At 32.9% G+C, this 52,310-nt stretch overlaps 2 long non-coding RNA genes across 2 annotated transcripts; one reads left to right on the top strand and one right to left on the bottom strand.

Moving 5' to 3' along the window:
- Nucleotides 1-345: 345 nt before the first annotated feature.
- On the top strand, nucleotides 346-50,648 carry LOC136276548 (uncharacterized). Its single transcript, XR_010715052.1, has 2 exons — nucleotides 346-471; nucleotides 50,568-50,648. It is a non-coding gene; the product is annotated as an uncharacterized lncRNA (long non-coding RNA).
- On the bottom strand, nucleotides 21,414-24,272 carry LOC136276456 (uncharacterized). Its single transcript, XR_010714897.1, has 2 exons — nucleotides 24,167-24,272; nucleotides 21,414-22,477 (listed from the first exon to the last, which is right to left on the bottom strand). It is a non-coding gene; the product is annotated as an uncharacterized lncRNA (long non-coding RNA).
- Nucleotides 50,649-52,310: the final 1,662 nt, after the last annotated feature.

Genomic DNA, 52,310 nt, shown 5'->3' on the forward strand with positions numbered 1-52,310 from the left:
TCCATTATTATTGAAGTGTCATCTGCGTTTTGATATATTTTGTATTACACTCCTTCAATAATTACATTTGATACTTTGATCATTTAAATTTCTTATCAATATTCATAAAATTTTAGCACGGAGTACATGTATAACTAGGTGTGGCGATATTGGATCGCCTTGTCTACAACCTCTTTCTGGGTAAAAAAAAAACAAGCACAAATAGTTGTCTTTACAGGCACACGGAAAAAAACAAATATATTACGAAATAAATATCTGGAATACCACGAAAATTGAGCCACCACGAATTTCATGATTCAACAGAATCATGCTTGGATTGTTATTTGTTTCTGTATTTAATTTCAGGATATCAACCCTGTGCTAGAAATGAGAGTCCTTGCTTTAACACTACATGCTTTGATATACCTGTTCCCCCACACTTCATTTGTGGTCAGTGTCCATATGGCAAAGTGGGCTTCAAATGTGATATTAGTAAGTATTTGATATTTATTTTGGAGGTAATAAAAATAAATATGTTAAGAGCATGTCTACGAGAAACCCATGCATATATGGAAAAAAGCTGTGGCAGTAACTCTCAAGAATGAACAGAATTTTATCATAGATTTAAAGGATACCCATCTAGAGTCAGGTATATGATGGTTTTTTTTGCACTGGATGCTTCTATTTATAGTAACGGCTTGTATTGCATTCTGGTTAATTAGCCTCTAAAATCCAGAAAAGTTAAGAGAAGAGTTGTCAAATTCAGTAATTAATTACAAAATATATAAAAATAAGACTATATTCTCAAAGAGAAAGTTGAAACTTTGCATATTTTTTTCATATTTCTATTTACACCATGAAGTCCCAAGAATGCAAATGTTGGCAGGATGCCAAGAAATGAGAATTATACATTTTTGTCAATTTTTCAGAAAGAATTTCTCAGAAAGTGGCGCATTATTTTTTGAAATTTTGAGTTAATAAGAAACTGTCTGATGTATTGTTACAAATATATAAAATCCATCTTTGGACTCTCAAGGACTAAAAAGTAATAAATTAACAAAAACATCCCATTTTCTAATAAAATAAAAATTTGTTGGTTTTTAGCTCACCTGAGCTGGAAAGCTCAAGTGAGCTATTCTTATCGCATTTTGCCCGTCGTCCGTCTGTCCGTCCGTCCGTCTGTCCGTCTGTCCGTCTGTAAACTTTTTTACATTTTGAACTTCTTCTCTAAAACCGCTTATCCAGTTTCAACCAAATTCGGCAAAAAGCATCCTTATGGTAAGGCAAATATAAATTGCAGAAGTGACAGACTTATCTTTATTCAAAGCTGAGAAAACCTCGAAACTGAAAAAGGGGGGTGCATTTTTAAAAATCTTCTTCTCAAGAACTACTGAGTCAAACTCAACGTAGTTTAGCATAAATTATCCTTATGGGAAGGAAAATATAAATTGCAAAAAGTAAGGGCTAATTCTGTTTCAAATTTGAGTAATTTACGAAAATGATAATAAGACAGAGAGAATGAGGGTCAATCAGTTTAACTTCGGGTTTGGTATTCCATATCTCAAACCCCTCTTTGAAACAAAGAAGCGGCCATTTTGAACGTATAAGAAATTGGTCAATCTGACAAAGATGAATTTGGTTGTTGTGGAACAGTTCGCGTGCGAAAGGAATATTTAAAACGTGCAAAATACATTAATGCCGATTTTGTAAAGTAAATTGAGATTAAATATTCAAATGTGTTGACATTTTCATCTTTGACGGTGGTTTTAGCTTGTTTTGATTTTCGTTTCGTTTTTATGAATTACGGTTTATAACTTAGGGAACTATCGCCTGTATTTTGTTATTTTTACGTATCAAACAAATATAGACATCGGAAAGTAAGACAGCTGACTGTTACTTGCGGAAAATAAGATACCTTAACAGGTACGGTACTTTAACAACTAAAATACAATTTCTAATGGTAATACGGTATGGTCTTTGCGTAATAGCTGATTACTACAATGTGTTTTAGGCTAGTTGTAAGTATTTTCTCGTTTATTCAGTCTAAACTGAGATTAATATTGCTGATGGAAATACTAAGTGTGTGTACATGTAGCAGAAACATAAATAATTGTTAGCTCACCTGAGGTGAAATATACAGAGAAACATCTTCTCAATCAAAGTACTGAAGAACTGACGGGAGTTGATTTTGTCGATGTTTATTTATTTTAAAATCACTGATACGTTATTTTGTATGACAAGTACATGTATTTTCTAATTTGAATTACACACATTTTTATAATATGAATTTTAGGACTTTTTCGACAAGAATGTCGAGAAACCCCCATATGAATAATGTTAAATAATATTTAAAGATAAAATTAAATCAATCAAACTACATGTATGTATCAGTGATAGAAATATTTCTCGAAAATTGTATGGATCCAAGCAATATTGAACTCTGTTCTCGTTCAACCAAACGCTCAGCTGACACCGTAAATCTCCGACAAGGATTTACGGAGAAAGCCGAGCGTCGAGTTGATCGAAACTATATTGAACTCTGGCGTAGGAATACATACCTGTACGACTACAAAAAAATATTTAAATTGTTCGTACTATTTAAAATCTGACTATTTTCAAGGTATTTATTAATAAGTTTCCTTGAAAAATAATGCGTTAGCATACATTATATAGAATTCATCAATTATTTTCAAGAACTAAGTCTTATCAGCAGCAATGGTTTGTGCTGAGGTCCAAACACTGTTTCACTTTCGGTTTGTCTGAGTAACTGCATAGGAGAGTTGATTAAAATCAACTCCCAAAAATCAATCGGCAAGAAAAGCTGTAACTTGTGTGGAAGCATCCTCAAGTAGTGTAGATTCAAGCTTGTCCAAACCATGATCCCCGGGGGTACGGTGGGGCTCCAACGGGGGATCAAATTTTTAGATACAAATGTATAGAGAAAAATCATTAAAATCTTCTTACAAAAACCAGTTAGCCAGAAAAGCTGGAACTGTGGAAGCATCTTCAGGTAGTGTAGATTCATTTTTTTTCAAATCACGATCCCCGGGGGTAAGGTGGGGCCACAATGGGGTGTCGAAATTTTTACATAGGAATACATAGAGACAAATCTTCTCAACAAAAACCAGTAGGCTAGAAAAGCTGGTACTTGTTTGGAAGCATTTTCAGGTAGTGTAGATTCAAATTTGTTCAAACCATGATCCCCGGGGTAGGGTGCGGCCACAGTTGGTGGGTCGAATTTTTCATAGGAATACATAGCGAAAAATCTTTTAAAAAATTTCTTCTCAAAAACCAATTGGCCAGAAAAGCTGTAACTTGTGTACAAGCATTCTCAGGTAGTGTTGATTCATTCTAGTTTTTTCAAACCATATATTCAGGGGATAGGGTGGGGCCACCATGGGGGGGGGTCAAATTATGGTGGTGCGTGTAATTCGGTATTATCTTTACGTAGTTGATTAATGCAACATGTTCTATTAAGATGTTCAGCAATTTCAATCCAAACGGAGATTATTCTCGCTGCTAGAAATATATAACTAAAGTATATATATATGATGAAAAATAAATTGAGTTTTCTCTTTGTTTTAGTGCAGTTTTCTTTTGTTTTAATTGTTTACAAATTCCTATAATTTTATTAACCTGAGAGTCAAGCTTCGAGTTATAAGCAAGATACAGAGCTTTGCGCACAATGCTACTATATGTTTGTACACAAAGCTGAGGTCATCCTTTAGTTTGTTTATATTTTAAATGCAGCTATGCTGAATAGGAAATACCAAGTTTAAAATTCTTAAGTTGAATGTAATGTAACTCATGTGAACAAAAACATGACTCAAACCAAGCTATGAATCTTGCTTATGATTCTACGATTGACACTGAGATTTTGGTTGATCAATAGAAATGTCTTGCTAAAAGGATGATATGCTGTAATTACTTTCTGTTGCCCCTTCTTCAACGATGAATTGCATAAAATCTACACAAATTTTTGATACTTTTTCGAACACAAGTAAATGAAAACAATGCCTTTTAAACAGTTTCCATAGGCCTGACACATTATTATTATGAGGATAAAAGCATTATCGGTGTTCTTTAAAAATTATTGCAATGGAAAATCATCTTTGTTTGTACACATTTGTTTTTTTTTAATAAAGATGAAAATAATGGAAGGGCCTTGGAACAATAGAGCGACATGCATGCCAATACATTAATTTGAATTATAGCTCTTTAACATATGTGACAACATTTTCAGTTAAGTTTATTTTCTTCAATCAGGTGAGTAAGGATATGAAAGGTCATACGAAATGAATTCATGCCTGGTAAATGACAATCGTCTATAACGGAGAAGGCCAATTAAATTTTTCAATGTTTTTAATTTGAGGAATTGAGGGCATTCATTCTGGTGCATTGAGGTACACTTTTCTTCTTTCACATATAGAATTTTTTAAAATACAATAACTAGAAAGTAGTGGAGGGAGAAAATGTACCTTTATGCTCTCATGTATTTTAATCGTTTAATAAAGTGATGGGGGGGGGGGGGCTAAAATAAAGGGAACTGGAAGTTAACCGTGAACACCAATGAAAATTTAGTTATTTATATTGCATATGATCTTATTTTCGGTAAAAATGGTATTCATGAAGGTCAATATGTCAGAGATTAAGTATATGCAAAAATAAGTGAAAATTTGGATATTCATTTTTGGTTAATCTACCGAGGGGCCACATGGTACAATATCCTTTGAACGCCCATTTAAAGCCAGTGTTGCTCATGTGAGTGATGTGGCCATTTGGGCCTCTTGTTTGAATTTTTTTTTACAAGCAATTTTAATCCACTGAAGTCAATATTTGTAGTTAAACATGAAAAAAACCTTATTTTGCTTTTAATTAAAAAAAATTTAGTTGTTATCATTGTGTCTCAAAGAATTCTTATTCATTACATTTGCATTTCATTACTACTGTTAGAATTGTCTCCCCTGTTGCGCTCTTCTGTGGAGAAGGTAAACTAGTCAGAATGTTGACAAAGCTATAGAAGTTCAAGTCAGGCAAAGAATTGAGAAATGGTGTGAGTGTTGTTAATATATATTATGATATTGAATGATTTTAATTGCACAAAAATTGCCCCATCTTGTTAGTGTTATTCACTATATCACATATTGAAGTTTAATGGAGACTTGTATCTAGTCTATAAACTGCTTTTTTCTGTCCCGATATATTTAAGCAGCATATTTGTACGATTTTTAATCAAAATATGTATCCAATTTGTGATAGAAGTGCAAATAAAATAGTTAAAGGGGAAATTTTCCAGGATAATCTCATTACAGATTATCATATTATACTCGAAAAAATCCACAAAAACGAGAACTGATTTCTTAAAAAGATTTAATTTATAATGGGGTGTGTTGAAAATAGATAGTATGATATATCGTTAAAATGACAGAAGTCATACGGAACCGGTTTGGCCTGAGCGTAGCCTAGTCACGGTAAGATTATTTTTTCAATGTTGAAATCATTCGGAATTCACTAGGAATGCTTCGTGCAATTTTTCATCGTTATCATCGGAGTCTGTTGCAATAGATATCACATTTCTGTACGTGTATATTTCACTGGCCATCTATAAACATCCCTGCAGATGTTAAGGTTAGACTACTATAAGCATTGATCTTGACTGTTTGAATTTCTTAAGCAAACAAATAATTGTAAAAGTGGGTAATTACACACTTTTTCAATGTGATTCGCATTTAAATTTTAAAATCATAATTAAATCACTTTGATCAAATATAACTATACCTGTACGCAGTATCATTGCAGGTTTTGATCCGCCCGATGGAAGAATTTATAATGTAAGCTATGGTTCATTTCTTCGATCCTTCTTTTTACATATTTTTTTTTATGAATCCGACTTTTTTCTTATTTAAGTTATAGTATTCATGGAATCTTGAAATGACGGGGAAGGGGGGCCAGGTTTTTTTTTAGTTCTTGAAAATGTAACACAGTAAGTACATCTGAAATAAATAAAGAGCTCTTCTCCCTACCTCTCTATTAGCAGTTTATCTCCTCTTGGAAAAAATTAAAGTTTGTACCTTTTCTAAAAATTAAAATATAGTTGTAAAGGAAAAAAGGAGGTGTTATATTACCCTTTCCCCCGGGGATCTCAACCTGCGAAAACCGCATATAAATATAAACATAAACTATAAAAAAGTTATCCCAAATATAAATATAGACATCATAACTTGTTTTTTGTGGGATTGTTATTTGGGATGTTATTTAATCATAACCCATCATAAGAAAACCTGGTCCCAGAATTATGAAGCAGTCTAATAAAAGAGTAAATATAAACTAGATCTCGTTACGAGTAACGAGTAGGTCTTCCGTCCAATTTTGTTTTATATGATGCAATGAAATAGCGATACTCTCTGCCAAATCTAAGATCCTGGTGAAACTACGTTTTTTGTCTCGAGACCGGAAACGGACGAAAAGAAGTGAATAATGAAAATAAAAGCTAGTTTTTTTTAATATACATTTGCCTATTGTACATCACTGTTTATAATCCTAGATGAAACACCAAAGACAATCGGTTAAACTTGTTAAAAACATGAATTGTATGAACTCTATTCGTGAATACCGGAAGTGACGGTTGAAAAAAGAAACCCGTTAAACACATCTTCAATAAATTGTCTATCATTCATAAATGTTCGTGTCTCAATTACTTACAGTGACTAAAATCTCGTATCAAATTTGTAACTAAAAAGGATAGGTACCTAAGATATTTTTTTTTTTTAATTTTTTTATTTTGACATTTTCAATTCACAATTGCATATAAACATGTCATTGGTATAATAGCAAGTGAAATTACAGTTTAAAAAAAAAGAGATCTCGTGGAATCATTGTTTTTTTGTCTCTTGACAGGAAACGGACAAACGGAAATGCTCAGTGAAAATAAAAACTTAGTATTTCTTGAACATTAGACACTTGTACTTTATTGTTTATTAATTGTACTAAAATTGTCAAAGAAAAACAGTTAAACTTTCAAACACCTGGATTTGTTTTAACCCTTCTGGTGAGGACCGGAAGTGACGGTTGACAAAATGAAAGCAATTAAACGCATTTTCTATCGAATGTCTATTATCTATATAAGTTTTGTGTATTGATCACTTAACTCTCTGGGATTTCGTGGGAAAAATATTTATTTAAAAAACGCTTTCTGAGATATTTGAGATATCTCACCGAAAGTAGAATTTTTTTGTTTTTATTTAACATCGGATACATGACATATGTAAGGATTATTACTTATATTTCAATTCTATATGAAACAAATTAAATGCAAAATAAAAAATAAATTGAAGTGCTTCCGGTGACGACCGGAAGTTATGACCAACAAAACAAAATAATTTAAAGACATCTACAACTATAGTTCTATAATCCTACAAAGTCTAAGTGCTCAAGTCCTTATCATTTTTGAGATCTCAATGTCACAAGCTTTTTGTCGCAGGACAAGAAAGGGACGACAGGAAATGAACTTTGAAAAAATTAAAAATTGGATACTTGAGTTATAATTTATTTCTATCACTCCTAAAAATTTCAAGAAAATCTATCGAGCCATCTCTGAGAAATCGTGTGTACAAAAAAGGGAAACAAAATTCGTACCCAACTTTCGAGCCATAGTGAGCTCTTTAGAACGGCGCCAATGGTGTAAAAAAAAACCAATAGGCACAACTTCAGACTATGGTTTACCTATCCTGAAAATTTCATATTCATATATCTGATAGTTTTCGAGATGAAGCGGGCACAAAATGGGTCGGAAAGTGACAAAATCAGCAATAAATCGGTACCGGAAGTGACGACGGCAAAAATATTAAGAACAAAATAAATTCAGATCACTTCCTATCATCTGTGAGAAAATTGTATTAATCGGTTGGATAGTTTCCGAGAAATCGCGTGCACAAAATTTGTGGAAAAAAAAATAACTAGAAGAGAGTTCACGAGAGTCTTGGCCCCTACAAAAAGGGGCCAGCCCCCTTTTCTTGGTTTTGTTGGAAAGAACTTTTGCTTCGCTACCACTTTTGTTATATATGTTTTAACAAAATATCAACTGATAAAAAGATTCAGATCAAAACGCTTTAAAGTTTGAATCAAAATTCGTACCCAATTTTCGTGCCTAGGCGAGCTCAAAGAAATTGCGCCACTGGTGTAAAGCAACATAATAGTGCATGACTTTAAGCTACAGACTACCTATCCTGAAAGTTTCATAGTAATATCTCTGATAGTTTCTGAGATCAACTCTGCACAAAATAGGTCGTAAAAATGTACAAAATGTCCAATAAATCAGTACCGGAAGTGACGACAACAACAATTTCAAAAACCTATTAAATTCAGATTACATCTCATCACCTGTGAAAATATGGTTGAAATCAGTCCAATAGTTTTTGAGAAATTGCGTGCACAAAATTTGTTGAAAATGAAACAATAAAAATTGGTACCCAATTTTAAAACGTAGGCTAGCTCCAAAAAATGACGCCACTGGCGTAAAACAAAAACAATAGACACAACTTTAAACTGTAGTCTAGGTGTCCTGAAATTTCATGATTATATCTCTGATAGTCTCTGAGTTTATGCGTGCACAAGTTTGGTCATATAAAAATTACAAAATCGGCCGTAAATCCGGACCGGAAGTGACGACAACAAAAATTTCAAAAACATATAAAATTCAAACAGTGTTCCATTATCTGTGAAAAAATGATCGAAATCGGTCAAATAGTTTTCGAAAAATCGCGTGCACAAAATTTGGAAAAAAAATAAGAAAAATAAACAGTACGAAAACAATAAGGTCTTCCGTTGGAACGGAAGACCTTAACTAGATACGACCTCGTTACGAGTAACGAGTAGGGCTTCCGTTTAATTTTTAAACGATAAGATTAAAATATCAATGAAATTTCAGAGTTCCACCTCAAACACTCCCTTTCAGATAATGTACACGATTGTCAATATCCTTTAAAATGTTTAACAAAGTGTTTTGCTTTTTAACATTTTGCATATTAAAGATTTAAGAGTTTAGTCCCCTAAAATCAATAATTACGTCATCAATGGGTGTGGCAATGAGTTTTACAAACTGATATTGTTATGATCAACAATTTTGTTTCTGTAATGCATTACAAAATCTTGATTGTTTTTAATGTATGTGAAAAGACTTAACGAGTGGCTTAGCCCCTAATTTAAGGGACCAGTCCCTTTTTCTTGAGTTCATTCAAAAGGTCTCAAAAGTACTAACAATTTTTGTTCTTACAAGTATCTAAAATTGTTGTTCATTTTTTTATACAGATGATTGAATATTTTAGGGGCCTGTCTTTAGATCCTTAATGGGGACAGACATTGGTATTTTGATTGATGGAATCGATGAGAATCAGCAATGCAAGCATTTTCTCTTCTACTATGCTTAACAAAATATGACTCCTTCTCTAGATATATTCCGTCACAGTTTAAGTACTTTGGCCCCTAAAAATCCCTAATTACGTAACAAATGTGCTTGGCAATGATTTTTCCTGACAGATATTGTACCGATCAACAACTTTGCTTCTATAATGCATTACGAAATCTTTATCATTTTAAAGTTATCTGTAATAGATTTTACGAGTGTCTTGACCCCTAATTTAAGGGGCCAGCCCCTTTTTCTTGAATTTAATCGAAAGGACCCACAAATTCTAACATTTTTTGTTCTTACACCTATTTAAATTTGTTTATCATTTTTGAGATACAAATGTTTGAATATTTAAGGGGCCAGCCCTCTATATCCTAAATGGGGACAGACATTGGTGTTTTGATTGATGGAATCGATTAGAATCATCAATGCAAGCATTTTCTCTTCTACTATGCTTAACAAAATATGTCTCCTTTTCTAGATATATTGCTTCAAAGTTTAAGTACTTTGGCCCCTAAAAGTCCCTAATTACGTAATAAATGGTCGTGGCAATGATTTTTCTTGATAGATATTGTACCGATCAACAACTTTGATTCTATAATGCATTACAAAATCTTTTTCATTTTTAAGTTATCTGTAATAGAGTTTACGAGTGTTTTGGCCCCTAATTTAAGGGGCCAGCTCTTTTTTCTTGAATTCAATCGAAAGGTCTTACAAATTCTAACATTTTTTGTCCTTACATTTATTTAAAATTGTTTATCATTTTTGAGATACAAATGTTTGAATATTTAAGGGGCCAGTCCTCTAGATCCCTAATGGGACATACATTGGTATTTTGATCAATGGAATCGATAAGAGTCATCAATGCAAGCATTTTGTCTTCTACAATGCTCAACAAAATATGTCTCCTTCTCTAGATATATTGCGTCAAAGTTTAAGTACTTTGGCCCCTAAAAATCCCTAATTACGTAACAAATGGGCGTGGCAATAATTTTGCCTGACAGATATTGTGACGATCAACAACTTTGCTTCTATAATGCATTACGAAATCTTTATCATTTTAAAGTCATCTGTAATAGATTTTACGAGTGTCTTGACCCCTAATTTAAGGGGCCAGCCCCTTTTTCTTGAATTCAATCGAAAGGACTCACAAATTCTAACATTTGTTGTTCTTACATTTATTTAAAATTGTTTATCATTTTTGAGATACAAATGTTTGAATATTTTAGGGGTCAGCCCTCTATATCCTAAATGAGGACACACTTGGTGTTTTGATTGATGGAATCGATTAGAATCATCAATGCAAGCATTTTCTTTTCTACTATGCTTAACAAAATAGTTCTCCTTTTTTAGATATATTGCTTCAAAGTTTAAGTACTTTGGCCCCTAAAAGTCCCTAATTACGTAATAAATGGTCGTGGCAATGATTTTTCTTGATAGATATTGTACCGATCAACAACTTTGATTCTATAATGCATTACAAAATCTTTTTCATTTATAAGTTATCTGTAATAGAGTTTACGAGTGTTTTGGCCCCTAATTTAAGGGGCAAGCCCTTTTTTTCTTGAATTCAATCGAAAGGTCTCACAAATTCTAACATTTTTTGTCCTTACATTTATTTAAAATTGTTTATCATTTTTGAGATACAAATGTTTGAATATTTAAGGGGCCAGTCCTCTAGATCCCTAATGGGACATACATTGGTATTTTGATCAATGGAATCGATAAGAGTCATCAATGCAAGCATTTTGTCTTCTACAATGCTCAACAAAATATGTCTCCTTCTCTAGATATATTGCGTCAAAGTTTAAGTACTTTGGCCCCTAAAAATCCCTAATTACGTAACAAATGGGCGTGGCAATAATTTTGCCTGACAGATATTGTGACGATCAACAACTTTGCTTCTATAATGCATTACGAAATCTTTATCATTTTAAAGTCATCTGTAATAGATTTTACGAGTGTCTTGACCCCTAATTTAAGGGGCCAGCCCCTTTTTCTTGAATTCAATCGAAAGGACTCACAAATTCTAACATTTGTTGTTCTTACATTTATTTAAAATTGTTTATCATTTTTGAGATACAAATGTTTGAATATTTTAGGGGTCAGCCCTCTATATCCTAAATGAGGACACACTTGGTGTTTTGATTGATGGAATCGATTAGAATCATCAATGCAAGCATTTTCTTTTCTACTATGCTTAACAAAATAGTTCTCCTTTTTTAGATATATTGCTTCAAAGTTTAAGTACTTTGGCCCCTAAAAGTCCCTAATTACGTAATAAATGGTCGTGGCAATGATTTTTCTTGATAGATATTGTACCGATCAACAACTTTGATTCTATAATGCATTACAAAATCTTTTTCATTTATAAGTTATCTGTAATAGAGTTTACGAGTGTTTTGGCCCCTAATTTAAGGGGCAAGCCCTTTTTTTTCTTGAATTCGATCGAAAGGTCTTACAAATTCTAACATTTTTTGTTCTTACATTTATTTAAAATTGTTTATCATTTTTGAGATACAAATGTTTGAATATTTAAGGGGCCAGTCCTCTAGATCCCTAATGGGACATACATTGGTATTTTGATCAATGGAATCGATAAGAGTCATCAATGCAAGCATTATGTCTTCTACAATGCTTAAAAAAATATGTCTCCTTCTCTAGATATATTGCGTCAAAGCTTAAGTACTTTGGCCCCTAAAAATCCCTAATTACGTAACAAATGGGCGTGGCAATAATTTTTCCTGACAGATATTGTGACGATCAACAACTTTGCTTCTATAATGCATTACGAAATCTTTATCATTTTAAAGTCATCTGTAATAGATTTTACGAGTGTCTTGACCCCTAATTTAAGGGGCCAGCCCCTTTTTCTTGAATTCAATCGAAAGGACTCACAAATTCTAACATTTGTTGTTCTTACATTTATTTAAAATTGTTTATCATTTTTGAGATACAAATGTTTGAATATTTTAGGGGTCAGCCCTCTATATCCTAAATGAGGACACACTTGGTGTTTTGATTGATGGAATCGATTAGAATCATCAATGCAAGCATTTTCTTTTCTACTATGCTTAACAAAATAGTTCTCCTTTTTTAGATATATTGCTTCAAAGTTTAAGTACTTTGGCCCCTAAAAGTCCCTAATTACGTAATAAATGGTCGTGGCAATGATTTTTCTTGATAGATATTGTACCGATCAACAACTTTGATTCTATAATGCATTACAAAATCTTTTTCATTTATAAGTTATCTGTAATAGAGTTTACGAGTGTTTTGGCCCCTAATTTAAGGGGCAAGCCCTTTTTTCTTGAATTCAATCGAAAGGTCTCACAAATTCTAACATTTTTTGTCCTTACATTTATTTAAAATTGTTTATCATTTTTGAGATACAAATGTTTGAATATTTAAGGGGCCAGTCCTCTAGATCCCTAATGGGACATACATTGGTATTTTGATCAATGGAATCGATAAGAGTCATCAATGCAAGCATTTTGTCTTCTACAATGCTCAACAAAATATGTCTCCTTCTCTAGATATATTGCGTCAAAGTTTAAGTACTTTGGCCCCTAAAAATCCCTAATTACGTAACAAATGGGCGTGGCAATAATTTTGCCTGACAGATATTGTGACGATCAACAACTTTGCTTCTATAATGCATTACGAAATCTTTATCATTTTAAAGTCATCTGTAATAGATTTTACGAGTGTCTTGACCCCTAATTTAAGGGGCCAGCCCCTTTTTCTTGAATTCAATCGAAAGGACTCACAAATTCTAACATTTGTTGTTCTTACATTTATTTAAAATTGTTTATCATTTTTGAGATACAAATGTTTGAATATTTTAGGGGTCAGCCCTCTATATCCTAAATGAGGACACACTTGGTGTTTTGATTGATGGAATCGATTAGAATCATCAATGCAAGCATTTTCTTTTCTACTATGCTTAACAAAATAGTTCTCCTTTTTTAGATATATTGCTTCAAAGTTTAAGTACTTTGGCCCCTAAAAGTCCCTAATTACGTAATAAATGGTCGTGGCAATGATTTTTCTTGATAGATATTGTACCGATCAACAACTTTGATTCTATAATGCATTACAAAATCTTTTTCATTTATAAGTTATCTGTAATAGAGTTTACGAGTGTTTTGGCCCCTAATTTAAGGGGCAAGCCCTTTTTTTCTTGAATTCAATCGAAAGGTCTCACAAATTCTAACATTTTTTGTTCTTACATTTATTTAAAATTGTTTATCATTTTTGAGATACAAATGTTTGAATATTTAAGGGGCCAGTCCTCTAGATCCCTAATGGGACATACATTGGTATTTTGATCAATGGAATCGATAATAGTCATCAATGCAAGCATTATGTCTTCTACAATGCTTAAAAAAATATGTCTCCTTCTCTAGATATATTGCGTCAAAGCTTAAGTACTTTGGCCCCTAAAAATCCCTAATTACGTAACAAATGGGCGTGGCAATAATTTTTCCTGACAGATATTGTGACGATCAACAACTTTGCTTCTATAATGCATTACAAAATCTTTTTCATTTTTAAGTTATCTGTATTAGAGTTTACATGTGTTTTGGTCCCTAAATAAAGGGGCCAGCCCCTTTTTCTTGATTTCGTTGGTAAGAACTTTTGATTATCTGCTACTTTTGTTATATATGTTGTATCAAAATATTAACTGATAAAAAGATACAGATCAAAATGTATGAAAAATTTGATGCAAAATTCGTACTTAATTTTTGAGCCTAGGCGAGCTCAAAGAAATGGCGCCACTGGCGCCAAAAACTTCTTTGTGCACAACTACAATCTATGGTCTACCTATCCTGAAAATTTCATAATTATATCTCTGACAGTCTCTGAGTTCATGTCTGCACAAAGTTGGTCGTAAAAACTTACAAAATCGGCCGTAAATTGGAACCGGAAATGACGAATTCAAAATTTCAAAAACCTTCTAGAATTATGACCACTGGCAATCATCTGTAAAAAAAATGGTCGAAATCGGCTGAATAGTTTTCGAGATATCGCGTGCACAAAATTTGTGGGGAAAAATAATAATAACTAGTGCAAAGCTCGTTGCAAAGCAATGAGTGGGTCTTCCGTTCATGTCGGAAGTAAAGCTGGAAGTTTCTGTAAGAAGCAGAGCTCTTAAACCAATAACAAGAGTAACTCAAATAAAAATATGAAAAAAATCGAATATTCCTGGTACGACATAACAAAATACGAATGATTTTAAGTACGACTTGACAAAAACCTTTCCGATTTTAAGAACGACTGAACAAAAAAAATCCGAATGTGTGCAGGTACGACTTAGCAATTATTTTTGGTACGAGTTAATTTTACTTTGAACATTACGCTATTTTTTAAACCAAGGCCGCGGAATCAAAATTTCCGGAAAAATCAATTTTTAAACCCCGATATCTCTGTAATGCATCGTCCGATTTGAAAACGGCTTTCAGTGTTAGATTCAGCTTAATAAGCTCTACAAAACACATATTCTTTTTCGATTTGATCAGAAAATTCATTTTTTCGAAAAATTTGTTTCACTTCCAGTTTCGACCGGAAGTGACAAAATACATTTTTTTGGTCAAATGCCATAAGTAAATCCGCAGATTTACAATCACAGAAAATTTCAAGTCTTTATAAACAACTGTTTACTAGAAAAGTCCTGGACAAAATCACTTTTTGAAAATTTTTAAAATGACGTAACTAAAAAACGGAAGTGATTTAATGACTGAAACTGTACAAGCTTCAAGGGACAAGAATTTAACATAATCTCTGAAAATTTCTTGCAAATCGGTTGAATAGTTTTTGATATATAAAGCAAAAAAGAAGTCAGAAGGAAAAACAAGAAGATTAATAATAATAAAAAAAAAACAATAGAATAACAAGAGGGTCTTCCGTTGAAAACGGAAGACCCTAACTAGATACGATATCGTTACGAGTAACGAGTAGGTCTTCCGTTCAATTTTTAAACGATACGATTAAAATATCAATGAAATTTCAGGATTCTCCCTCAAACACTCCCATTTCGATAATGTATACGATTGTCAATATCCTTTAAAATGCTTAACAAAGTGTTTTGCATTTTCAAATATTGCATATTAAAGATTTAAGAGTTTAGTCCCCTAAAATCCCTAATAATGTCATCAATTGGTTTGGAAATGAGTTTTACAAACTGATATTGTTACGATCAATAACTTTGTTTCTGTAATGCATTACAAAATCTTGATCGTTTTAAAGGTATGTGAAAAAGACTTTACGAGTGTCTTGGCCCCTAATGTAAGGGGCCAGCCCCTTTTTCTTGAGTTCTTTCAAAAGGCCTCACAAATACTAACAATATTTGTTCTTACACCTATTTAAAATTGTTGATTATTTTTGAGATACAAATGATTGAATATTTTAGGGGTCAGCCCTCTAGATCCTTAATGGGGACAGAAATTTGTGTTTTGATTGATGGAATCGATTAGAATCATCAATACAAGCATTTTCTCTTCTACAATGCTTAACAAAATATGTATCCTTCTTTAGATATATTGCGTCAAAGTTTTAGAACTTTGGCTCCTAAAAATCCATAATTACGTAATAAATGGGCGTGGCGATGATTTTTCCTGATAGATATTGTTACGGTCAACAACTTTGCTTCTATAATGCATTACAAAATTTTTATTGTTTTTAAGTTATCTGTAATAGAGTTTTCGAGTGTCTTGGCCCCTAATTTAAGGGACCAGCCCCTATTTCTTGAATTTAATCGAACGGTCTCATAAATACTAACATTTTTTTGTTCTTAAACCTATTTAAAATTGTTTATCATTTTTGAGATACAAATGATTGAATATTTTAGGGGCCAGCCCTCTAGATCCTTAATGGGGACAGACATTTGTGTTTTGATTAATGGAATCAATTAGAATCATCAATGCAAGCATTTTGTCTTCTACATTGCTTAACAAAATATGTCTACTTCTCTAGATATATTGCGTCAAAGTTTAAGAAGTTGGGCCCCTAAAAATCCCTTATTACGTAACAAATGGGCGTGGCAATGATTTTTTTTTATAGATATTGTTACAATTAACAACTTTGCCTTTATAATGCATTACAAAATCTTTATCGTTTTTAAGTTATTTGTAATATAGTTTACGAGTGTCTTGGCCCCTAAATAAAGGAGCCAGTCCCGTTTTCTTGATTTCGTTGGAAAGAACTTTTGATTATATACCAATTTTGTTATATATCTTTTAACAAAATATTAACTCATAAAAAGATACAGATCAAAACGTGTGAAAATTTTGATACGAAATTTGTACCCAATTTTCGAGTCTAGGCAAGCTCAAAGAAATTGTGCCCAGGCGCCAAAAAACTACATTCTGCACACCTTCAAACTATGGTCTACCTATCCTGACAATTTCATATATATATATATCTCTGATAGTCTCTGAGTTTATGTCTGCACAAAGTTTGTCGAAAAAAAAACTTACAAAATCGGCTGTAAATCGGAACCGGAAGTGACAATTTCAAAAATTCAAAAGACTTCTAGAATTATGACAACTGGAAATCATCTGTGAAAAAATGGATGAAATACGTCGAATAGTTTTCGAGATATCGCGTGCACAAAATTTGTGAAAAAAAAAAAAATAATAACTAGAGCAAAGCTCGTTGCAAAGCAACGAATGGGTCTTTCGTTAATGTCGGAAGTAAAGCTGGAAATTCCTGTAAGAAGCAGAGCTCTTAAACCAATAACAAGAGTAACTAAACTAAAAAGATGAAAAAATCGAATTTCAAGAACGACATACCAAAAAAAATCCGAATGTGTTTAAGTACAACTTAACAATTATTTTTGGTACGAGTTAACTTAACTATAAACATTACGCTATTTTTTAAACCAAGGAGGTGGAATCAAAATTTCCGGAAAATTTTTTAAACCCAGATATCTCTGTAATGCATCGTCCGATTAAAAAACGGCTTTCAGTGTTATATTCAGCTTATTAAGCTCTACAAAACACATATTCATTTTTGATTTGATCAGAAAATTTATTTTTCCGAAAAATTTGTTTCACTTCCGGTTTCGACCGGAAGTGACAGATTTTCATTTCGAGCCTTATTACAGAGGTAAATCGGCAAAATCATAACCATTGAAAATTTCAAGCCTCTATCTTAAAGCGTTTTTGAGAAAAGTCCGGGACAAAATGACTTTTTAGAATTTTTAAAAATGACGTCACGTCAAAACGGAGGTGACGTTCTCTTTAAAACTTTAACATCTTTGAGGGACGCCAACTTGCAAAAATTTCTGAAAATTTCATTAAAATCGGTTAAAAACCTTTTGAGTTATGAAGCAAAAAAGGAGTCAGAAGAAAAGAAAAAGAATAATAATAATAACTAGAGCAAAGCTCGTTGCAAAGCAACGAGTGGGTCTTCCGTTAATGTCGGAAGTAAAGCTGGAAGTTCCTGTTAGAAGCAGAGCTCTTAAACCAATAACAAGAGTAACTAAAATAAAAAGATGAAAAATCGAATTATTCCTGGTACGACTTAACAAAATCCGAATGATTTTAAGTACGACTTAACAAAAACCTTTCTGATTTCAAGAACGACTTAACAAAAAAATCCGAATGTGTCCAAGTACGACTTAACAATTATTTTTGGTACGAGTTAATATTACTTTGAAAATTACGCTATTTTTTAAACCAAGGACGCAGAATCAAAATTTCCGGAAAAATCAATTTTTAAACCCCGATATCTCTGCAATGCATCGTCCGATTTTAAAACGGCTTTCAGTGTTAGATTCAGCTTAATAAGCTCTACAAAACACATATACATTTTTGATTAAATCAGAAAATTCATTTTTTCGAAAATTTTGTTTTACTTCCAGTTTCGACCGGAAGTGATAGATTTTCATTTCCAGCCTTATTACAGAGGTAAATCGATCAAATCATAACCATTTAAAATTTCAAGCCTCTATCTTAAAGCGTTTTTGAGAAAAGTCCGGGACAAAATGACTTTTTGAAATTTTTAAAAATGACGTCACGTCAAAACGGGAGTGACGTTCTCTTTAAAACTTTAATATTTTTGAGGGACGCCAACTTACAAAAATCTCTGAAAATTTCATCAAAATCGGTTAAACACTTTTTGAGTTATGAAGCAAAAAAGGAGTCAGAAGAAAAGAAAAAGAATAATAACTAGAGCAAAGCTCGTTGCAAAGCAACGAGTGGGTCTTCCGTTAATGTCGGAAGTAATGCTGGAAGTTCCTGTTAGAAGCAGAGCTCTTAAACCAACAACAAGAGTAACGCAAATAAAAAGATGAAAAAATCGAATTATTCCTGGTACGACTTAACAAAATACGAATGATTTTAAGTACGACTTAACAAAAACATTTCCGATTTCAAGAACGACTTAACAAAAAAAATCCGAATGTGTTCAAGTACGACTTAACAATTATTTTTGGTACGAGTTAATTTTACTTTGAACATTACGCTTTTTTTGAAACCAAGGAAGCGGAATCAAAATTTCCGGAAAAATCAATTTTTAAACCCCGATATCTCTGTTATGCATCGTCCGATTTTAAAACGGATTTCAGTGTTAGATTCAGCTTAATAAGCTCTACAATACGCATATTCGTTTTTGATTTGATCAGAAAATTCATTTTTTCGAAAAATTTGTTTCACTTCCGGTTTCGACCAGAAGTGACAGATTTTCATTTCGAGCCTTATTACAGAGGTAAATCGACCAAATCATAACCATTGAAAATTTCAAGCCTCTATCTTAAAGCGTTTTTGAGAAACGCCGCGGACAAAATGACTTTTTGAAAATTTTAAAAATGACGTAACGTAAAAACGGAAGTGACGTTGTCATGAAAACTTAAACATCTTTGAGGGATAATAGTTTCACATTATCTCTGAGAATTTCATCAAAATCGGTTGGAAACTTTTTGAGTTATAAAGCCGAGAAGGAGTCAGAAAAAAAAAGAAAAAGTATAATAATAATAAAAAGAAACCGAAGAATAACAAGAGGGTCTTCCGTTGAAAACGGAAGACCCTAACTAGAGCAAAGCTCGTTGCAAAGCAACGAGTGGGTCTTCCGTTAATGTCGGAAGTAAAGCTGGAAGTTCCTGTAAGAAGCAGAGCTCTTAAACCAATAACAAGAGTAACTAAAATAAAAAGATGAAAAAAATCGAATTATTCCTGGTACGACTTAACAAAATCCGAATGATTTTAAGTACGACTTAACAAAAACCTTACTTATTTCAAGTACGACTTAACAATTATTTTTGGTACAAGTTAATTTTACTTTGAACATTACGCTATTTTTTAAACCAAGGACGCGGAATCAAAATTTCTGGAAATACCAATTTTTAAACCCTGATATCTCTAATGCATCGTCCGATTTTAAAACGGCTTTCAGTGTTAGATTAAGCTGAATAAGCTCTACAAAACAGATATTCATTTTTGACTTGATCAAAAAATTCAAATTTTCGAAAAATTGGATTCACTTCCGGTTTTGACCGGAAGTGACAGAGTTTCAATTCGAGCCTTATTACAGAGGTAAAACGACAAAATCATAACCATTGAAAATTTCAAGCCTCTATCTTAAAGCGTTTTTAGAAATGTCCTGGACAAAATGACTTTTTAAAATTTTTTGTTTAAATGACGTAACATAAAAACGGAAAGGTCGTTTTCAAAGAAACTTTAGGATCTTAGAGGCATAATAGTTGCACATAATCTCTCAAAGTTTCATCTCAATCGGTTATAAACTTTTTGAGTTATAAAGCCGAAAAGGAGTCAGATACAAAAGATGTCACCTTTGACCTTCCAAACTGTGCTTGTTGCACCATCAAAGGTCAGAAACTTAGAAATGTAAAGTTTATTATATTTCTGTGAATATTTCCTATGTAAAATTACAATGAATAAACATGCTATTTCTGGTATAATCCGATCACAGCATTAAATTCAAAGTCCGATAATTCTAATATGTTTATCATCAAGAAATTCTGCATCGCCAACAAATAAAGTTTTCTTCAGGATAATAATTAAGATATCTATAGCTATTTACTGACAAAAAGACAGACTAAGACTGTTGTGTTGTGTGAGGATGACAGAAAGTTTATTGTCCCCCTCAACAGCAACTATTTCACTTGGCTTCGCCCATGAAATAGTGGCTGTCTTGGAGGACAATAAACTTGCTATTATCCTCATACCCAGTGAATAGGTAGATAATGTCCCATCCACATAAATTTCGAGTTATATAACCTCCCATTTGTAACCTGCAATTTCACAGTGTAAAGTCAACACAACAGTCTTAGCCGCAAGTTTCACCATTCAATTCTCATGTACGTATTAAACATTAGGGGTTTTCATATTGCATACCAATTCCAACAAGGGAGATCCCTCTAATGATGATCATTAAAATTCATTTTATGAATCTTAGCAACACTCATAAGCCTTCAAGTGCAGCATCTCTTAAGGTGGCTCAAAACACCTTGAAATATTTTCTCAAATCAGCAGAAAATTACTTGATTATGATAGATATCATAATTGATAAGAAGTGTTTAAGTCAAATAGGCAAAAAATGTGCAAATTTGGATGAACAATTACATTTTCAAAAATTTAATTCAATAAACAGTAACAAAAGCTCCAGGCGGACTAAAACTCAAACGCTTTAGAAACCCAATACTTTTACCATTAAGCTATGAAGATATACAACCCAATCGAACGATAATAAGAGTTCAACAAAACATTTAAATCGCCATCTTGTGAAGTAGTGTCTTAAAAAGTATAAGTCTAGGTGTAGTGATGTACCTTAAGTTTACAAAAATATTAACGGGTACTTTATCCGAATCGTCCCTTGCTACCTTTAACTTAATACATTTTATGAACAGATGTCTTTGTCTTAGAATAAGAAAGCTAATGCAATTCTGAGAAAAATGTATACCACATATTGACAATTCCATTGAGGTTTAATAAACATATGGCCATTTAAGTGAACCCACCATTTCCAATTTCTTTTACTCAACACAGATTTACAGGGTTCTCCATAGTAAAACATCTTTACCTGACCTTTTAGAGGTCAATTGTTGTTCAACCACCTTTAATAAGAAACCTTATTCAATACAACATACATCTACATGATATTATCTTGATAAAAGCATCACATAACTTAGAAATGCCCTTACATGTATACCCACCCCCTATCTTTTGATTTTCATAAAAAGTCATGGTTTGAAATCTTTTACCTAATTTTCTGAAACTTGTGGCAATTTCTATGAGTCATTTCTCACACATATTTGAAAACAATCATCAATGATACTAAAATTTGATCTTTTTATGTTTCTTGAATGATTTGTAGCATTTTAATAATTAAATAGACAAGTATTCCTGCATGTGATTTCTTTTTTCCATGAAAAAAAGTAAGCTAACAATCATACTTATTAAATATCTAATCTATTCTGGTTTCTTGTCTCTTTTTAACCATGATAAAACAGTAAGATCAACAAGTTCAACATCTGCCTTAAATAAAATTAAATTCAAACACACCCGGGTAGCTGGAGGCGGAGGAGAATTCCATTAAAAATGTTCAAATTTGACATGTTTTTTTCTACTTTTTTATGCATATATACCTTAAACGGGTGAAAAAAGATTGTTTCTTGCTCATTTCAAAAGTAATTATCATTGCTGGTGTTATTCAAAAGTCAAATGTACATTTACATATCCTACATGTAATCTTATGGAGAAAATTGGAAAGAGTTGGGTGATTTTTCAACTATGTAAACACATCTAAATATCTTTATAAAATTAAAAATGAAGGAAACATAATTGCATACTTTTATTGAAAAACAAATTTTCACAACAATTATATTTCTTTAAACAGCCTTAATTTTGTTTTTCATAATTTCTTTTCAAACATGAACAAACCATAATAGGACATGATGCTTTCTAAAAGTTCCATTTTTGTTCATGCATTATCCGATTTAATTTGAATTACCGGTAGATAGTCTGTAGAACACAAGGAATATGCATGTGGGTAGAGGTGACAGGTTAACCTCAAGAGCTGAAACCACAAGAATCAACAGGTAAAAGCCATGTGGTAACAAGAGTCTGCTTTAAGCTGAAATTAAAAAAAAATAAATTAGCTGTGTTAACATACATGTACTTGTAATAGCTGTGTTTACATTAACATATACATAATATTTTTGGAAAAAATACACTGACCATGCAGTGTTATAAGTATGACATATCCAAATATATGACATTAACATTTAGCCAGATGTGCATATCAAGTCATAATATCATAACATTAAAATAATTTCTTGGGTATAGACATATCAGATTGAGAGAGAGCGAGAGCAGGAGTGAGCGAGAGAGTTTGTTTTACTTGAAGTGCGACAGCAATATTTCAATTCATAAACTACAAAGGAATATTACCAATCCAAACAGTGTCAAAGTATAAACTTCTGCTACGTGTATACCATGTTTTGTCAATTTTACTGTGGTTTATTGCGAATAAATTTAGCGAGGGTTTTTTTTTTCTTACGAATTACATGTTTTAAAAACAATACACATGTACTATGTATAATGCGCATAAAAATGAGGGATTAATAATACATGCTCATTTTAAAATTCAATGCACTTTGGATTTCTTTTACAAGATCGAGATATTTTTGTCAGAAAATTAAGTTGCCCTCTGACAGTTTCATGAGTCTTTGCCAAGATTAAAAGAGAGAGAGAGAGAGAGAGAGAGAGAGAGAGAGAGAGAGAGAGAGAGAGAGAGAGAGAGAGAGATCTGAGGCACATGCAGTAAAAATTATTTACATACTATGTAGATGTGATATGCATGTAAAGCTTACCTAAAATGAATCAATATGTATAAAAGATAATCTAATCTCTCAAATTACAATGATTCTGTGAAATACTTATATCTTGAGAAGACTGTTTAATAGATATCATGGAACATTGACCTAAATTCTGAGCTTGATATAATATGAAATTTGAGACTTTTCATCTCGCACTCTGTTTTACATGCCTGTTACACAAGCAATAACCATATATAACAGAGAGCGAGACAGAAGGTCTAATTTTAATTAGATTGAATATTTACTTTGTCAAATATGTTTAAATATTTAGGGTAAAGTTATTATCATGCAAACATGCACTCTAATTACAACATTCTATTCTTGTGTACCTTATGACTCCCACCGCTTTTAATTTTAAATTCTTCATGCAATTTACTACTGATATCCTCTCTTCACTTGCCTCGGATAGTCTTTTAAACACCACCACCAGTCCCGTAAATTCATGTGGTCCACTTTGTTTACATGTAAAAATGGCGACTCTCGATCTCGATGTAAATTCAACATACTTGATTTTCCAAAGTCGGTAGCGTGTTTCGGAGAAAGTCTGAGGCAAATAAAGAGGCGATATCAGTAGTAAATTGCATGAAGAATTTATTGGTACTAATTGTTTTCACAGAATTTGCGTATAAATAAGGTAAATCAGTCCAAAACTAGCGCACGTTTTTCTGCGCAATAAATATACATGTACAATTTTTTCAATGGGTGGCCCTGTAGCTCTCCGTTCTGTCATTATTTTTTTCCCGGAGAGCTACAGTTCTGCAGCTACCGTGAAAATACACTGGACAGATAATATTCCGAGATTCCGCTGACTCTAACGCCCGCTTTTAGATTGTGACGTACTTCAAAAGCGGAGGTTAGAGTCAGAGGAATCTCGGATTAGATTGAAAAGTGCAAATTCTCTGAAAAGAAAAAGTCAATACGACATATCCTGTATTGAAACATACCTTTATAATCTGTCATACGTTAGTTGAGCTGAAATTTCCACTATCGACGTCTTGCAGGCCTTGCTTCTTTTAAAGCTATCAGCTGTTTGTTCGCAGTCAAAACATGGCGAGTTGAAATGGGGAATCGTACGATAATTATTTCGATTTAAACTTATAAGACTAATAAAAATTTACAACGTAATTATCGATCGAAATAACGAAATTGTATCGATAAACACTTTAATTAACTATTAAAAAACAGAGTCCGGTTTTATGAACTGCACGAATTGTTTTCAGCAGGAGTTACTTTCAGTGTGTATTTTACACTATTTTTTAAACCAAGAACACGGAATCAAAATTTCCGGAAAAATCAATATTTAAACCCCGATATCTCTGCAATGCATCATCCGATTTGGAAACAAATTTCAGTTTTGTATTAAGCTTTGCAAACTCTACAATATGCATATAATTTTGTGTTTTATTTATAGTTTAATTATCAGTACGAATTGTTTTCAGTAGAAATTACTTTCAGTGTGAAATTTGCACTATTTTTAAAACCAAAAACACGGAATCAAAATTTCCGGAAAGATCAATTTTTAAACCCCAATATCTCTGAAATGCATCATCTGATTTGAAAACGAATTTCAGTTTTGCATTTAGCTTTGCAAACTCTACAACATGCATATAATTTCATTATTCGCTTAAAAAAATGAAAATTCCGAAAAATTAGAATCACTTCCGGTTTCGACCGGAAGTGACAAAATAATTTTTTTTGTAAATTTGCCATAAGTAAATCCGCAGATTTACAATCACAGAGAATTTCAAGTCTTTATAAACAACCCTTTACGAGAAAAGTCCTGGACAAAATCACTTTTTGAAATTTTTAAAAATGACGTAACTAGAAAACGAAAGTGACTTTATGACTGAAAGTTTAAAATCTTCAAGGGACAACTATTTAACATAATCCCTGAAAATTTCTTGCAAATCGGTTGAATAGTTTTTGAGATATAAAGCAAAAATGAAGTCAGAAGGAAAAACAAGAAGAATAATAATAATAAAACTAGAGCAAAGCTCGTTGCAAAGCAACGAGTGGGTTTTCCGCTAATGTCGAAAGCAACGCTAGAAGTACGTCTAAGAAGCAGAGTTCTTAATCTAGTAACAAAGAAACCTAAGTACAAAAACATAAAAAAAAAAATCGAATGATTCTTGGTACAACTTAACATGATCCGAATGTTTTTAAGTACGACTTAACCAAAAACCCTTAACCATTTCAAGAACGACTTAACAAAAAAACCAATGTGTTTAAGTACGACTTAACAAATTTGACTTCATTTTAGGTACAAGTTTACTTTACCTTGAACTAACATCTTTTTTCTTAACCCAGAATGCAAAATTAAAATTTATGTAAAAAATCAATTTTGTTTAAAACATAATTCTGAGCAACTTTTCCTCTTTACTGCTTTTCAAAAGGTTGACCTTTCGTACTGTGTGCTCGTTGCGTCATTAATTGTCAGAAACTTAACGATGTTAAGTTTACTTTACTGTACTTCTGTGAATATTTTCTATGTAAAATTACTATGAACCAGACAACATTGAAATGGTGAACATTTCAAAGGGCCCCGCTTATGTTATTTCAGAGAATTCTGCTTTGACCTTGACCTATAACTTGAAATTTTTCCAGCTGGCATAGAACTTTTAATTCAATTTCATTCCCCCTAACATACATGCATTTTTGTTCAATCTGACCAAGATTAAACATATTTGGAAAATAATCTACTATCTAAAACTAATTTTAAAAAGATCTGCTATGACCTTCACATTGACAGACTTGGTTCAAGGTCACTGCACGCCATTAACCAATAAACTCTGTAAAGGTAAAATATTAGCCAAATAGGGGCTAAAAGGAGAGTATATCTATGCTCTTAAAATATGGATTTTTGTGTGATCTGATATGACCTTGACTCTTCATCTACAAATATCATTCGAGGTCATTGCATATATTTTGAACAAAGGCATCATGTGGGTAAAGTATGAGGCTGAATGGAGCAAAGGGAGAGAAGATATACTCCGGACAAGGATTTTTAAAAATATAATTCTGATATGACCTTCACAGTTTCTTTTCACTGAAAATAGGTTCAAGGTCACTACACACCCTTTCACCCTTTACTCAAAAGCTCTGCTTATGTGAAGTCTGAGCCAAATAGGGGTTAGTAGAAATTATATATGCTCTCAAAAAAGGATTTTTGCATGATCCGATATGATCTTCACCCGTTACCTAGAAATTTCATGCAAGGTCACTGCACATCGTTTAACCATAGAGACACTCTGTGAGTATTAGCCAGATTGGACCAAAGGGAAAAAAGATATGCCCCAGACAAGGATTTTATATATATAATTCTGCTATGACCTTAACCTTATACCTAAAAACATGGTTCAAGGTCAATGCACATCCTTCAACCAAAGGAACCCTGTGGATGAGGTATGAGCCAGATTGGGCCAAGGGGAGAGAAGCTATGCTCCTGTCAAGCCATCTCGGATGGACAGACCGACAAATTGATCACTAGAAGGCGCCCGCATAAACATGCCTTTTTATCTAAAATAGTATCCATGCTATCTGCCCATGGTGAATAGTCATCAAAACCATTCATTAGCAGAATTTGATTTCCCTCCTTTTTAAGGTGGTATGGGACATCTGTCGATATTAATGTGGATTAAAGAACTATATAATTGAAAACTTTTCACCGGTTTAGAATTTTCAAATTTTACAATATTTAACCAAAAAATAGCTTTTAAAAATATTTGAAAAGGTAAAAATTGTAAAAACCCCAGTGGGATTCGAACTCATGACTTATAGGTTCCTAGTAAACCCTCTAACCCACTGTGCTAAGGAGTTAGGTGACCATTTTTGAGAAGAAACCACATGTACTTATATAATTACACTTTATTTTATTGTTTATTTCGATAAACAATACGTCACAACATGGAAGTGTCCCATAACACCTCTGACCTAATAAGATCGCCGCATTAAATACAAAGTTTGATTTAACTCTAATTTGTTTATCATCAAGAAATTCTGCATCGCTGACAAATAAAGTTTTCTTCTGTATAATGAAATACCAATTAACTGACTATTCGGACAATAGCAAGTTTATTGTCCCATTCAACAGCTACTATTTCCCTTGGCTTTGCCTCATCAAATATTTGCTGTCTTGGGGGACAATAAACTTGCTATTGTCCTCATACCCAGTAAATACTAAATAGGCATATAATATCCTATCCACCTACATTTCATGTTATATAACCTCCCGTTTGTAACCTTCAATTTCACTGTAAAGTCAACATATCTGACATAGCCGCAAGTTTCACAATTTATTTCTGCTTCTCATGTACTTAAAATTAGGGGCCTTAATATTGCTTACCAATTCCAACAAGAGACATCCCTCTAACTATTGGTAATCATTAAAATTCATTTCATGAATCTACGCAACAATGATAAACCTTCAAGTACAGTCACTCTCAATTTTACAAAAATATTGACGGTACTTTATCCGAAACTGTTCCTTGTATCTTTAACTTAGTACACTAACATTTTTATGAAAAGACGGTTTGTCTTAGAATAAGAAAGCTAATGCAATTCTGAGAAAAAGAATACCACATATTGCCAATTCCATTGAGGTTTAATAAAAATATGGCCATTTAAGTGAACCCACCATTTCCAATTTCCTTTAGTAAACACAGATTTACAGGGTTCTCCATAGTAAAACATCTTTATCTGACCTTTTAGAGGTCAACTTTTGTTCAACCACCTTTAAAAAGAAACCTTATTCAATACAACATATGCCTACATGATATAATCATGATAAAAGCTTCACATCACTTAGAAATACCCTTACATGTATACCCCCCACCCCCCAATCTTTTGATTTTCATAAAAAGTCATGGTTTGAAATGTTTTACCTAATTTTATGAAACATGTGGCAATTTCCTTGAGTCATTTCTCACACATATTTGAAAACAATCATCATTGATTCTAAAATGTGATCTTTATTTGTTTATTGTATGATTTGTACCATTTTAATTAACAAATAGACAGCTGTCCTGCTTGTGATTTCTTGTTTTCATGAAAAAAGTAAGCTAACAATCATATTTAGTGAATATCTAATCTATTCTGATTTCTAGTCTTCTTCTAACCATGCTAAAACAGTAAGTTACAACCTACAAGTTAGACATCTGCCTTAAATTAGAATTAAATTCAAACACACCCAGGTAGCTGGAGACAGAGTTGATTTCAATGAAAAATGTTCAAATTTGACATGTTTTTCTACTTTTTTATGCATATATACCTTAGAAAGGTAGAAATAGGTTGTTTCTTGTTCATTTCAAAAGTAATTATCATAGCAGATGTTATTTCAAAGTCAAATGTACATTTACATATCCTACATGTAATCTTAATGCAGACAATTAAATAGGGGGGGGGGGGGGTTTCAATTATGTAAACACATCTAAATATCTTTATGAAATAAAAAATAAAGGAAACATAATTGTATACTTTTATTGAAAAACAAATTTTCACAGCAATTATGAATTTCTTTAAACAGCCTTAATTTTGTTTTCATAATTTATTATCAAACACAAACCACAACATGGCATGATGCTTTCTTCAAGTTCCATTATTGTTCATGCATTATCGGATTTAATTTGAATTACCAGTAAATAGTCTGTAGAACACAAGGAATATGCATGTGGATAGAGGTGACAGGTTAATCTCAGGAGCTGACCCACAAGAATCAACAGGTACCGGTAAAAGCCATGTGGTAACAAGAGTCTGTTTTGAGCTGAAATAAATAAAAAAAATAATTAGCTGTGTTTACATACATGTACTAGTAATAGCTGTGTTTACATTAACATATGCATAGTATTTCTGTAAAAAATACACTGACCATGCAGTGTAATAAGTATGACATATCCCAATACATGACATAACATTTAGGCAGTACAAGATCAAAAATTTGCATATCAAGTCATAATATAATATTAAAAAATTTTCATAGGTATAAACACTTATCAAATTGAGAAAGAGAGAGAGTTTGAGAGAGAGAGAGTTTATTACCATACTTGTAGTGCAACAGTCAATATTTCAATTCGTAAATTACAAACGAATATTACCCACCGAACAGCGTCAAAGTACATGTACTGGTATTAGCTTCTGGTATACCATTTTTTATCAATTCTACTGTGTATTTTTTGTTTGCAAATAAATTTAGCGAGGGTTTTTGTTTATTTTCTTATAAATTACATGTTTTAAAAACAATACTACGTGTAATAAGCATAAAACATGTATGAGTAAACTTAATGAAGAATTTTTAATAGATTATTTTTCAAAGAATGTGGTACATTACATGTATGTCAATCTTTATAAAACTAGCGTATATTTCATGCGCCATAAATTGCAAGTTTTTTGTAAATATCATTTACTTGCATGATAGGTATATATGGTCTAACCAAAATTTTCTTCATAAAGCTACAGCTGTATGTACCACATATATGTTTTGTCACAAGTATACATTTTTAAAAAAAATACCCAAATTCCAACAGTTTAAATAAACTCAACTCATTCTCTGATAAGTTCATTGTGTTTTGTGCGTGCATATCTTATTTGTCTGCTGCAACAGCAGCCAATCAGCGGTAAGCTGAATCCACAAAAAGAAAGTTTGTGTTTTAGGAGCGGGTAAATTGTTTATGCGACACTGTCAAGAAAACCACACCAAATAATAACAAGAAACATAAATATTCACTTAAATGTATTCTGTTGTAAAGTAAAGGTTTTTAACACTTATTGCATCTTGCAAAACATGTGATGACCTTAATCATCTGTCATATATCTGATATACATGTATATGTAAAAGATGGGAGAAATAACGACGGAACAAAGTGGGATTCGAACCTGGCCCTCTGAATCTCTAGTCAAGTGCTCTACCAACTGAGCTACATGTATCTGGCACCGGTATTCAAACCAGTCTGACCGTCACATTCCTCCCCCTTAAATGATCTTCACCCTCGAAGATCATCCCTGGCAGGATCTAGTTAACCTGTTAGTTCCAGGGGTTGGTCACAACACCAATATTGTAACAGGATGGGAGAAATAATGAAGGGATTTGAACCTGGGCCCCCTGAATCTCTAGTCAGGTGCTCTACCAACTGAGCTATCTGGCACTGGTATTCAAGCCGGTCTGATCGTCACATATATAAAGAATTATTTTAAACAATGTTGTTCAATAAAAAATAACACTCACAACCTTCAGTTTTTGTCTGTAATTAATCAATATTGGCGTGCGATCAGTTCTCGCCGAGTACCATTTCTCACCAGTGCATTGTTACGTCATTTTATCAACACATAAAATTATATACGAAAATATGATGTAACAGTGCACCAGCGAGAAATGGTCCTCGGCGAGAACTGCTCGCACGCCAGTACTGCCAGTAGTCAGATTAAAAAAAGAGAATAAAAAATTACATTTAAAACATTAACAAGGACAATTTAAGTACACATCATAACTGCTAAACAAGAAAAATTATGTGAACTGGTAGAATGGTAGGCATAGTTCTAACTTGTAACCTACATGTACAAGTACATGTACCAGGTACCCGTTGGTCTGCTATACCTCTTTAATGATACAATGATCGGCATCATAAAGTTATTAAAGTCATGTTTTAACTCTGAAGTCTGAAGTATACAATTTTATTTACTTGAAGTTATGTCTACAGGGTATTCATGACTACATTTGGAGTCCTCTGCACAAGAATATATGATATGTTTCTAAATAGACCCTGCTTTGAATTTTGAGTTGAAAATTCACAATCTGTTATTTTTTTAAATAGATAAATTCAGTTACCCTTTCCAGTCCCCCATGAACCTCGAGCGAGTCTAAACACCCATGAAACAAGTAAAAATTACACGTTAGTAAACAAACACCCACACCATAACAAAAACATCTAACAGTGTGCACGTACTTACATGTACATCTATACTATATACTAAATTTTAACCAGTTAACAAGAAACTTTAAAAGGAGTAAAAGCCTCACCTTTTTCAGTAACATCCACATAAATCACACACTTTAATGTCCATCTTTTCTCCTTTATTACTCGTAGCTTATCAACGGCTGATCGTCGACAGAAGTGTGGCTGTCAGAATTTCCTCGTAAACGATTCACACGAGAAAAATATCCTCCTTAAACAAATATGTAGTATTGTTCCCTGTGCATTTCCATATGTTTCACAGCAAATTGAAAATGCATGTGTACACCGAAAGAATACACAACTTCTCTTCTGCATTACGGCTCTCTCTTTTCTACAATGCCGTTCGTTACTGTTTACATTCGACGCGCGCGCGCGGGGGTCACAAACAGGGGCGCCCCGACAAATAGTTGCACATAGAACGTTTAAATAATGTGTGTTCATTCAATTCATAAATGATATAGATGAAAAAAATGAAATTGAATCACAACAATTTATCTAAGACGCAACACAACGTAATGCAGTAAAGCCTGGGCCTTAATGTGGCATTTGTTCGCTTGTGTGTCTATGTAGACATATTAACTCGTTCATGTACGATTCTCACATATTTGTTTTATGAAATTTGAAAAAAAATATAGGACAGAACTTGTTTAATTTGATACCAAATGACATTATTTAATATATTAACAATAACTAAATTAATTTTTTTTCATAAAATGATAACGATTTTTGCTATCAGAAAAATACGTGTATGAGCTGCTGACCCCTAATTATAGGGGCCAGCCCTTTTTTCTTAATTTTAAATGAAAGCTCTCGTTATTCTAAACAACTTTTGTTCTATATGTATTAACAAAATATTTTTAGTTTAAAGGTTATAATACAAAAAGCAACAAAATTTCAGCCCCGAAAAAATCTTAAACTTTGGCGACAAATAGCTCAAAAACTAACAAAGAAATTACCAAAATTTTCTTGCCAGCAAAATTATAAAATGTTACCGACAATTTCGCCAAATTTCATGCATCTATCATCTGTAGTTCCCGAGATCAACTCTGGACAAAAGACCCCCCAATTTTCAATTAAAGGGCAATAACTCATAACCAGAAGTGAATTTTAAAAATTTGAAAAAAACATCTAGAGATATTAATATCATCTACGTACCCTGAAAGTTTCATAGCAATCAGACAAAAAATGTACGAGAAATCTCGTGCACAAAATTTGCGGGAAAAAAAAAAAATAATAATAAGAAACAGTAGAATAACAGAAGGGTTTTCCGTTGAAAAACGGAAAACCCTAAAAAAACAATAGAATAACAAGAGGGTCTTCCGTTGAAAACGGAAGACCCTAATAATAATAATAAAAAGAAACCGAAGAATAACAAGAGGGTCTTCCGTTGAAAACGGAAGACCCTAACTAGAGCAAAGCTCGTTGCAAAGCAACGAGTGGGTCTTCCGTTAATGTCGGAAGTAAAGCCAGAAGTTCCTGTAAGAAGCAGAGCTCTTAAACCAATAACTAGAGTAAGAATAAAAAGATGAAAAAATCGAATTATTCCTGGTACGACTTAACAAAATCCGAATGATTTTAAGTACGAATTAACAAAAACCTTTCTGATTTGAAGAATGACTTGACCAAAAAAATCAAAATGTGTTCAAGCACGACGTTACAATTATTTTTGGTACGAATTAATTTTACTTTGAACATTACGCTATTTTTAAAACCAAGGACGCGGAATCAAAATTTCTGGAAAAATCAATTTTTAAACCCCGATATCTCTGTAATGCATCGTCCAATTTTCAAACGAATTTCAGATTTGAATTCACCATGACAAGTTCTATAAGACTGTAGTATTGTCTTATTTTGTTAAAAAAATATGAAAATTTCCAAAAATTGGAACTGCTTCCGGTTGTGAGCATAATTGATGAACAAAATTTTAAACCCCCCAGTACATTAAAGAATTAATACATCTATCATCAGTAAAAATTTCAAAGCGATATCTTTAAAGTTTACAGAGATTTCTTCCGGACAAAATCACTTTTTTTAAATTTAAAAATGGCCGCCAAATTTGAACAGAAGTGACGTAAATGCTCAAACTTTAACATCTTTGAGGCACATTAACTTTACAAAAGCTCTGAAAATTTCATTGAAATCGAATGAAAACTTTTTGAGTTATAAAGTCGAGAAGGAGTCAGAAAAAAAATATAAAATAAAATAATAATAAAAAGAAACTGAAGAAAAACAAGAGGGTCTTCCGTTGAAAACGGAAGACCCTAATAAAAAGAAACCGAAGAATAACAAGAGGGTCTTCCGTTGGAAACGGAAGACCCTAATTAGACACGATCATAACTAATTATGTAACATAGGAGTAAATGATTGCCATGTATAGGAAAATAACATTAGAATAAACATAATTGCTTCTATAACGTATCACAAAATATTTTACGGTAAAAGGTTATCATTAAAAGACTTTAGAGCCCCCTCATCCCCTTATTTGAAGGACCAGCCCCTTTTTCATGATTTCAAATGAAAGCTCTTGTCAATTCAAACACTTTTTGTTCAACAAGTAATTACAAATTTTGTCTCTCCAGATATCTGGAGAGGGTTGTTTTAGGGGCCGACCCTGTAACTCCTTTTAGGGACCGCATAACAAAGAAGTTATGGTTGCAGATTGTTAAGCTCATTATTTTGACCATCTTTTGCTCAACATTGCTTATCCAAATGTTTCTTAATTTTGAGATATTGAGCATCAAAGTTTTAGACTTCTGGCCCCTTAAAATCCCTTATTACGTAACATAGGAGTAAATGATTGCCATGTGTAGGTGAATAACGTTAGAATAAACATAATTGCTTCTATAACGTATCACAAAATATTTCACAGATAAAAGTTATCAATAAAAAAACTTTAGAGCCTTATTGGCCCCAAATTTAAAGGGCCAGCCCCTTTTTCTTGATCTCAAATGAAAGCTCTTGATTTAATAAAGTTTTTTTGTTCTATTTGTTATAACAAAATGCTTTCGAGAAAAGAGATATTCAAAGAAAACCAAGAAAAATCACGACGCCTTTTTAATCTTAATTTTCAAGCTCGGGCGAGCTTCCGCGCTCTTTGACATGAAGATGATTAATGACCTTTAGACACTATTTCAGTCTTTCGTCTATCAGCCCTGAAAAGCTCAACATCATATCTTAAATGGTAAAAGAGGAGTTCTCCGTACAAAATACCGCTATAAAAACAGTTAAATCCACGATATCTCAAGACAGGGAGTGACGTCATCAACAAAAACAAGGTTCAGATCAATAACAATCAGAACTGAAAATTTGACGTAAGTCAGTTGAGCAGTTTCCGAGATATCGCGTGCACAAAATCGTTGGAAACGGAAGACCTTAATAATGATAAGAAACAGTATGAAAACAATAAGGTCTTCCGTTGGAAACGGAAGACCTTAATTAGATACGATATCGTTAGGAGTAACAAGTAGGTCTGCCGTTCAATTTTTTAAACGATACCATTAAAATATCAATAAATTTTCAGAATTTCCACTCAACCCCTCCCTTTCAGATAATGTATAAGATTGTCAATATCCTTTCAAATGCTTGACACAGAGTTTTGCTTTTTAGCTCACCTGAGCTGAAAGCTCAAGTGAGCTATTCTGATCACATTTTGTCTGTCGTCTGTCTGTCCGTCTGTCCGTCCGTCCGTCTGTCCGTAAACTTTTAACATTTTCAACATCTTCTCAAGAACTACTGGGCCAATTTCAACTAAACTTGGCACAAATCATCCTTAGGGGATTCAAAATTGTGAAAATTAAGGGTCACACCCGTTTTCAAGGGGAGACAATTAGAAATTAATGAAAAGTTTCGAGAAATTTTCAAAAATCTTCTTCTCAAGAATCATAAAGCAAGGAAAGCTGACACTTGTGTGGAAGCATCCTCAGGTAGTGTAGATTCAAAGTTGTGAAAATCATGATCCCCGGGGGTAGGGTGGGGCCACAATGGGGGGGTCGAATTTTCACATAGGGATATATAGAGTAAATCTTTAAAAATCCTCTTCTCAGAAACTAATCAGCCAGGAAAGCCTAAACTTGTGTGGAAGCATCCTCAAGAAGTGTAGATTCAAAGTTGTGAAAATCATGATCCCTGGGGGTAGGATGGGGCCAAAATGGGGGGTCGAAGTTTTGCATAGGAATATATAGAGTAAATCTTTAAAAATCTTCTCAGAAACTAATCAGCCAGGAAAGCTGAAACTTGTGTGGAAGCATCCTCAGGTAGTTAGTGTTAAATCTAAAGCGAACTAGTGTGGTGCGGCGCCATGCCCAATTTTATCAGCGCCATGCCCTTTTTCTAAACGCCATGCCATTTTAATAATAAATTAAAGTGATGCCCTTTTTATTGAAAGTAAATTTAATTCAAAACCACCATTGCCCTAGCCTATGCTTTGATTGCAAAGTTAAATCAACACTCGCTGGACTTCACGCACGGGTGACCTGAGACAATAGACGATACAGGTAAACTAGAGAGGCCCAAGCTGAGGGGGTATACACAGCTGTCCTGTATAAATGGGCGATTTGACACCTAATTACTGGTACAATAATTTGATAAATAACAACTGAATTATCTCCTTGAAATTAGTAGGCTAATTGTACAAGTTAGCTTATCATTGAGACATCGTAAATATATTTCATGAAGATAATTTGAAATTTCACCACTGAGGCACCTAAAACCATGTTTTGACTAATAAAACATTTGAATAAAAATGTAGATGTGAAGTTTTCTTATCCTTTTTTAAGCTTTTAAACCATCGTCAGATTAACCAGAATTTTCTTTTTTTCCCAAAAAACGTAACTCTTCTTCTTGAACGGTGCAAAAATGTAAATTCACAATAAAGATAGTTATGCAGATCTTAATGCAGAATGATTTTTAAAAAGCTTAAAACAACAATTTAAATATCCAAATTTGTGTTGTAAAAAGGGTTTAATAACTTTGCCATCAGTTGTCTACATATTCTCTTGACTGAGAAGTGGACAGGCATAGCCTACATCAATGCTATGCCTGTCCACTTCTCAAATGATAATATTGTCTACATTATACATGTCCTATGATTCATTACTGGATACAGATATGTTTAAGTTCACATATTACATAAAGCCTAAATGAAATAAATTTTTTTTAATGCATTATACTTTAAAACTAGTCAAACCAATGCCTTGACTGTTCTAAGGGATATAAATGAATGTAAATCAATTTAAGAACGAAAAAAAAGATTGATTCAGAAAATAAAATATTGAATAAGACTTATGTCAATGCAAAAGCAAATCTTTTATTGTTCAATTATCCCGTTTCATTACAGATCTCGTCACACTTGATTACGATGCAAAATTTTCCTTATAATTCGCTTGTTTCAAGGATTAATGATTTATAATATTACCGTAGAAAAAAGTGCCCCTTTCAAGGTTTTATAATATTTACTGCGGAGAAAAGTGAAAAGTGCCCTGGGGGCTCGAAGTTTTACATAGGAATATATAGAGTAAATCTTTAAAAATCTTCTTCTCAGAAACAAATCAGCGAGTAAAGGCTAAACTTGTGTGGAAGCATCCTCAAGAAGTGTAGATTCAAAGTTGTGAAAATTATGGCCCCCGGGGTAGGGTGGGTCCACCATAGAGGGTGTTAAAGTTTTACATAGGAATATTTAGAGTAAATCTTTAAAAATCTTCTTCTTAGAAACTAATCAGCCAGATGATTCTTTATAATTGTTAAGACTTGTCTCCAGGACAATTCTTCGGCCTCACAAGAAGGTTCAGAGTTTGATGTAGCTTTATATCCCATATATAAACAATTGTTAAGGATCTTTTTGAGAATCGCAATACTCAACAACTATCAACAACTTTGCTTCTATAATGGATAACAATATCTTTATCGTTTTTAATTTATTTGTAATAGAGTTTACGAGTCTCTTGGCCCCTTAAAAAAAGGGGCTAGCCCCTTTTTCTTGATTTCGTTGGAAAGAACTTATGATTATCCACCACTTTTGTTATATATATCTTAACAAAATATCAACTGATAAAAAGATACAGATCAAAACGTATAAAATTTTTGAATAAAAATTCGTACCCAATTTTCGTGCCTAGGCAAGCTCCAAGAAATTGCGATTTTGGCGTAAAACAACACAATAGTGCACAACTTCAAACTATAGACTACCTATTCTTAAAAATGTCATTGTCATATCTCTGACAGTTTCTGAGATCAACTCTGCACAAAATAGGTCGTAAAAATGTGCAAACGGCCGGTAAATCGGTACCGGAAGTGACGACAGGAAAAATTTCCGAAGCATATAAAATTCAGCTTAGATCTTATCACCTGTTAAGAAATGGTTGAAATGCGTCCAAAAGTTTTCGAGAAATCGCGTGCGCAAAATTTGTGGAAAAGAAAACAATAAAAATTTTTACCCAATTTTCTGACATAGGCTAGGTCCAAGAAATGGCGCCACTGGCGTAAAACAAAAACAATAGGCACAACTTAAACTGTAGTCTAGGTATCCTGAAAATTTCATGATTATATCTCTGATATTCTCTGAGTTTATGCGTGCACAAACTTAGTCGTATAAAAATTACAAAATCGGCCGTAAATCCGGACCGGAAGTGACGACAACAAAAATTTCAAAAACATATCAAATTTAAACGATGTTCCAGTATCTGTGAAAAATGGTTGAAATCGGTCAAATATTTTCCGAAAAATCGCGTGCACAAAATTTGAAAAAAAAATAAGAAAAATAAACAGTACGAAAACAATAGAACTAGATCTCGTTACGAGTAACGGAAAAGTCTTCCGTCCGATTAGTTTTATACGATACAATGAAATATCGATACTATCTCCCAAATCTGAGATCCTTGTGAAACTAATTTTTTTTTCTATCGAGACTGGAAACGGACGAACGAAAGTGATTAATGGAAAAAAGCTAGTAGTTCTTGTACATTTGCCTAGTGTACATCACTGTTCATTCTGCTAGATGAGACACCTAAAAAAATCTGTGAGACTTGTTAAAAACATGGATTGTTTGAACCTTCCGATGAGCACCGGAAGTGACAGTTGACAAAATTCAACCCGTTGAACACATTTTCAATCAATTGTCTATCATTCATAAAAGTTTCATGTCTCAATCACTTACAGTGACTAAAATCTCGCGGATATCAAATTGTTATAATGGATAGCTACTTAAGATATTTGATATAACTCACCGGAAGTAGAAATATATTGCTTATTTAACATTGTATAGTTAAAATATATAAGATCGTTTACTGATATATTCATTCCATGTAAAATATACAAAATAAGGTGGAAAAATAACTTTTAAGTGTTTACGGTGACGACCGGAAGTGACGACGAATCAATCAAATAAGGTAAACACAGATACATACTTTAGGTTATTATCCAACAAAGTTTGGTTGTTAAAGTCGTCACGGTATTTGAGGTTTCGAGGAGTTATTTCTTTTTTGTCTTTTGACAAGAAAGTGGACAAACGGAAATTCTCAGTGAAAATAAAAGTTAGTATTTCATGAACATAAGACCACTGTACTTTATTGTTTATCAATTTTACTAAAATTGTCAAAGAAATAGTTAAACTTTCAAACAGCTTGATTTGTTTGAACCCTTCCGGTGAGGACCGGAAGTGACGGTCGACAAAATGAAAGTGTTTTAACACATTTTCTATCAAAGGTTTATCATCTTTCTTAGTCTGCTGTATTGATCGCTTGACTTTCTGACATCTTGTGGGTAAAACAGTTAAAAAAAGTAACAAAAAAAGGCTATATGAGATATTTGAGATATCTCACCGGAAGTAGAATTTTTTTATTTATTTAACATTGGATAGATGACATATGTAAGGATTAATAATTATACTTTAATTCTATATGAAATAAAATTAATGCAAAAAAAATAATTTTTAGAGTGCTTCCGGTGACGACCGGAAGTTATGACGAACAAAACAAAGAAGTTTGAAGACATTTACAACTATAGATCTTTAATCCTACAAAGTCTGAATGCCTAAGTCCTAATCATTATTGAGACCTCAATGTCACAAGAGTGTCACAAGAATCACAAGAATGTCACACGCGGGACAGGAAACGAACTTTGGAAAAAGTGAAATAAATTCCTAAGGAAAAAGTTTTGATCTATCACTCCTGCACATTTCAAGAAATTCTATCGACCCATCTCTGAGAAATCTTGTAGACCGAAAATTGGGAACAAAATTCGTACCCAATTTTCGAGCCAAAGTGAGCGCCTAAGAATGGCGCCACTGGCGTAAAACAAAAACAATAGGATCAACTATAGACTATGATCTACCTATCCTGAAAATTTCATATTCATGTCTCTGATAATTTCAGAGTGTTAGTGTGCACAAAATAAGTTGTAAAAATGAAACAAAATGGCTGATAAATCAATACCAGAAATGACGACAAGAAAATTATCAAAAATGGACATGTATTAAGTTCATATCAAGTCTAATCATCTGTGAAAAAATGGTGGAAATCGGTCGAATAGTTTTCGAGAAATCGTCTGCACAAAATTTGTGGAAAAAAATAATAATAATAAGAAACAGTACGAAAACTATAAGGTCTTCCGTTGGAAACGGAAGACCTTAACTAGATGCTGTCATTAGACAGTTATACCTGCACCAAGTGTTTGCCCCTAAATAACACTGTTTTGTACCAGTTTAATTAAAAATGAAGGCCACATGCAAGCTCCGGTAATATATTAAAAAATTATGATTTTCATAACTGAAGGATGAGATCCCTTCCCATATGATAATACACATGAGCAGCACTTTATATGCAATTTGGGGTTGGACTGTTTGCAGTGAATTTTCAGTTAATCAATAATCTTAACATTTCATGTCATAGAAAGTATAATGGTCTATATAATTATTACAAACAAAATCAAAAATTAAATTTTGCCCCCTCCCCATGGCGGTTGCCGGTTTTAGATTTGCTTCTGTGAGCCTAAATGTACATCATCGTTTGCACAGATTTAGAGAAGGGGTGGGAGTGAGGGGTCCAGACCCCCCCCCCCCCCCAATGAAAATTCATTTATATCAATAGTAAAATTACTAAAACTACACCTTGGACCCCAATGCTCTTACAGACATGTAAACGCTCTAACCCATTGCGCTTCAATGTTAGGTAACATTATTTGGGGGGTAAATATTTAATTAATATTTAATATACTTTATTGTTTATCTCAATAGGAAGTATACATCACAATATGCAGGTGTCCTGCACCACCTTAAAGCTGTTATTTACCTAATAAAAAAGTGCAAGTGGATTTGAAGAATAGGTCATAAAAATACATGCATGTTATAAATAACTGATCTTTGTCTGAAGCTACGTACACAACACAGGTCTGCAGGTCTCATTAGCGGGTACTAGTTTTACCAAGTTCTTCGATTAGATGCATTGGGTTCACGTGTATAAATACATGTATGTGTTTTCCATATGATTAGTTAAGATCAGCTAAAGGAATTCATTATTGTGTTTTAATTGGAGTATCATTATGATGTTGACCAATATAGGTAAACATAATACATGTAGTAGCAGTAGCACAATATAATGAGATGCCAGCATACATAAGTTCTACTTTCACTTTCTAAATGTGATCTCCCTTTGACAGCATACTGTATCATCATCTTTTAATATTCAAATAAGCTTATCATCGTTACCTATCCTATCGCATTTGTAAAGTTTCTGTCATTTTAATTGCAAAAGTTATTTCTTTCATTTGTCAGACTTGCACTATTGAGTTGACCCCATATTGACCCTGAATAAACAATTTTGTATTAAATTTGTGTATTACATGTAAGTAAGTGCAGACACTTATCATTTTTATATGAGTTATAATAGGAAGGAAGAAGTATTTCTTTCTTAATGTATTATAATGGATCAAATACAATGTAGGTCATGACCTTATGGGACTGTTCTGACCCCATCAGGAAAATACAAAATATCTTCTAATGTCATTATGATGCATCATATGGTGTAAAGTACATTAATGACCCCCTTGGAGACACTCTGACATTCTAGAACTAGAAATAATAAAGTATTTTATCTTATTCATATATATGTAGTGCTTGATCCATGTGGCCGGTGATTCCTAGCCTAATGATGACATAGCCTTGTTTAGGAGACTTTACAATTGCCCCAAATAGGCTAATACACATGCATATAACATTTTGTTTATAAATCTTAAAAACTGAATTAAGCAATTTCCAAAATGTTAATATGTGCATCAGGAGAGAAAATCAAGAAATAATTTAAACTTTGCTACTGTACACATGTAAGAATGTATTAAGAAGACTGAATCTTTAGAACCAGGTTAGATTGGGGGGGGGGGGGGGTGGATGGGGGTGAATGTGGAGTATAAACATTTATAATTTGAATCATTTATTGTTTTTAATTTTTTCTTGTCAATGAATACTAGTTATTGATCCCAAGGTAGAAATATGACCTCTGATCAATAGATCATTTGTCAATTATGCAAGGTGTAAAGTAATTTTTTTTAAGAATAACATTTTTTAACAGTTTATAAAAGTTTTTAGACACCCAAATTATATTTTGATTTTAATTAATAGATCTTTCGACAATTAAGGGGGGGGGGGGGGAGAACAGTTTATATTTGAGTTTGCTTGGGGGTGGGGTGTGATCATTCGACAATTAAGGGGACGGGGAGAACAGTTTATATTTGAGTTTCTTTGGGGGTGGGGGTTCCAAGTCATATATTTGACAATTTTTTAATGTATTTTGAAATAAGACTAAGCCATACTTCAGTCATGAACATGAATAGTATAGAACAAAACACAAACTAATACATGTATATATACATAGGAAGTATTACAAAACATAGATGTTTGATCTATATCTGGGTTCTTAAATTGAATCATATATCATATACATATTATATTATTGTTTCTATGTTCAAGACATTTCAGATGGTATGTAGGTCATGATCCCAAGTGCTCTTCCTGAAATTAACAAATAGCATAAAAACCATTGAGATCCCCACCTTAATCCAAAGATATTATTCCTCCTTAGGTCATGGCGCATCAGATCATTACGGCATGTAAGTCATGACCCTAAGGGGGTCATCCTGTCCCCCTTAGAATCAGAAATTGCCAATTATCTTTAAATTATTGATGTTTGATGATCCTATCTCTATTTAATCTTTATCGTTAAGTCTCCCGAATGAAATTTGGAGACTTATTGTTCTTGTACGGTTCTTAATACATATATTATTATTCTTCGTCTTCTTCTTTTACTTCTTTCCCGCTCTAAACTTGTTTCTCAGAGATGGCTGAACAGAATTGTACAAAACTCTAGGATATGATAGGCCTGCATGCACATATCTAGTTGTGCACCCTGGTTTGATTTTTCTCATTTTGGGTTAGACAATACTTTTCGGGGGGGGGGGGGGGGGTCAAAATTGTGTGGGGTCTAACATTGAACTTTGTATGAAGAATCGTAGACTCTATTGTAAATGGTAACGGACAAAGATATATAGGGTTTTCATAATCATAAATTGACTGTTACTGGCAATATATAGGGTTTATTAGATCTGACCCCTGGGGTCATCCCCACCCCTCAGGAATTTGAAATTACCATATATCTCAGAAACTGTTATAATCATGACTCCTAAACCATATATATTCATGTTTCTGATGTCAAGGGGCATCAAATGTAATGTTGGTCATGGGCCCTGTGGGTGGTCCTGACCCCCTCAAACAGCAAGTCCCTTAATATCTTCAAAACAGTTGAGATCCCCACCCTTTAACCATATATATTCTTGTTCCTTGTGTCAAAGGGCATCAAACGGTATGTAGGTCATGGGCCCCAGGGGTGGTCATGACCCCCCTCAAACAGGAAGTGCACGAATATCTCGAAAACGGTTGAGATCCCCACCCCTTAACCATATATATTCTTGATCCTTAAAGGGCATCAAAAGGTATGTAGGTAATGGGCCTCAGGGTTAAATTTAATTTTTCAAAACCGTAATGCACATCTATGGAACAGTTTCTATCATATCCCAAGATATGATGTGTCTATCCATTAAATCATTAAAGGAGTTCTAGGATCTATGTTTTTTTGAAGTGATAAACGTCAATTTTCTGCTACTTTTACACTCCCTGGATGAAATTTAAGTTTTTAAAACCTGACTGCACATCTATAGAACAGTCCCTATCATATCCCAAGATATGATGTGTCTATCCGTTAAATCATAAGAGGAGCTCTTGGATCTATTTTATTTTTAGTGATAAACTTCAATTTTCTGCTACTATTTGACTCCCTGGATGAAATTTAAATTTTTAAAACCTTATTGCACATCTATAGGACAGCCCCAATTATATCCCAAGAGATGACGTAGCTGCTCAAAAAGTTGTACATATGTAAGAGGAGTTCTGGGAACCATACTTTTTTGACAAAAAACGTCATTTTTTGTTGCCCACTGATCCCCTTAATAAAAAAAAATTCTGGAACCTGATCACACCTCAATATGACACCCCCAATCATATTCTAGAGGTAGATTTGGCTACTGCCGAAAAAAATGACGTATTTGAAACCAGTTTTTTTGTAAAAAAAAAAAAAAAAAACACGTTATTTTTCAGCCATTAAATGACCCCCAGGACAAAATTGAAAATTCCGAAACCTTATTGCGCATCTATAGGATACCCTAAAACATATTCCAAAAGATGATTTGTCTACTGTTGAAAATGTAGGAGGAGTTCGAGGAAGAAGGTTTTTTGTGAAAAAACGTCATTTTTTTTTACCAATTATTCGACCCCCAGGACTAACAGAGAATTTTTGAGAACTTTTTACAAAACAACATGATACCCCAAATCAAACTCCAAGAGTTGAGTTTGCTGGTTTATAAGATGTAAGAGCAGTTTGAGAAAGTAAAACGTGACAGACGGACGGACGGACAAACGGACGGACGGACGGACGGACGGACGGAACAGGGTAACAACAATATACCCGAACTTTCTTTAGAAAGTGCAGGTATAATAATTAGAAATTGTACGAAAACTATAAGGTCTTCCGTTGGAAACGGAAGACCTTAATAACTAGATGCGATCTCGTTACGAGTAACGAGTAGGTCTTCCGTTCAATTTTTAAACGATTCCATTAAAATATCAATGAAATTTCAGAATTCTCCCTCAAACACTCCCTTTCAGATAATGTTTGCGATTGTCAATATCCTTTAAAATAAAATGATTAACAAAGTGTTTTGCTTTTTCACATACAGCTCATTAAAGATTTAAGATTTTAGTTTCCTAAAATCCCTAATTACGTCAGCAATCGATGTGGCAATGAGTTTTACAAACTGATATTGCTACGATCAATAACTTTGTTTCTATAATACATTACAAAATCTTTGTCTTTTTTAAGGTATGTGTAAAAGACTTTACGAGTGTCTTGGCCCCTAATTTTAGGGGCCGGCACCTTTTTCTTGAGTTCAATCAAAAGGTCTTACAAATATTAACATTTTTTTGTTCTTACACCCACCTAAAATTGTTGTTCTTTTTTTTTAGATACAAATGATTGAATATTTATGGGGCCAGACCACTTGATCCTTAATGGGGACAGACATTGGTGTTTTGATCAATGGAATCGATTAGAATTGTCAATACAGACATTTGCTATTCTACAATGCTAAACAAAAAATGTCTCCTTCTCTAAATATATTGCGTCAAAGTTTAAGTACTTTGGCCCCTAAATTACGTAATAAATGGGCGTGGTAATGATTTTACCTGATAAATATTGTTACGATCACTAACTTTGCTTCTATAATACATTACAAAATCGTGATTGATTTTAAGTAATCTGTAACATACTTTAGAACTCTCTTGGCCCCTAATTGAAGGGGGCAGCCCCTTTTTCTTGAGTTCATTCGAAAGGTCTCACGAATACTAACATTTTTTGTTCTAACACCCATTTAAAATTTTTGTTCGTTTTTGAGATACAAATGATTGAATATTTTAGGGGTCAGCCGTCTAGATCCTTAATGGGGACAGAATTGGTGTTTTGATTAATGGAATCGATTAAAATCATCAATGTAAGCATTTTCTCTTCTACAATGCTAAACAAAATATGTCTCTTTCTCTAGATAAATTGCGTCAAAGTTTAAGTACATTGGCCCCTACAAATCCATAATTACGTAAAAGATGGGTTTTTCTGATAGATATTGTTAGGATCAATAACTTTGCTTCTATAATGCATTACAAAATCTTTATCATTTTTAAGTTATTCGTAATAGAGTTTACGAGTGTCTTGGCCCCTAATTAAAGGGGCCAGCCCCTTTTTCTTGATTTTGTTGAAAAGAACGTTTAATTATCTACTACTTTTGTTATATATGTTAACAAAATATCAACTGATGAAAAGATACAGATCAAAACGTATGAAAATATTTGAATGAAAATTTGTACCCAATTTTCGTGCCTAAGCGAGCTCCAAGAAATGGCACCACTAGCGTAAAACAACATAATAGTGCACAACGTCAAACTATAGACTACCTATCCTGAAAATTTCATGATCATATCTCTGATAGTTTCTGAGATCAGCTCTGCACAAAATAGGTCGTACAAAATAACAAAATAGCCGATAAATCGGTACCGGGTGTGACGACACAAAAAATGAAAAAAATATATGAAGTTTAAATCACACCCTATAATCTGTGAAAAAATGATCGATATCGGTCAAAAGGTTTTCAAGAAATCGCGTGCACAAAATTTGGAAAAAAAATAATAAGAAACAGTATGAAAACTATAAGGTCTTCCACTGGAAACGGAAGACCTTAATAAGAAGAAACTGTACGAAAACTATAAGGTCTTCCGTTGGAAACGGAAGACCTTAATAATAATTAAAAAAATTACACTCTATTATTGTCTTTTGATTTAAAAATATGAAAAAAATGAAATGCTAATAAAATGTGTCTCGTTTATTATATTACGCTGATATTGTGCGGATATTTACAAATTTTAAGCGTAATTTATGATGTATTATAGTTTTATTAACAATTTTTCAGGCTTGATATTGGGTCCCTCCACCCCTCAAACAATAAAAGTTCAATCCTTTATACTGTCAGAAAAAAATAATTACCAAATCTACCTTATTCTAAGATTATTTAATGTGATGGATATTCATTGGCAATGGGTTCCACACCACTTCCAGATTTTAAAAAATTGTCTGTTAAATTCAACAAATATATGTTTAATCATCTTTTTTCCATGCAGGTTGTCTTTTTGGGTATTTTTTTGTTTTGTTTTGATTTTTGTTTGCTTGTTTTGTTTTTTTTTGTTTTGTTGTTGTTTTTTTAGGAGGGGGGGGGGGGGGCTTTGAAATTTGGTCCTACTAGATCACTAGTTCAAGTATAAAAAAAAGAAAAGATCAATATGTGTATCACTATGTTTATCGAATTAGCAGAGAGAGAGAGAGAGAAAGAGAGAGAGAGAGAGGGAGAGAGAGAGAGAGAGAGAGAGAAAGAGAGAGAGAGATTTGTGGTAAACAATATTTAAAATTACATACCAAAAGAGCCCGGCTTTAAGTACTTCAATACTTTGACTTTTGTAGTTTTGTCCCGGTATTTATTCATTCGTGTATCTAATGAGTACTCTGCCTGTCTTAATGTGTAGCACTGGCAATAATGAGGTGTGGGGGGGGATGTAAGCTTGCTTCCTTTTTTTTCATTAGTAGTGAGATATATAAGATTTAAAAAAAAAAATTAAGTCCACTTCAGCTTACGTGTATATTCAAATTCCCATTTTCCCATGATTTCTCGTGTTTTAATTGAATTGATTTAAAAAACCATGTAATGTGTTGAAGAAAGCCTTCAGTTCATTAAAATATTGTTTGGCTCGCGAATATGTCGGGTTTTTCCCCATGATATACATGTGACAATGTTAAGCTAACGCTGGAAAGTTTTAAAAGTGGAAAATGTCCAACTTTAAGACAATATACTTGCAATATTATTGGAGTCCAAGGACAGAGTTTTGATTTATTGTAAAGATCAATGTCCTTTTATAACTAGAAACAGATTTAGTGAATTTAAAGTGCCACTTTCTGACTTTTAAGCATTTGAAAAATGTATATTTTTACAATTTTACAAAAAGTTGAAAAATTGCCAGATTCGTGACCTATCTGCACTTATCGGAAAGAATATTTTGGAATTTTCACAAAATGATTTACACAAGTCAATCTTGTTAGTATTAACTCTAAATGGCTTTTTGAATGTATATTCAAACTAACTCAGCACTCTTAACAATAATTTGGTGAATTATGCAAACTTTTATTCTTAAAAGGGTCAAAATGCTATTTTTAGCTCACCTGAGCCAAAGGCTCAAGTGAGCTTTTCTGATCACAATTTGTCCGTTGTTTGTCGTTGTCGTCGTTGTTGTCGTCGTTGTTGTAAACTTTTCACATTTTCATCTTCTTCTCAAGAACCAAAGGGCAGATTTCAATCAAATTTGGTACAAAGCACCACTAGGTTAAAGGGATTCAAATTTGTTTAAATGAAGGGTCACGCTCTCTTTAAAGGGGAGATAATTGAGAATTATTGAAAATTTGTTGGTATTTTTCAAAAATCTTCTTCTCAAAAACTATTCGGCCAGAAAAACTCAATTTAAAATGGGAGCATCCTCAGATAGTGTCGATTCATATTTGTTCAAATCATGGTCCCCGGGGATAGGGTGGGGCCACAATTGGGGGATCAAGTTTTACATAGGAATATAAAGAAAATCTGTATCACTATGTTTATCGAATTAGCAGAGAGAGAGAGAGAGAGAAAGAGAGAGAGAGAGAGGGGGAGAGAGAGAGAGAGAGAGAGAGAGAAAGAGAGAGAGAGAGAGAGAGATTTGTGGTAAACAATATTTAAAATTACATACCAAAAGAGCCCAGCTTTAAGTACTTCAATACTTTGACTTTTGTAGTTTTGTCCCGGTATTCATTCATTCGTGTATCTAATGAGTACTCTGCCTGTCTTAATGTGTAGCACTGGCAATAATGAGGTGTGGGGGGGGGGATGTAAGCTTGCTTCCTTTTTTTTCATTAGTAGTGAGATATATAAGATTTAAAAAAAAAAATTAAGTCCACTTCAGCTTACGTGTATATTCAAATTCCCATTTTCCCATGATTTCTCGTGTTTTAATTGCATTGATTTAAAAAACCATGTAATGTGTTGAAGAAAGCCTTCAGTTCATTAAAATATTGTTTGGCTCGCGAATATGTCGGGTTTTTCCCCATGATATACATGTGACAATGTTAAGCTAACGCTGGAAAGTTTTAAAAGTGGAAAATGTCCAACTTTAAGACAATATACTTGCAATATTATTGGAGTCCAAGGACAGAGTTTTGATTTATTGTAAAGATCAATGTCCTTTTATAACTAGAAACAGATTTAGTGAATTTAAAGTGCCACTTTCTGACTTTTAAGCATTTGAAAAATGTATATTTTTACAATTTTACAAAAAGTTGAAAAATTGCCAGATTCGTGACCTATCTGCACTTATCGGAAAGAATATTTTGGAATTTTCACAAAATGATTTACACAAGTCAATCTTGTTAGTATTAACTCTAAATGGCTTTTTGAATGTATATTCAAACTAACTCAGCACTCTTAACAATAATTTGGTGAATTATGCAAACTTTTATTCTTAAAAGGGTCAAAATGCTATTTTTAGCTCAACTGAGCCAAAGGCTCAAGTGAGCTTTTCTGATCACAATTTGTCCGTTGTTTGTCGTTGTCGTCGTTGTTGTCGTCGTTGTTGTAAACTTTTCACATTTTCATCTTCTTCTCAAGAACCAAAGGGCAGATTTCAATCAAATTTGGTACAAAGCACCACTAGGTTAAAGGGATTCAAATTTGTTTAAATGAAGGGTCACGCTCTCTTTAAAGGGGAGATAATTGAGAATTATTGAAAATTTGTTGGTATTTAAGTTTGATGAAACCATGATTCCCTAGAGAAAAGTGGGGCCACGAAATGGGGGGGGGGGTATATAGGAATAGAGAAAAATCTTCTTACAGGTACAACAAATAAAGGGGCTTGGTATTTACCCCCAAAAAAGAGGTGGATAAAAATTGGCAGATTTTCAATTTTTTTTTAAGCAAGATCTACTGTACTTAGTTGTCAAGATATTTTGATACTGTAATGCTAATTTGATCAGAATTAAGGCAATTGTTGCTCAGGTGAGCGATGTGGCCCCTGGGCCTCTTGTTAATAACAGTGCTGCAGAACTTAGTTAAGACTGACCACATCAAAAAAAAATTTTTGTGGCAAATTATTTCATATAGATGCACACTGTTACACACAAAAATGAAGTTGATCATAGAACCTTGCTCCCACCACCTTTTGCATGGTTTTCTCGTAGACATGCTCTGTCAAAGTCAACCAAAAAATACATTGATAAAAAATGCATGAACGAAACTGTAATCATATGTAACAAATTTGAGTTACCATACATTTTTAACTGTATAATTGTGTTTATAACAAAAATAGCAAAGAAGAGAAATCATCTTGAAAGAGAAATATTTGTGGTTTTTTTCCTTATTAAATTTAAATGAATCTTGTATAACAACAGATACTTTTGAGCTCTGTATCTTGCAATTAACTTACAACTGACATTTTGGTTTTGACTGACCATTAAGAAAGGCTCAGTGAAAACTTGAAACCTTTATAAATGGAAAACTAAAATTTGAAAATCTTCACCTCAAATTTTAAATGAGGGTTATGAAAATGGAAAAAAAAACTATCTGTGTTTGCGCTCCAGTTCTATAATGCATACGGTAGAAAAACATGTGGACACCAAAATTGCAAATTGGGCATTTACAAATCCAACATTTTTTTTACATTTAATGAATAAAATATAAAGATACTGTAAACGTATTACAGTGGGTTGTGGATTCTTTTAATCGTTTGTTGGAAGATGATGTCGACTTAAACAAATGCATGTAAATGTAATACGCATAAAAAGGAAGCCTCCAGAAAACGCTTGTTTCGTACAACTTTAGTAGAAAACATTTACAATATAGATCTGTTTGAATTAAAACTTGGTTTTTCTCTTCAACCAACGCCTTTGTTTTCTTAAATGAATGTTAAAGGGTTATATTTCAAAACATGTCTAGAAACATGTGAAGAATAACCTTTTAAAAGAGCCCGACCTTTAGTACCTTTGGTACTTTGATTAGTTTCTGCGGTGGATAGTTTAGTCCCTCCAAACTCTTCTATTCATTGTTATTTTTGAATTGTTAGATTCATTTAGATTTTTTTTCTTGCTTATGAAATAATGAATCAGTAAAAACGAATAATGATACATAACGAAAGTGTTTACCATTTGTTTCAAAAGATAATCATGAGCACTGATTAACAAATTATATTTCACAGATATCGACCTTTGCCGTCCAAATGTATGTAATGATCATGAAATTTGTCATCAGAACGGGGATATCTATGAATGTCTTCAAGGTGTGCTTATTTTGTAAATTGATTCATTGAAATGATTTCTAATCTTTTTCTTGATAACAAACATTTAACTGATATTTTTTTTCATTTTAGAAAACATCAGAGGTAAGTTACCACGTAGCGGAGATAATACTTTTACAATAAATAGTTCCATATGATCATATTTTAAATTCTATTTGTAATGAATTAAAATACATTGAAATTTATTATATTTTTATATAAACCAATCTGCATGTTCTTGACCAGTTTCAATTCATGATGGGAAATGATGCCTGTATAATCAGTTTTAAAGTTTTAAACATGATCGATCAACAACACTTTTGTTTTTGAGTCTTTAATATTGAGAAACAAATTTCAGCATAATTATTCAAAAAACTATTTTTTCAAATATAGTTTGAATTTTAATAAGAACTAGACTTAATCGCGTCGCGAGCAACGAGGAGGTCTTCCGTCTAATTTTTAGAAGAGGAAATGATCTTGCCTTTAATCTTCATGAACGAAATATATCAGGAAATGCAGTTGTGATCTAACAAAGCGATGGATGAAGGATTATACACCCCGTTGGATCCCTAATTTCAGGGATCAGAACTATTTTATTTTATATCAAAGTAAAGGTCTTTAGATTTCAATACTTATTGTGTAAAAAGTTTAAAGATTTGTTACTGTTCTTGTTAATCTGGAAAAGATCGTTTTAAGAATCGATCCTATAACTCCTTTATAGGAACGGATAACAAACAAATTATGGTTGCAGATTGTTCACCACATATCTTTGATATTTAAATATTGCTCCTGTTATTTTTTTTACTTTGGGACGTTGATAATCATAAGACTTCTGGCCCCTTAAATCTCTTATTACATAACATACGAGTAAACATAATATTTCGAAGAACATAACTACTTGTGTAATGTATTACAAAATATTTCACAATTAAAAGTGATCAGTCCCTTATTTGTTTCTTTTTCTTGATGTCTTGTCATTTTAAACACATTTTGGTCAACAGATGTTTAGAAAGAATGTATCGTTCCCAAGATAACTGGAAAAGTTCATTTTAGGGGCTGACCTTATAACTCCTTTTAGGGACCGGTTAACAAAAAAGTTTTGCAGATTGTTAACCCCATTTTATGGGTTATTTTGTTTAATATTGCTTTTCATCATTTTTCTCTATTTTTAGATATTGAAGATCAATATTTTGGACTTCTGGTCCTTCCTTTTACTTGATATGAATTAAAAGGTTTCATAATTCTAAAAACATTCTCTCTAAAATGTGTTAAGAAATACATTACTTTTCTTGAGTTATGTGGATAAGATTGTTTAAGGGGCCGAGCTTTTATCTCCTTTTAGGGGCCAGTAACAAATTTTGTCGGTTAAATATTGTTCATAACATCATTCTGAGCATTTTCTCTGCAAATATGCGTTACAAAATATTTCTCCTTTTTAATAAATAAATGATCAAAATATTGGACTTCTAGCCCCTTAAAACCCCCTAATTACGTAACATATGAGAAAAAATGAAAAAAAAATGAAAATAAATCATGTATGGATAAAAAATTGGAAGATGAACAATTTTGCTTCTTTAATATAATACAAAATATTCATCAGTAAGAAGCTGTACATGTAAGACCCTAGACTCCTTATGATCCCTGATTTGAGGGAAAGTCCCTTTT

This window comes from Magallana gigas, chromosome 6, assembly GCF_963853765.1.
Source record: "Magallana gigas chromosome 6, xbMagGiga1.1, whole genome shotgun sequence".
NCBI classification, from domain to species: Eukaryota; Metazoa; Mollusca; class Bivalvia; order Ostreida; family Ostreidae; genus Magallana; species Magallana gigas.